This window comes from Danio rerio, chromosome 4, assembly GCF_049306965.1.
Source record: "Danio rerio strain Tuebingen ecotype United States chromosome 4, GRCz12tu, whole genome shotgun sequence".
NCBI lineage: Eukaryota > Metazoa > Chordata > Actinopteri > Cypriniformes > Danionidae > Danio > Danio rerio.
In genome coordinates this window covers 1110678-1182766 of record NC_133179.1, presented here as the reverse complement: position 1 = coordinate 1182766, position 72089 = coordinate 1110678, and the positions used below count along the sequence as shown (strand labels likewise).

The 72089-nt window shown below is 36.6% G+C and overlaps 3 protein-coding genes across 9 annotated transcripts; 2 read left to right on the top strand and 1 right to left on the bottom strand.

Moving 5' to 3' along the window:
* Positions 1-8292: 8292 nt before the first annotated feature.
* Positions 8293-10306, bottom strand: ripply2 (ripply transcriptional repressor 2). The gene is given in 3 exon segments (NM_001039109.1): positions 8293-8628; positions 9887-9948; positions 10147-10306. Coding segments are annotated over 3 exon segments (330 nt in total). The 5' UTR covers positions 10252-10306; the 3' UTR covers positions 8293-8465.
* A 4299-nt stretch (positions 10307-14605) lies between these two features.
* On the top strand, positions 14606-23169 carry mrap2b (melanocortin 2 receptor accessory protein 2b). Of its 7 annotated transcripts, none has more exons than XM_073946806.1 (5): positions 14606-14827; positions 15781-15880; positions 17442-19369; positions 21389-21436; positions 22423-23169. In XM_073946806.1, exons 1-3 carry the CDS (start codon positions 14719-14721, stop codon positions 17830-17832), a joined length of 600 nt encoding a protein of 199 aa, XP_073802907.1. In that variant the 5' UTR covers positions 14606-14718; the 3' UTR covers positions 17833-19369; positions 21389-21436; positions 22423-23169. The 7 variants fall into 7 exon arrangements, with proteins under 7 accessions (XP_073802907.1, XP_073802904.1, XP_073802906.1 ...); XM_073946803.1 differs by having other exon boundaries at positions 21389-21446; XM_073946805.1 differs by having other exon boundaries at positions 21386-21436.
* Positions 23170-24270: 1101 nt separating this feature from the next.
* On the top strand, positions 24271-63595 carry crybg1b (crystallin beta-gamma domain containing 1b). The gene is made up of 24 exons (XM_073946800.1): positions 24271-24363; positions 24450-24491; positions 33105-33621; positions 33712-33910; positions 37077-44790; positions 44904-45044; positions 45276-45314; positions 45547-45665; positions 45756-45903; positions 48815-48954; positions 49995-50121; positions 50382-50417; positions 50499-50641; positions 51941-52067; positions 53406-53551; positions 55415-55541; positions 55666-55722; positions 55842-55954; positions 56508-56640; positions 56749-56888; positions 57888-58011; positions 59377-59535; positions 60838-61000; positions 63175-63595. The coding sequence occupies exons 2-24, from the start codon at positions 24489-24491 to the stop codon at positions 63261-63263; spliced, it is 10704 nt and encodes a 3567-aa protein (XP_073802901.1). The 5' UTR covers positions 24271-24363; positions 24450-24488; the 3' UTR covers positions 63264-63595.
* The last annotated feature ends 8494 nt before the right edge of the window (positions 63596-72089 follow it).

The window sequence follows — 72089 nt, the reverse complement described above, 5'->3', positions numbered from 1 at the left end:
CCTTACATCAATCAAACTGACTAAAACATTTTAAGTTAAACCTTCTACAACTTAAAAAAATATAGTTGCAACCCGATAAATGAATAGCTTAAATTTAAATAAACGGTAAATAAACAGAAAAATGTCTTTAATTTGGTGACACAGTGGCTCAGTGGTTAGCCTGACAGAAAGAAGGATGCTGGTTCAAGTCCCAGCTGGGTCAGCTGACTTTCTGTGTGGAGTTTGCATGTTCTCCCCGTGGGTTTCCTCAGGGTGCTCTGGTTTCCCCCACAGTCCAAACAAAGCCTCTATAGGGGCATTGATTAACTAAATTGGCTGTAGTGTACGAGTGTGTATGGGTGTTTCCCAGTACTGGGTTGCAGCTAGAAGGGCATCCGTTGAGTAAAACATATGCTGGATGAGTTGGCGGTTCATTCTGCTGTGGTGACCTCTAATATAGAGACTAACCTGTCTTTAATTGAAAGTTTTTGTCATAAATGTTTTGTACAGTGTTAATCGTTCTCACATTTGTCACCAACAGAGACATTTTCATGGTAACCGCTCTCATAGTGTTAAGAAAATGTTCTGAGACAACATTAAAGGAGCTTCCTTTAATGCGGTTTGTACCTGAACGTTCTTAAAACTGTTAAAAGAACATTATAAGAAGAATGTCACTTTGATGTTATAGAACATTCTAAAAGCGGAATACATTCTGACATCACTACTGCAATCTCTTTATGATGATAGTGTATTGCACACTGTAGAAAATACCTGCTCATGAACAGTTTCCGTATTAGTGATTCACATGTGTTTTAGGGTTTATTTGTGAATTGCATTATGGGATGCTTATCTCTGCTCTGTCCACTTCTGATGGTGAAAATTCAACTCCACAGTTTAACAAAGTGACTTTTATTGACATTTTAGTAGTTTGAAATAATATAATGTAAAAAAAAATAATAATACCTAGATAAATAAGTCTGTAAAATAGCACAAAATGTGCTGCAGATTATTACAAGGTGTTTGTAGTGTAATATACAACACCACCCCAGACAATATAGCACTGTAGACTATTAAACATGTTCAGAAAAGTCCCTTTTTTTTTTTTTTTTTTTTTACTTTTCATGGTTAAAAGATGTAAGGAAGATCAAAATCCCGTAATGTAATCCAGAAGCAGAAATAAATGGGGGAAATAAAAAAATAAAATAAAAACATGAATCGCAAAATATGGAAAACTGCTAATTTACAGACATTTTTTACAATGTACATAATAAGCATAATACATTCTTATGCGTGTACATAATAAATTCTTTTAATGTTGAGAAAATGTTCTGAAAACAACATTAATGTTAACCCATGGATTATTATTATGATTATTATTTACACACTAAAACCTACATAATGATGTGTCATGATCAGAAGTAAGTAACTAATGTTAGGCTACATCAGCGAACGCTACAAGCAAACCAAAGTTAGATCAATAGATGTAGACATATTGGTTAGTTAACAAGGAGTTGTCAAACCTTAGCTTTCCATTTGAATTAGTGATAATTAGCATGTTTTGGGGGTTCATGAAGATAGTCTATTCTGAAATATTTTAAGTAGTACATTTTAATTAGACATGTTGGGGTTCATCTCTTTGTAGATAACAAATGACAAAGTGCTGTAGGTGAGATTTGTGTGACAAGCCAGCGCCTTCATGGTTGTGTTAATTAAAATAAATTAACAAACTACGGTTGTAAAGGTGAAGTGACAGGAACCGGAAGTGTCTGTGGCAGCGCGCGGTTAAGGTAAACAAAAGATTTGTTTAAATATTTTAAAAATGTTTCAGAGTCCTCGAGGGAAAGCTAATAATAATAGTAACGTTAATAACAACAACAACAGCCTAATAATAATGATACAAAATCAGAAACAAAGTGGCCTACATAGTTTTATATTAGCTGAACAGTTGAAACAGTTTCTAAAAACAGAAGAAGCATACAGACGCGTATTTACATCCAGATTATACTGAATCCCACGACAAACAGTTATAAAACAATCAGAAATTCAACTATTAGCTTAACAGCACATCCATTCATTAGCATAAGCATAATCAGGCAGAGGAATTATTGCTCATTATCGAAATCCTCTGTGTTTATGAATAAATCAATGCTAGAGACTCTAAATAAAACACCACTAGATAAACAAATCTGCAACACATTCGCGTTGTTTTCAAATGTGGAAATATGAGTAATTTAAAAGGAGAATCAGCGGAGATCAGCAGAATATAACAACATATGAACAGTTTATGTTCATCACAAGTGTGTTTAAAGAGAAGTAATCTGACTGAATTATTTATCCACAGACCAAATTCAGTGGTGAAGCGGCGTCCCCTGCTGCCCACTATAGAAATGAATACCTAGAGATGTTCTCCCATGTTTTTGTCTGAAAAAAGTATAGTCGAAGTAGTAAACGTTTATACAAGATGTAGCATTTAAACAGTGTATACAGTTGAAGTCAGAATTGTGTCCCCCTTTGATTTTTCTTTTTCTTTTTAAAATATTTCCCAAATGATATTTAACATAGCAAGGAAATATTCACAGTGTATCTGATAATATTTTTTCTTCTGGAGAAAGTCTTATTTGTTTTATTTAGGCTAGAATAAAAGCAATTGTCATTTTTAAAACAATTTAAGGTCAATATTATTAGCTCCTTTAAGCTGTATTTTTTATCCGATAGTCTACAGAACAAACCGTCATTATACAATAACTTGCCTAATTACCCTAACCTGCCTAGTTAACCTAATTAACCTAGTGAAGCCTTTAAATGTCACTTTAAGCTGTATAAGTGTCTTGAAAAATATATAGTCAAATATTATGTTGTCATCATGATAAAGAGAAAATAAATCAGTTATTAGAAATGAGTTATTAAAACTATTATGATTAGAAAAGGGTCGAAGAAATCTGCTCTCCTTTAAACAAAAAATTGGGGGGAAAAACTAAACGGGGGGCTAATAATTCTGACTTCAACTATATATATATATATATATATATATATATATATATATATATGTGTGTGTGTGTGTGTGTGTGTGTGTGTGTGTTAATATTATATATTTTGTAAAAGAAGATTCAACCTTAATATAAAAAAATGCTATAACAATATCGATCATAATGATAATAATATATAATCATAATAATATAAATTAAATGCAGATTTATTTAAGAATTCAAATTCAAATTAATCCTGTAATTGTTATTTATATAAATATATAACAAGAACTCATAAATCACATAATTCTTTTTATTAATATTATTAATAATAATAAAAAAATCACCCCCTAAAAATTTTATTAAATCTATTTTGGGTCATTTAAAAATAATCAAATCAAACATAATGGTGTGAATTTTTCTTGTAAGACCTTCCTGTATAATGTGATGCTGTTTAAACATAACATAAATCGGTGTAAATGCATAATGCTGAGCTCTTGCGCCACCTGCCGGCATATTCACACACACCCCAACACTTAGTGTCGCACCTCATACACTCTTATCTCTTCCACACTTTTCCAGACATGAAATAAACACTTCTGCACACACATGAACAGAAACTGCAGATTGATGACCAATCAGTGTATAGAGGGAGATCAGAATTGGAGGCTCAGACACAGGAGTTCCCACACTCACACAACTCTTCAAGAGTGCTAAATTACACACTCTCTAAAACACACACACACACAAATTCACACACACTCTTTCTTGACACTCTGTCATGGGAACGAGTTCAGTCAAATTTCACTGCTGTACGGCTAAGAGAGGTTGAGCTCTCTCTCTCTCTCTCACACACACACACACACACACACACTCACACACACGCACACAATGCAATACAGGTCATTATTATTATTATTAATGTTAATTCTCCTCTAAATAACTTCAGAACTTCAAACAAATAGACTATAATAAATAGACTAAAGTTTTAAAAAATATACTTGCATTGTTTGTTTAAAAGTTAATATCAATAACATCACTACTATATACAAGAATAATTAGTTTCACTGAGAATTTGCTTGTAAATTTTTGTTTAACTGACATTAAATGTTGTTTTTATTAAATTATTATTATTATTATTATTATTATTAACTTGTACAGAAAGCGCAACGTAGAAAATGAAATGATTTAAAGTGCAATAATAAGCACTAAAAATAACAAAATACAACTTTTATTCAGTCTTTATTTAATCAGCTGTTTAGATTTAGACTTATTTACAACAAAGCCTGAGATTCACCTCACAGTCACCTTTTTTAGATTATATAAAAACAATAATAGTGGAATAATTAGGATTAAACTAAGTCTGATACAGTCTCAACTTGACCAGAATTGTATAGTTTTCCTGAATCCCCTTTATTTTGGCAGTGGTATATTCCAAACTAATGATGTCCAGTCAGCAGAGTTTCCAAGTAAGATCAAATGGGGTAGATGCATAGTTTCAGGATGAAAACAAAACTTTTGAATATAAAAAAATGGCAAAAGCTTGAAAAAGAGGACAGAAATATATAAAAATGTTTGTATAATTAAGTTTAAAATGAATCCATTAAACCTTTTAAAGTAAATAAGACTATAATAGATAACACCATAAGTAAATCTAGCATACAAGTAGTAAATACACAAATATATTAAACATTTAGTAGTACTTAAATATCCCAGATTGTCATTTTAAAACTTAACGCATCACTTATATCATGAGCTGTACTTATTTCACTTCATTCATTTTAATTCAAGGTATATTTCATGAATAATCAACAGGATAACATGAGCTTGACCTGGTCAGAGATCAGCACAGTGTGAATCTACACACATACCTAATGGACACCATGACAGTGCTAAATAACACCCTCACACACACACGCGCACACGCCGGTTTACTCTATTATAACACCTCAATACACACACACACTGCTTTCCCACGATCATAAAACAAGGGCGATTAACAACACACTCACGATTAACCATCAAATATGTTTTAAACATTGCATTTTCACTAAATGTACGCACTAAATTATTTGTATCATAAATTGTATAACAGTGGTTTGTTCTGGAGACAATCCAAAACTAATAATGCTGAAGGGGGTGAATAATATTGACCTTAAAATGACTTTAAAACAGAGAGAGAGAGAGAGAGAGAGAAGTCTGTGTGTCTGAGAATGAAGCTGTAAAAACTGTCCATCATTCACACGTCTGTATGGGTCATGACCAGAGCTGGGTGGAGTATTTATGAACTCAAATCACTTACCGATAAGAAATTACTTGGCAAAACATGTCAATAATATAATCTTTCAGAATGCACACTTATTGTGATATAATCTGAGTACTTCTGGATTACATTTAGATTACTTTTGTGCTTAAGTTTATTTGTTGACGCGTGGTATGGTAATATGGGATAGACTTTAATTGTAATATAATCTCTCTACTTCGATTACATTTAGATTACTTTTGTGCTTAAGTTTATTTGTTGACACATGTGGTATGGTAATATGGGATGGACTTTATTTGTAATATAATCTGACTACTTTTGGATTACATTTAGATTACTTTTGTGCTTAAGTTTATTTGTTGACGCATGTGGTATGGTAATATGGGATGGACTTTATTTGTAATATAATCTGACTACTTTTGGATTACATTTAGATTACTTTTGTGCTTAAGTTTATTTGTTGACACATGTGGTATGGTAATATGGGATGGACTTTATTTGTAATATAATCTGACTACTTTTGGATTACATTTAGATTACTTTTGTGCTTAAGTTTATTTGTTGACACATGTGGCATGGTAATATGGGATGAACTTTAATTGTAATATAATCTCACTACTTTTGGATTACATTTAGATTACTTTTGTGCTTAAGTTTATTTGTTGACGCGTGGTATGGTAATATGGGATAGACTTTAATTGTAATATAATCTCTCTACTTCGATTACATTTAGATTACTTTTGTGCTTAAGTTTATTTGTTGATGCGTGGTATGGTAATATGGGATAGACTTTAATTGTAATATAATCTGACTACTTTTGGATTACATTTAGATTACTTTTGTGCTTAAGTTTATTTGTTGACACACGTGGTATGGTAATATGGGATAGACTTTAATTGTAATATAATCTGACTACTTTTGGATTACATTTAGATTACTTTTGTGCTTAAGTTTATTTGTTGATGCGTGGTATGGTAATATGGGATAGACTTTAATTGTAATATAATCTCACTACTTTTGGATTACATTTAGATTACTTTTGTGCTTAAGTTTATTTGTTGACACATGGTATGGTAATATAGGATAGACTAACTGTAATGTAATCTTCCTAATTTTGGATTACATTTAGATTACTTTTGTGCTAAATTTTATTTGTTGACACATGTGGTATGGTAATATGGGATAGACTAATTGTAATGTAATCTCACTACTTTTGGTTTACATTTAGATTACTTTTGTGCTAATTTGATAAAAGATATGCATAGTAAAGTATGGTAGACATTGATGACAATGTAATCTGACTACATTTGGATTACATTAAGGTAGGGCTGCACGATTAATCAAAAAAATCATTCGACCCTACACGCGATCTTAATTCAGCTTTTCTACGATTCAGCCAATTAAATTTTCAAGGTCAGGAGAGACGAGTAAAGGCGGTCACAAGTCTACACAGGAACATGATAACCTTCAAATGGCGTTAAAAGTACTTTATTTATAATGTGTAATTCACCCAGAAATGTCTTTTCTGTCTTCATTGTAATGATGTATTCCCGGCAGCGAAAACACACGTGAGCTGACCGCAAGCTTTTTGTTTACTGCCAAGAACGTGCACCAGTGACGGCTACTTTAGTGAACAGAACCTGCATAGGCTGTGAATAACAGGTAATGAAGTTGTAAATAACGTTCAGTTTGTTTCACAGAGCAATCGTTTGAGAGTCGCGCTGATAGAATGATTTGCATGTGTGTGTGTTCATCACAGTGACGGCAGCCATGAGCCACTATCGGAAATGAAAACGAAACTGGCCACACATCATTTAAATGAGCATATCTGTTAAAAATCACAAAATGCGTTTATAAACTAGATTTTTAAACTATTATTTTAGCAAACTGCTCAGATTAACAAAGATATTATGTATTGAATGACAGTTTTTATACAACTATGCACACAACTAATATGGGTCCTGCTTTATATTAGGTAGCCCTGTTATGTACGCTAAAATTAATAATTCGTAATTTTTATAAACATGATTTGCACAATATTATAAAATCCAATTCTTAAATAGACAGACACTTAAAGATACTGTTAAAATTTAATTTGTATACAATTAAACAAAAAATTATTAAGAGTCGCACTTCATATGAAGTGGCCCTAACTAATATAATTACACTAAAGTTAATTACAATGTTATTATCATATGAAAACATGTTCTTACATTGTACTTATGGTTGATTAAATACCTCACTGTATTTACATCTGTAATTAATTACTGTAATTACATTTATGAGTACAGTGTGCAGCATCTGTAAGTACACCCCTCACAAGTCTATCTTTTAAATTCATATTTTTAATAGGAGGCTATAGGAATTTAAAACAACATTATATTTGTGCATATACATTAGATTAGTCAGTACAGAAGCCAAATCTGAAGCTAATCTAACAAAATAACTTTCTATAACGCTCCAAAAACGAGTACAGCCAAATTTACATGTTATAGAAAATTATTAAATACAAATTTTAAAAAAGAGGAAAAATGAAGAGAAGCAAAAAAATAAAATAAAAATTGAAAAATGTAGTTGAAATTTTGTAGGCTGTAATGTTTTTTGTTTTTTTTGCAATGTTTTGCTTGAAATTAATTGTATTATCTTTCCACTTCTAAATATGTTTGGTGACTAAAATATTATTTAAATAAATATATCTGTTTAATAAATCTGTTTTGTTTAAATGCACCAAAATACACCGACTATATTCGCTGAGAAATAGATAAAAATATTCATTATCAAAATGGGCTGTATTCAATTATGCTGAGCACTGCACACTCTTGACCATCCCTTCCTTACCTCTTAACCCCTTATCCGTATCCCACCTCAAGAGCACCAGAAGTGTTTTGCAATACATTATGAATATATTAAGTACATTGTGTTTATATTTTGATACATTAAAATGCTGAATAAATCTCTGTTAAGCTTGTGAAATATAAAAAAAATAATGATAATTTAGTCTTCAGTTGTACTTGTGTGCCTTATTTTGACATCACTGTGATACAAAAATGACCAAAAACAACATCTCAAATATGAATACGTTTATTTCAAGTCAATAAGTTACACTTAGTATAAAGAATAATTTATGATAAATACCAAAATTTAAAGTACATTTACATTCAGCGTCCAGTCTTATGTACATATCCACAACTTATTTACACGTGTGAGCGACGTAAAGTGAGATCAGTCTATAAATAATGCTTTAGCGGAGAAGCTGTTCATCTGAGCTCTTTCTCGTCCTCTTCATCACTGTAATCCTCCTCATCCTCAGTGTCTGGATCCTTATACAGGCAGATTGTGGCCTGGACTGGGTAGTTTCTCAGAAGAACCTCCGCGTCCTCGTACAGATAATCGAAACACTGGGATTTGGGCCAAAACAACCTGCAGATATCAAGTTTAATGGTGAGTTTCAATGCATTGGATTATTACAAATCTACACTGTATGAAAATGCTGGGTTGTTTTAATCCAACACTGGTACAGATATTGATTAACCCAACAGCTGGATTAAACCAAACCCAGTTAATTAATTAAAAACAACAATTAATGTACTTTAATGAAGTTTGATACTGACTTTAAATGCTTTACATTATTACAAATCTACATTGTAAACAAATGCTGGGTTGTTTTAACCCAACACTGAGACAAATTTTGACAAACACAAAAGTTGGATAAAAAAAACTGTTAATTAATTAAAAAATAATAATTAATGTTATTAAAAACGTGTGACAGTGACTTTAAATGCTTTAAATTATAACAAATCTACACTGTATGAAAATGCTGGGTTGTTTCAGTCCAACACTGGTACAGATATTGATTAACCCAACAGTTGGATTAAAACCAAACCCAGTTAATTAATTAAAAACAACAATTTATGTTGTTTAATGAAGTTTGATGGTGAGTTTGAATGCTTTACATTATTGCAAATCTACATTGTTAACAAATGCTGGGTTGTTTTAACCCAACACTGGCACACAATTATGACAAACCCAACAGTTAATTAAAGCAGTTAATTCATTAAAACAGCAGGTAATGCAATTAAAACGTTTAACAGTGAGTTTAAATGCTTTACATTATAACAGATCTACACTGAATGAAAATGCTTTGTTGTTTTAACCCAACGCTGGGTCAGATATGGACAAACCCAATAGTTAGAGCAAAACAAAAACAGTTAATCAGTTAAAAACAACAATTAATGTACTTTAAAAGTTTGTCGGTGAGGTAAATGCTTTAAATTAGCTGCAAATCTACACTATATAAAAATGTTTAGTTGTTTTAACTCAAAACTGGGACAAATTTTGACAAACCCAACAGTTGGGTAAAGAAACCTGTTAATCTTTTTAAAAAACAACAAATAATGTAATTTAAAAAGTCTGACAGCGAGTTTTAATGCTTTAGATTATACAAATCTTTACATTGTTTAAAAAATGCTGGGTTGTTTTAACCCAAAACTGGGTTAAATATCGACAAATCCAACTGTTGCGTTAAAACAAAGAAGAAAATTAATTAAAAACAACAGTTAACATAATTTTTAAAAAGCACCCCAACATTGGGTTTGTGTTGGGTTGAAACATCCCAGTATATTTGTATATGAGTGTGTATTATTCAGCATTCTGATCTCAAATGAAGTGTTTGACATACTTGACTGGGTGTTTGAAGATGGAGAGCTTGTGCTGTTCATCATCGGCTGGTCTTTTATAAGGCTGTTGAAGTAAAGAAAGACATTTTAGATCAGATCCTTTGCTCACAGCTTAAACTCTTAACATGCTAGATTGTTTTAATTTAATAGATATGGACACTCCAAATGTCATTTTTAACTGGGTTTGTATATATTTCAACCAATGTAGAGTTGAGACCCAGCATTTTTAGTATAAGATATTACGTTGGAAAACTCAATATACCTTATAATCTGGAGCTTTGCGACTGGTTTGGCTGAGCCAGGGTCTCCAGGGTTGATTCGCGTCCATTTCAGAGTTTAACCCGCTCGTGAAAGTGATGTTCTCCATAGTGTCCGTGGAAAGAGAGTAAGTCCGTGCGCTGCTGTTTGTTTCCGATCAGAATGATGCTCGTGCTGAAGTCTGGAAGCTTTAATACCCGGAAAGCGCTCGTGACAAACGGTGACTTCGCGCCTCGGGTCTGACACGCGCGATTGTGGAGGTGTGAGGTCACACTCCCGCCAAAACACATGGCGCGCTCACACCATCAACAGCTAATCACAATTGTTGGAGAAATCGCCGAAAACCAATGAGAACTTATTATTTTAATTAAAGGTTTAATTTGAATAAAATCTTCTTTTAATTCGTTGCACATTCATCCCTTCTGTTTATGCAGAAAACAAAAACTGATTTTTATTTTGAAGTTACTTTTTATACAGGTCAGAAATATAATTTTAATGACTTGGAAAACACATGTCCTTATGTTGTAATGCTCCTTTGGCCTGTATTAAAATAATTTCAGATATATCTATGCTAGAAAACTTAGAGCTATTAGATTAGATTAGTCACATTACTTAAATAATCATTATTTACAATCAGAGTGAGCATTATTAGAGAGAGAGAGAGAGAGAGAGAGAGAGAGAGAGTGTGTGTGTGTGTGTGTGTGTGAGTGGTTTTCAGGAGCTCAGGGTACATGCTATATGCTATTTCTATACACAAGAAAACTGATTTTGGGGGAGTGGAAAATAAAGATAGGCTAGTTTAATGTGCATTGTTGACTTTTCTAATTGTGTAAATAATAAGTACAAATAAATCTAAAATAATTTACAGTTAAGTGGCTTTATTACAAAAACCATAAACCGTAATGGTCCAGGATGTTTATGCCCTGAAGAAACCGATAGCAACTGATGTGCTAACTATTTAAGATATTAGAAAAAAATTAATAGCATTAGCTATTATTACAATTCAAAATGGCTACTTATAATTAAAATAATTACACTTATAATAGATAATAATAATTATAATATAATTATAGTAGTCCGTTTTTCCATAAAGGACAAAGTCAGACATCGATATTCATTTATTTACAGTGAGAAATATGGTTTAATATAGCCTATAGCTATATTATAGCTGCGTTATACAGTTATACGGTTTACTACGTACGTTTATAATAATAATAATAATAATAATAATAATAATAATAATAATAATGTGTGTTAATTGTAATGTTGAAATATTCTAATATCAATTATTGTCATAATAAATACACTGTTATGCCAAATAAATTCTGCTAGCTGAATTAAACATTTTCCAAATACGTCCAATTAGAATGGCTTAGTGTGAAGAGGATCATATGGCCTTTTTAAATGTGAGTAGCAGAGGTGCAAAGCGAAATCCAAACCATTTGCTCTGAAACACAAACATGACGCGTGCCGATCTGTGGCGTGCGGGCTCCCGCTGAGAGACGTGCGCGCTCGGGAGTTCATGAACTTTTTCCTCAATTCAAGAGGCTGAAAGTGCGACAAAGTCATGAAAATAAACCACAGACACGTCGAAAGGAGAAACAGAAGACGCGTGCAGCTCTTTCTGGACATCTGCCATGTTTACCGCAGATAGGAGAAGCGTGTTTTACTACGGTATACGGTATACTACTGCGTATAGGCTGCTGAGGTAAAAGACGCGGGTTATTTATAACCGACAGAACAGCGTAGATTGATTGATTGGGTTTTGTTTCTTCTGGTTTGAACAAGTTATATGATTAATTTTCGTGTCCCCCTTCCTAGTTTCCCTCAAACCAAAACAAACGAATGAATAAATAAACAAATAAATAAAAAGTTTCTAAATTAAAATTTAATTTCAAAATTTGATTGAACTAGATATAACATAAATATTTAGATAGATTGATTGATCGATAGATTGATCAGTAGATAGATGGATGGATGGATGGATAGGTAGATGATGGATAGATAGATTAGTAGATTGATCGATTGATTGATTGATCAGTAGTTGGATGGATGGATAGATAGATGGATAGATTGATTGATCAGTAGATAGATAGATGGATTGATAGATTAGTCGATTGATTGATCAGTAGATAGATATATTAGTAGATTGATTGATCAGTTGATAGATAGATGGATAGATAGATTAGTAGATTGATTGATCAGTAGATAGATTGATAGATAGATGGATAGATAGATTAGTAGATTGATCGATTGATTGATTGATCAGTAGTTGGATGGATGGATAGATAGATGGATAGATTGATTGATCAGTAGATAGATAGATGGATTGATAGATTAGTCGATTGATTGATCAGTAGATAGATATATTAGTAGATTGATTGATCAGTTGATAAATAGATGGATAGATAGATTAGTAGATTGATTGATCAGTAGATAGATTGATAGATAGATGGATAGATAGATTAGTAGATTGATTGATCAGTAGATAGATTGATAGATAGATGGATAGATAGATTAGTAGATTGATTGATCAGTAGATAGATTGATAGATAGATGGATAGATAGATTAGTAGATTGATTGATTGATCAGTAGATATGGATGGCTGGATGGATAGATAGATGGATAGATGGATAGATAGATAGATAGATAGATAGATAGATAGATAGATAGATAGATAGATAGATAGATAGATAGATTGATGGATAGATTGATAGATAGATAGATAGATAGATAGATAGATAGATAGATAGATAGATAGATAGATAGATAGATAGATAGATAGATAGATAGATTGATGGATTGATGGATTTTTCATGCCTCCACTAGAGGACACTCTTACACAAAATTTTGGAAATGTAAAATAATAAATACATTTAAAATGTATTATTTTACAGTGCAAGTATCTAAAATTATTGTTGTTTTATGTACAGTTAGCTGTACATTTTTTAACCTAACCGTAATCCACAGCTTAATCCGGACAGATGATAACATATACTTTTATTTACTATATTGAGCATGGCCAAAAAAGAGTATTCATTGGAGTTGCTTTTAAAAGACTACTTTCCTGTTTAGTTCGTTATTTTATTAACCTTTTTTTTAAATAATTGAATGAAGGTAATGGCAAATGAAGAGTATTATATTAATAAAGCTTTTCCATAAAAAGACAAGTCAGCACAGAACATCGCTGTGTGTATTAGTGTAATAAATGATGAATCACATTAAGATCAAGCACATGCAAACATGTTTCATCTGTGCTTTGTTTATTATATTCTCTGTTCATAATTCCTGCATTGTACAGTGTTTACAATCACGTGTGTCTGTGTGTCTGTGTGTGTGTGTGTGTGTGTGTGTGTGTGTGTGTGTGTGTGTGTGTGTGTGTGTGTGTGTGTGTGTGTATAAATCATAATGTAGCATCTTTAACACCCAAATGTAATTTTTAGGATACAAATATCAAAATATAAAGATATCAAAATCTATAATATAATATTTTTTTTTCAGTAGAAAATAAAAACTGGTGTGTATTTACTTATTTATTTACTCATTTTACTGTGTTCAAAATGATTCAACTTATTTGATAAAACAATTATGCTAACAATTAAAATCATGGTGAGAAACTACATTACCCATGATGCTTTGCAAAAATCCCACCAATCAGATAGTTACAGTGAAGAAAGCTCATCAATATTGCAGAAAAAGAAAGTCAGTCTTAGTCTCCTTTTTATTAGTTTTATTGTTTCCTTGTTTATTAAAAAGATTTCTTCTCAAGAACGTCAAATGTAGACAGATCAATTATTCAAAATCAAATCACACACAATTATTATAATCTAAATAAAAAGCTTATCATCTGCTTACATGTACATTTATCCAAAGTGAATTACAAGTACAAGTGAGGATAAAAGAAGCATTAAAAATCATCAGAGTTTATTTTTAATCTATAATTGGTTATTTATTTACATGTTTATTTATTTGCATGCTGTTTGTGCAGAAGTGTCTCAGAAGGCTGTCTGTGGTGAACCCTGTCGCTGTTCATTTGTGCTTCATCTAAAACTCCACATCTATAATCCTCTTAGTCTATGCTGACATCATCTTCAGCAGCTCAAACACTCTAATGGCTAATGGACAGACGGCTGCTTCTCACTCAGAGCTGCTGTTTATGCTAATGAGGGAGAGATGGGCACTAGTGGGCGGGGCTTTCCCCCTCTGATGACACGTACATGACGAGATGACTGTTTTGGTCAAGTCTGATTATAACAAATACAATTAATTAATGTTTACCATTAGAGGCTGGAGATATTCACACACTGCTGACACACAACTGTGTTTAAACCGCTTATAAAAGTGATGTTTGTATAATATGTGGCCTTTAAAAGTGTTGAAGATTCAAAAATTCTCTTTCTCTCTCTCTTGATCGGAGATAGTGGGGGCGTTTATTATCTGCTGAAGTGCGCGCTGTAAGCTCAGAAACACTCACCGAGCAGCAGTGAAGTCAGTGATGTTCAGTCTCTGTTTAATGGCCTGTTTTCCGTGATTTCCGCACTCGTCATGAAGCTTCTGTGAAATATCTGCTGAAACATGAGTGAATATTCAAACCGCAGCCGAGCCGGAGCTGATTACGAGTGGCATTATGAATATTACGAGGACGAGGAGCCCGTGTCTTTTGAGGGACTGAGAGCAAACCGCTGTGAGTATCACTGATCAGATGGAGAGGTGGATGAATGGAGAAATAGATGGAGATGTAGATAAATAGATAGATAAATATACAGACAGACAGACAGATTGATTTATGGACGGAATGGTTAAATGTGTATAGATGGATAAATGGATAGTGATAGATGCATAGATAGAGTTATGGATATATGTGTATCAGTAGATATATTGATTCGTTTATGGATGGATAGATGAATTGAGGGATAGGTGTATATAGATGAATAGATAGTTAGATGGATACATTTATTGATGGGTGGACTAATTTATATAGATGGGTGGATAGATATATGTATATAAATACATAAATGGATAGATGGAAGGAAGGAGATAGATAGATAGATAGATAGATAGATAGATAGATAGATAGATAGATAGATAGATAGATAGATAGATAGATAGATAGATAGATAGATAGATAGATAGGTAGATGGATGGAGATAGATAGATAGGTAGATGTAGATGAATGGATGTAGATGGATAGATAGATGGATGGATGGATGGATGTAGATAGATAGATGGATGGATGGATAGATAGATAGATGGATGGATGGATGGAAGGATAAGTGTATATAGATGAAAAGATAGATGGATACATTTCTTGATGGATGGACAGATTTATATAGGTGGGTGGATAGATAGATGTATATCAATAGATAGATCTGTAGATAAATTGATTGATGGATTTATTGATTGATCAACAGACACAGATAGATAAAGATTAATAGACAGACAGAAAGACAGACAAACAGATAGAACAACGAATGGATGGATGGATGTAACAATGGATGGATGCACAGACAGATTGAGTGGAGAGATGGATAGACAAAAAAAAGAATAGTTGGACAAATGAATGGATGGAGAGAGTGATGGACAAATGGATGAATAGATGTTTGTGTTTGTCGTGTAAATGCTGTTGTTGTTTTTCAGACTCTATCGTGATTGGCTTCTGGGTCGGCCTCGCCGTCTTCGTCATCTTCATGTTCTTTGTGTTAACTCTGCTGACCAAAACAGGAGCTCCACATCCAGAGTGAGTAACACACATGCACATATATGCACGCACATACACTCAGACACACACACACACACACACACACACACACACTCATACTGTACACACACTCACGCTGCTTCTGCTCTGTTGTTGTGGATTAGGGTTCACGTGCGTCTCCATAGAAACGCGGTTTTGATGGTTTTATGCCTGATTACAGTGAGTGTGTAATTTCATATTCAGATGAAACACTCGAGCTGCTGCATGAATGACAGTCAACAAGCCTGGATTTACCCAGTCATTAACCTGCTGCTCATCTAATGCACAAATCAACACGTAAAACTGCATAAAGACTGCGTTTTACCTCATCTTCACTTTATAAAAAAAGGAAATGAATTAGTATGCCAAATATGACCTTTATTACAAACATAGATTTTAATGTGATTTTTAAAGTTATTAAAATCAGTAATAAAACACCAGCTTAAAAGTTGTACTGTATAAAATGTACTTTAAAAATACCTGCAAAATAAATAAAAAAATAATTATATTTGTAACATAAAATTTCTTATCAATTAATATTATTAATTAATTATTTTAAAAGCTTGCAAACATTAGAAATTAAATGTTAGAAAATATTCACAATAAATAAAAACATTTGAATAAACATAAAAATTATTCATTCATTCATTTTCCTTCAGCTTAGTCTCTTTATTAATCCAGGGTCGCCACAGCAAAATGAACCGCCAATTTATCCAGCACGTTTTTATGCAGCGGATGCCTTTCCAGCTGCAACCCATCTCTGGGAAACATCCACACACACACACTTACACACTACGAACAATTTAGCCACCCCAATTCTCCTGTACCGCATGTGTTTGGACTGTGGGGAAACCGGAGCTCCCGGAGGAAACCCACGCGAACGCAGGGAGAACATGCAAACTCCACACAAAAACGCCAACTAAGCCGAGGCTCGAACCAGCGACCCAGCGACCTTCCTGCTGTGGGGCAACAGCACTACCTACTGCGCCACTGCATCGCCCATAACATGAAATTAAAATGATGTAAAATAGATTTTTTTTCATGTTGTATTTTTAAATATTAAATAAATAATTGATTAATTACATTGTTTTATTTAATAATGCTTACAAATATTTAGAATTATAATAATTTATTTCTAATATAATAGTTACAATTATTTTTTTAATGCTTTATTTGAACATTTAGAGTACAAAAGATGAAGGAAAGGATTGCACGCTTCATTTACAACAACAGCAGAGTGTTTACAATAGTATAAATACACAAAAACAATGAAATATCAGTAAAGGTTATTGTGGATCTAAAGATGAACAGATGAAAATAAAGAAATAGAGAGGGAAGAGGGCGATATAAGAAGATAATAATGATAACAGCAATCTAGAGATTTAATAGATTACACAAATGAAAAGTTGTGCAAATTCTGTACGTTTTACATGCCTTGTTTAGTCAATCTGGAATTGTGAGTCATTTTTAATCTCTTGTATAAATGATTAAAACATTACATGTATGAATACAGAACCTACATAAACAGTAGTTTTCAATCTGTGTGTGTTTTGTTTCTCAGGATGTGTGATGCCAGCATGAAGCCTCATGTTCTGATTGGCTGTGAGCTGGAAGTGGGCGGGTCTCTGGCATTGTCTCTGCCACCGCTGCCTGACCAATCACGTTCCCTCTTTCACTTCTACATCCATAAGGAGGAGCGAGTAAAAACCCACAAAGACGCTCTGATTGGCCGAGGGATGCACTGTGGGCGGGGCAATGCTGAGAGAGCAGATGAAGACGAGCACTTCATGTCCAGCTTCAACATTCCGAATTTTGTGAACTCTGAGCAGAGCTCCAGCCTCGGCCATGACGACTTTCTGCTGAGTGAGCCGCCAATCATCACAGACGGCCAATCAGATGAGCTGAAGACAGCAGAGCCCGCCCATCTCTGCTATGATATCATCAGACATTGACGCATGTTTCTTGACGTGTGCTGCATCCCAATTCACGTACCACACTCTAGAAGTGTGCACTTTTTTGGTGAAGAAAAAGTACATACTTTTGAGTGTGTAAAAGAAGAGTGTGAGCTTTGGGACAAGCTACTTTCTCATTAACGGATCATTAAAATGCTTAGTCAATCATCTCAACACATCAATCCACCTTCTGTCATGTTTATTTACCTTCCTTATGGGAGACGCAGCAGCAGCAGGTTAACCTCCCATTCACGAGTCTCTCACGCAGAGAAATCTCCTCAGGTGTTTGCATTATTCTGCATTCAGAAGTTAATCTCCAAACACGTCTTTATAGAAGAACACGTTGTTGCCGATGAAAAATGTTGCAGAATTCATCATTTAAATACACTCACCGGCCACTTTATTAGGTACACCTGTCCAACAGCTTGTAAACGCAGATTTCTAATTACATGGTAGCAACACAATGCATTTAGGCATGTAGACATGGTAAAGAGGATCTGCTGCAGTTCATACCGAGCATCAGAATGAGGAAGAAAGAGGATTTAAGTGACTTTGAATGTGGCATGTTTGCCAGACGGGCTGCTCTGAGTATTTCGGAAACTGCTGATCTACTGGGATTTCTCACCCACAAACATCTCTAGGGTTTACAGAGAATGCTCAAACAAACAGGAAATATCCAGTGAGCGGCAGTTCTGTGTGTGCAAATGCCTTGTTGATGCCAAAGATTAGAGGAGAATGGCCAGACTGGTTCCAGCTGATAGAAAGGCAACAGTAACTCAAATAAGCACTCGCTACAACCGAGCTCTGCAGAAGAGCATCTCTGAACACACAACACGTCCAGCCTTGAGGCGGATGGGCTACAGCAGCAGAAGAGCACACCGGGTGCCGCTCCTGTCAGCTAAAAACAGGAAACTGAGGCTACAATTCACACAGACTCACCAAAACTGGACAATAGAAGATTGGAGAAACGTTGCCTGCTCTGATGAGTCTCCATTTCTGCTGACACATTCGGATGGTCGGGTCAGAATTTGGCCTCAACAACATGAAAGCATGGATCCATCCTGCCTTGTATCAGCGGTTCAGGCTGGTGGTGGTGGTGTAATGGTGTGGGGGAGATTTTCTTTGGGTCCATTAGTACCAATTGAGCATCAACACCACAGCCTACCTGAGTATTGCTGCTGACCATGTCCATCCCTTTATGAGCACAGTGTCTCCATCTTCTGATGGCTACTTCCAGCAGGATAACACACCATGTCATAAAGCTCAATCACCTTAGACTGGTTTCTTGAACATGACGATGAGTTCACTGTACTCAAATGGCCTCCACAGTCACCAGAGCTCAATCCAATAGAGCAGCTTTGGGATGTGGTGGAACGGGAGATTGGCATCATGGATGTGCGGCCGACAAATCTGCAGCAACTGTGTGATGCTATCATGTCAAGATGGAGCAAAATCTCTGAGGAATATTTCCAGTTGCTTGTTAAATCTACTCCATGAAGGATTAAGGCTGTTCCGACGGCAAAAGGGTTCCAACCCGGTAAGGTGTATCTATTAAAGTGGCCGGTGAGTGTATGTTCCAGTTGGCTAGATATTAATTAACAGCCATTCAAACATCCTTACAGAAGCCTCTCTGGTTGACAGTTTTTCTCATGCATCCGCCATATTTGTAGTTTGTTTACCCATTTCCCCCGAGTTTGTAGTCCAGTATAATATTAAAGTATATTAATATTTTAACTAGTATTTAGTCTAATTATTTAGGTATTTCTCATAAAACTTTGCTTGTAAAAATCATTTATTAAAAGTATTTGATTAAGAAGTTAATATTTTGGCAATATTTGTGTGATAAAATGTAATTTATTAATTGCTTATTGTGTAAATAAATAAATTAATTTATTTGTTAAACTATTTGATTTATTTAACATTGTAATGTTTCTTTTTTAATATTGTATGGGTTATTATTACTCGCAGGTGTTAGCATGTTAAATTCATTTATTGAATAGTTATATTTTATATTTAATTAAGTTACAGACATAATAAAAAGTAAAATATTTGTTTATATTTTAGTATTTTAATATTTATATTATATAATATTAATATAATAATTGTCTCACAAAGATATTGGTGTGAAAAAATTAGAATATCAAAATAAAGTAAAATAAAATGAAAATAGTTATTACTAGTGGTATTTTAATACTATAATATCTTATTTTTATTGTTTATTATTTACAGATTTTACCAAGAAAAAATGCAGTAATTATAAATAATAAATGAATTGAAAATTTTCATATAAACACATTTAATGTTTAAAATAAGTCAATTTAATATTCTTTATGCTGCATCATCCTGTCAGCAGCACACACTGTCTGTTGTTGGCAGAAGCTGTTCTTCAGCAGCAGTAAACAGTGTGACTATAACGCCTCTAATAACTGAGAAAAACACACAGATCAGCTTTATTAGTGTGTTCTGCGTCTCTCACTGCTCTGAGATCAGCCAGAAACACATATAATGAACACCTGAACACTCATGAGATGCCTCAGAAAGCTTTGACAGTTTTCTCCTCAGTTTTATCGGAGGCAGAAAGCCCAGGAGATGAAACTGATGGATTTCTGTGACCTTATCTCTTCGTGACGGTCGAGTCAGAGTCAGAAAATAAAAGAAAATGAGTCAGGAAATCTTCATGTTGCATTTTAAGAATGAGACTCTCAGGATGAAACAATGGAGAGATGTGAGAGAAGCACTCATGTGGATTTGACACTGCGTGTTTCTATGGAAACAGTGATAAAGCATGTAAACCCACACACACACACACACACTTGTAGAGCTCTCTTTATGGTCTCACCTCAGACATGATGTTTCTACTGTACAGGCTGTATATTCTCTCTCCTCTGCCCCTAAACTCATCCCTCACAGGAAACTGCAGCTTTACATTTTTACAATACTTCATTCTGTCTGATTTATTTATGAATTATTTTTCTGCATGGGGACTACACAAATGTCCACAAAAGATCAAAATTTACTGGTATTGCCTTACTTGTGGGGACGTTTGTTCTTCATAATATTGGGAATACAAGACACAAACACACACAGACACACACATACTGGGAATGTTTATTGAGCGGCTGGAAAACTGACAGATTTTTCATAACTGGTCATTTTATAGATCTTAAACTCTAATATTTGCTTTGATTATTATATATAGATGCAAAGTCATGTTATAAAATGAGTATTTTACTCTGCCTCCTATGTTTATATGTTTATGTTCTGTTATTTCACTTTAAAGGCAATGAAATCAACCTGTTCATCACCATAAAATGAAAATACCGCACCTACATTAAAGTAGCTTGAGAAAAATGTTCATTTAGAGAATTTCAGATGGCTCATAGAGGCTTCTGCATCTGAAATTTGCATGCAGACAATTTTTTAGTATAAAAAATTAACATGCTAGCACCAATAAACCAGAGCTCTCAGCTAATATTTTGATATTTCTGACTTACTGACCGACTTCTATACAAACAGTAGGTGTGTATAATAATGTAATGTGTTGTTTCTCCAGCAGGAGGCGCTTCAGAGACACTGCTGATCCTCCCACAGCAAAAACACTATGGTAAACTAAAGTAAATACTCTGTTTTGAATCATATTTAAGTGTAATATACTGTATTTATCATAGAATTTACAATTCCTATAGCATTAACTCTGGTGAACTGATAAAGTAATACACTTTAGTTTTTACTACAGTAAACTGTGGTGGGTTGTAATATAATATACTCTGTGGTTGTAGAAAACTTCAGTATTGGGTCCTTTTTTATTACTATAGTTGTTGTGTTACCATAGCAACCATAGAATTGCTACTGGAGATCAATTACTATTGTTGTTATGTTACCGTAGCAACTGTAAAATCATCCTAGCATATCAATTACTATTGTTGTGTTGCCATAGGAACTGTAGAATCACCACAGCACTATTGTTGTGTTGCTACAGCAACTGTAGAATCACACTAGCAGATCATTTACTGCTGTTGTGTTGCCATAGCAACTGTAGAATAACCACAGCAGATTAATTTCTATTGTTGTGTTGCTCTAGCAACTGTAGAATCACGACAGCAGATCAGATACTATTGTTGTTGTGTTTCCATAGCAACTGTAGAATCACCACAGCAGATCAATTACTATTGTTTTTGTGTTACCATAGCAACTGTAGAATCTCCACAACAGAAATTACTATGGTTGTTGTGTTGCTATAGTAACTGTAGAATCACCTCTGCAGAACAATTACTATTGCTGTTGTGTAACCATAGCAACTGTAGAATCACCGCAGTAGATTAAGTAAATTGCTATATGGTTTAAGAACACTGCAGAGTTTATAATAAACAACTGTGGTGTGTTTTCATGTGGGTTGAAGTAAAACACACTCGCTGACAGTTGGAGAAGTAGAGAAACTCAGTGAGCAAAAAAAAAAAACACACTGTACAACATACACTGTAGAAGCTGAAAAGATTGTGTGTGCGTGTGTGTGTGTGTGTGTGTGCGTGTGTGTGTGTGTGTGTGTGTGTGTGCGCGTGTGTGTGTGTGTTTCTGCTGTGCCACATGCAGGATTTCAGCCCTCTCTGGCATCTGGATTATATTTGAGTGTGTGGTTTCAGTGAGTCATGCGGAAACACTGCGCTTTCACCTCTCTCACACTCGCTGTATGAGACACCAACTCAACATCATCTCTACTGTTAGCTAGACGACACACAGCACAGTGACGTTACAGTGAATGTGAAGATGCTCCAGTTCCTGTCATTAGATGTGATCAGGTCTCATTACACCACTGGAGCATTGGAGATTCTGCTCAAATTACCTGTCAAGTCATAAGTTGTGAAAAATGGAAAATATATTTTGACAAACATTCTTCTTTCTTTCTTTCGTTCTGTTCTGTCTTTTATCTATCCATCCATCTGTCATTCTTTCTATCTCTATTCATCCATTTGTCCGTCCGTCCAACTATCATCCATCCATCCATCCATCCATCCATTGTTCTGTCTGTCTGTCTGTCTGTCTTTCTGTCTGTCTGTCTATCTGTCTGTCTGTCTATTTGTGTCGATCTATCCATATCACCGTCATTCTATCTATCCATCCATCTGTCATTCCATCCATCCATTCGTTGTTCTATCTGTTTGTTTGTCTGTCTGTCTGTCTATTAATCTTTATCTATCTGTGTGTCTGTTGATCCATCTGTCCATTCATCCATCTATACGTCCATCTGTCTGTCTTGTTTAAATATCTTTATTGGGAATATACATAACGTCAAGAAAGCAAACGTGCAATAAATATCAGAACATTCCTTTTTAGCAATTAGCAAGAAGCTATTTATTAATGTGTTCAGCTACAATAAAGAAATGCATTTCAGAAGAAAGAATATAAGAATAAGAAATAAATCTACCTTCCTGCATGGTTTTATATATATATATATATATATATATATATATATATATATATATATATATATATATATATATATATATATATATATATATTAAACCTTAACAGAGCCTGCAATATGCAAGACAAGACTAATATTATTATTATTAACAAAATTATAGAACAAAATGTATTATATTTAAACTTAAAACTGTTATGATACAATTCTTTTTTTATTATGTATAATATTTTACCACATATATAAGCTAATAATTCTAAAATAATTATAGATATATGATTAATCTTTATGAAAATTTTATTACAAATATTCCTAACTCCTGTATAGCACTTTTACAGCATGCTTTCTTATGTAGACTTAAGAAAAGGGTTCTGTTTGGAACCAAAACAAATGGATCTGCCGCTGTTACAAACTATAAAGACCTCTAATTTGGTGCTTTAGAAGTATTTTAGTGCATGCTGCTGATCAAAAAAACTAAGTCAAATAATATCCAGTACACACTCAAAAAATGATGTATGAAGCATTAAATGAAGCATTTAAAAAACTAATGCATAATGGGATTTACTACATTTTTTAAGATAAGTGGTGTGCAAACAATTTATAAAAGCTTAATTTAAACAAACAAATTAAGTTGAACATTGCTAAATTTAATTTGTTTAAGTTCAGCCCATATAAAAAATTTGCAACCACTTACCTTAAAAAATAAATAAATTAATAAATCCAATGAATAGTTTTGTTTCAGTGCGCTTTCTAATATTTTCCTCAAGATGATTCAGCAAACAGCCATGGGAGAGTGTGTGTATAGTGACCCACAAACCTACAGCTCCAGTGAACATTAACCTCTCTGTCTGCCTATAAAACCATCAAGCCCAAACACGCTCGCAGACGAGTTTGAACGGAAAGCCTGCAAGATATTTTATGCGAGAGTTTGTTGTTGAAGCTCCTAATTAAAACACTTAAACCGTGTGTTGACGCCAAAGTCTAACTGTGGGTGGAGAGCCCTAATGCATTAATAATTCAGTGTTGTCAGACCGCAGCGTTGCACAACAGCCGTCATACCTGTGCGTTCTCTCGATCCACCTGTTCAGCAGCACATATATGGACACCCACAGGTAAACCTCCCACATCTCATCAAGTTAATAATAATAGTGATGCATTTGCAAGTGTGTTTTCTCATTGTGTTTGTGACGCTCTTCAGGATCAGCTGATCTCGGAACAGCAGCGAGTGCAACTGATCATGGTAGGCAAACATTTTCCTACTGTTTGCACGCTTAACTGATCACAATTAGTTTTTTTTTTGGAGTGTGAATTCAGGTGAACAGGTCTGTGCTTGAGCTTTAAGGGGTGTGACGAGCATGTAAAGCAGGTAAATAATTAGTGCAGACGTTTGCGCTTTTATTTTCTCTTTCTTTGCGCGCGAACTGCAGCATCAGGGCCATCTGATAGCCTTCATCTCCTGCTCTGTGAGTCTGTGAGTCTTCGTGTTTTGCTCATTTGGGATTGTCTGCCACATATATTGTAAATACTGTATATAGTTGCTAAATTGTGTTTTTGAGCCATAATAGAGTGTTTTATACTGTATTTACTGTAACTCTTGTAGCATATACTGTAGTGTCCATATTAACCATAGCAAGCTGATGAACTGTAATAGTGTACTTTAGTTTTTACTATAGTAAACTGCATTGCATTGTAGTTTAATACCCTATAGTTGTTGAAAACTACAGTAGTAAGTCATTTGTTTATATTTCTCTAGTGAATCACCACAGCAGATTACTTTACTAGGGTTTAGAAGTACTGTAGTGTTTGGTGTAAGTTGCTATAGTAGTTTTTCATGTGAGAAAGGGGTTGGTGGAAGGATTTCAGTGATAATATAATGCAATACTAACTTTGTTAGTTTTATATCTGAAATTTTTCGTGCATAACATCGTGTTACAAAGAGGAGAGACATAATATACGCACATGAACAAAAATCATTTGACATCAGACCTTATTCAGCTCTAAGACAGAGTCTGAGTGATGTACAAGTGGATGATTTAATTTCACTTTGTTAAATCTTGGGACTTTAAATAGACACTTTGCTGGTAAATATATATATGATTTAACACATGGCTATGGTTTGAAATGATATTTCCAGCCTTGTGAGGTTCTTGTGATACGAAAGGTAAACTCATTTTCAAGAGGCTGTCCTACTATATTTTATAATATCCTAAAATATTGTTATTACTCTAAAAATGTGCTGTTTCAGCTCAAAACTGAGTAAAATATGAGTAAAACACTATTGTTAGTCATTTATTAGTTGCTAAATTGTGTTTTTGAGGCATATTAGAGTCTGTTACACCTTATTTATTGTTGTATTTACTGTAACTCTTATAGTATGACCATGTTAACTAGTAAACTGATGAACTGTAGTAAATACTTTAGTATACTTTAGTCTTTACTATAGTAAACTGCATTGTATTGTAGTATAACACCCTATAGTTGTTGAAAACTACAGTATTGAGTCATTTGTTTCCATTTGAGAATCACCACAACAGATTACTGTGGTTTAGAAGTACTGTAGTGTTTGATGTAAATTGCTATAGTTGTTTTTCATGTGAGAAAATGATTAATGAAAGGATTTCAGTGATATAATGCAATACCAACTGTATTGTCAGTCTTATATCTGAAATTGTTCTTGCATAACAGCATGTTGCAAACTCCTTTAAAAGCGGCGAGATGTAATATGCATAAACAAAATTCGACATCAGACCATTTTCAGCTCTAAGACATTCACTAATGTACAAATGAATGATTTAATTTAATTTTTCTGTTAAATCTTGTGACTTTAAATCGACTGTTAGACTTTGATGGTGTAAGTTCATGATATAACACATGATTAGAGTTTGAAATGATATTCCTATAGCCAGCCTTGTGATGTTCTTGTGATACGAAAGGTCATCAAATTTTCTAGAGGCTGTCCAACTATATTTTATATTATCCTGAAATACTGTTGTTACTCTAAAAATGGGCTGTTTCAGCTCAAAACTGAGTAAAATATAAGTACAAAGAGGCGAGACGTAATATACATAAACAAAATTTAACATCAGACCTTATTCAGCTCAGAGTCAGCCTGATGTACAAATGTTTTAACTTCACGTTGTGAAAGCGTGGTACTTTAAATCGATGGTTAGTCTTTAATAGGGTAGATTCATGATTTAACACATTGGGTTTGAATCGATATTCCTTGCCAGCCTCGGGAGGTTCTTGTGATAAAAGGTCGTCTAATTGGTCTCCTCCAAAAATCACCTAAAATATTGTTATCACTTTTAAAATATGTGTTGTTTCAGCTGTAATTTGTGTGAAATATGTTTGAACACAGTTGTTGGTGTAACCCTAGTGAAACAGCGTTAAATAATTATTTATATTACTGGTTTGAACAGTATAATCTAACTATTTACATAGTCTTAAGTACATAGTCTACAAGTAAAATAATAAACACAATAAATTGGTGTAATTAAATTTAGTTTAGATTATACTGTTCAAGTCCATATTATAAATAATTATTATAACTCTGGAGTTACATTGGACTGAAAATTGAACACAACTTTTTGGTAAAAGTTTTACACAATCTTGGGTTGAAGAGCATTGTTAGAGCGTACGCTCAGTAACAACATTTCTAATGAAGCCACGCATGCTGTTCATGCTTGTCATACCTTTTCACTTGCAGTTCTTTAGAAAACCCCAAATTCTTGCTTTAAAAGCATTTTTATGATTGTATAGTAGCTGTAAATCTCACAGAATGTTTCATTTGAAGTCTTATCTCTTTTCCAGAGCAAATATCAAAACATCCTGAAAGTCATGTTTACTTAAGCAAAACGACTTCGGTTTTATTTCTGTTTTATTTCATTTTCTCCAGAAAACAAGACTTCAAACATTTTTACACTGAATGGCAACAACATTCCATCCATGACGTTTTATTATTCACAAACTAATAACAATTATCTGAAGTATTACGTGCATTTAATGTGCTTTCTATGCACATAAGATGCCTTTTGTACTTTAACAAATACCTTAATGATAACTTAATTCTCCACAGCATATTATCAGACATTTATTGACAATTTTTAATAATTTCCAAGCAATTCTGCATTTGTATTTAAGATTGTTTTATGCATTTCTCTCCCCTGCTCGAGTGAACTTGGCACAGATGTGTGCATTAAAGATGTGACAAAATATATTGCACAAAGGAATGATCGGGACTGAGAATGAATACCAAGATGACTCATTCTTGATTGCTTTACTTAATAATTTCTTAGTGTTTTTGCAATCTCCTGTTCTTTAGAGACCTCATTTTAAAGTTAAATTGATATATGTTGTTATATAGTTATTTATTTCAGGTCGTATGCTGTTGTTAACAATAAAAGAATGATGTTACGCATTTGTTCAGTCAAAAATATCAAGTGCAAAAAACCTTTAATGAATTCATTATTTATTGCAGTGTTTACAAAGTGCCTTAAAAAGAGAGCCAGCAGGCTGCAAATAACATTTATACAAATAAACGATTAGACTTTATTCTATTCTATATTATTATACATTAGATATAATGTATAATAGTGACATTTTAACATGTACTAAGTGTCGTGATCTTTAAGTGTGTGTGGAGGTATATTTGATAAATACCAAATGTCCCCAGAAGTATAGCAATACCAGTAAACCTCATGATGACTTCATGTGCGTGTTTGTGTGTGTGAGTCTGAAAGCAGGTCTGAAGTGCTTTCTCAGTGTGTTATTGTGTTTGCGTGCGTGTCTGGGTGCCCGTCTGAAGGGTTGGTTATGTGTATGTGTGTGTGTGTGTGTATTTGAGAGAGAGTTTTTCTTCGCGCGAATGTGTGTGTGAGAGAGAGAGCCTGAAAACGTCTAAAGAGTTTTCTCAGTGTGCGCGCGTGTGTGTGTGTGAAGTGTTTTCTCTGTCCTCTTGTTCATTGTGTGTGTGTGTGTGTGTGTGTGTGTGTGTGTTCATCTGATCCTCTGAAACTGATCCTCAGCTCTGCCTCTTCAACTGCAAACGCTCCGTCAGTGCGCGTCCCCGCGGCGCGCTCACAGTCTCCGGTCTCCTCGGTCGCGCGTTTATCAATCACTCTGACGCTCTTCTCTTGATCACTTTTATCGATCTGGCGTTTTACCGAGCCGCAGGTCTGGATCATCTCACGACTCTCGCTTTCGGGACTAAAGACGCGCTGCTGTCGGTGATCCGCTCGCCGAGCCGGACTGTGAGTTTATTATAATCTAATTTAATTTAGTTAATTTAATAGATTAATTTAATTTAATTCAGTTTTCCGTATTTTGTGATTTATATTTTTATTCCCCCCGTTTATTCATGCTTTTGAATGGCATTATGGGAGCTTGATATTTCTTCCAACAACTTTAAACCTTAAAAAAGTTGAAAGAAAGTAGATTGTATTGTAATTGTTATAGTTTGCAGTGCAGTGCTGTATTGTCTGGGTTGGTGTATTACAATACAAAAACCCTATAATAAACTGCCAGCACCTTTTCTGTTATTTATTTCTCTATATATTATAGGCTATTTATTATATGTCAAACTACTAAAATGTCAATAAAAGTCACTCTGTTAAAGAGTTGAATTTTCAACATCACAAGTCGACATTAACATGCCATAATGCAATTGACTACTGTAAATTACCTCAAAACACTTTATTTTTACAGTGCAGGTCAAATTTATTTAATGTTTGATTATGAAGAGAAGTTCTCCTTAACATTTCATTCAATATTCCTATTTGTTATTGTGAGCCTGGATGAGTCATAAGGGTCATTAAAAATAAAATAAATAAATGCATTCATGTGAAAAGCTGAATAAATGCACTCTGCATCGATGTATGGTTTGTTAGGATACAACAGCATTTGTACATTAGAAATACTCAAACTATTGAGTAATTAATAACCTTGTAAGTTGTGCAAATTTATCTCCAAGCAACGCATATTACTAATCTAGATTTAATAATACTAATTATTAAATAGGTATGGTAATTTACTAAATATATTCATTAAACATAATGTTTACTTAATATTCTAATGATTTTTTTTGCATAAATGAAAAAAAGATCATTTTGACTGGATATGTTTAGAACTGAGAGGACAATACCAAAATATGTTGGGTTGTGTTAATCCAGCCTGATCTCAAGAGAAAACGTAAATATTTTGCGTTTTGCCAGTTTAGTGGCTAATTCGTACGAATTCATACGAGTTCAGTCGTACGAAATTGTGCGATTTTTAAAAAGGAGGCGTGGCACCTAACCCCACCCCTAAACCCGTCATTGGGGGATGAGAAAATCGTACTAAATTGTACGAATTAGATCGTACGAAATCATACAAATTAGCCACTAAATTAAAAAGTTATGAATTGCCGTGAGATTGTGTTGGTTAATTCAATGTTGAGTCAAATATGGACAAACCCATTGTTTGGTTGTTATTTTAAATTATATTCAATTCTTTTTAAAACTATTAGATATGTCCACAGATCACCCATTATTATTTAGAGTCTAATTTTGTAAAAGAATTTTACAAGTAAATTTCATCTTTCAGACTTTTTTGACTGTAGTGGAGAGACAGAAAGAGACGGAGAGAATAAAAAACCTGGCACACTGAATCTCAGTTTATTAGATAAACAAATGAACAGTAATGCGGTTAAACGCCAGACTCTACATGGTTTAATCTAAATAGCTGTAAATATGGGTCTCATTCAATAAGTGTAATGTGATCTTTAATGACCAGTGATGATCAGTTTTAATAGTGTTGTCATAATAACAGAAACTATTGCCATGGTGTGTTATTGTGCTTCTGTGCTATTAAAACCTCCCTCAGTGGACTAAAGTAAGTCAGACTGATTGTTAATTGGTAAATAAATGGCAGAAAGTTTTTTTGCAGTGCTGTAGCTTTAGGAATGCACATTGAGAAATCTTGTGTTTATAATCTGCATCTAATTTAGTTTTATGTACAGTGGGCTTTTGTACAAGACAGTTTTGTAACTGAATACAGTTTTTCATCACCACATGATTTGCGTTAAGCGTATGCAAATGAGCCTCCTTTAGAATGCGTTCTATTTGATATTTTGCTTTGATGACATCAGCAGTCACATGATCTGCTCATTTGCATACATTGTAGATGGTGAGTCAAGCATGTAAACAGAAAGATTATATAGTGACAGCTTTATGACTCGCGCCGCCACTAAATGTTTCTAATTTATGTCTAAAAATATTGCCTGTCATATTTAGACCAGGAGTAATTTGATGACAAATTAAGAGTCTTTATAAGGATTATAGTTTGGCCCTAAAATACTTTTTATTTGGCATTATTCTGAACACAACGTGTTACACATTTGTCACCAATACACATCATAAATACATAATTATTAGCATGATTAAAAGATATTAAATGTTTTTAGAAAGTGCTCCTCAATTTTGATGCAGTTTCATTTTTACATCATTTTTAAACAATTTTTACATTATTTCACCCATTTTTTGACGTTTCAGTTATTTGAATGGTAAAAATATGTAAACTATGTAAAAAATCTTGCCGCATGTTGGTAGGACAAGGTGTAACTGTAATCTGATTACAAGTATTTTATAAAGTAGGTTACTCTAATTCAGATATGCCCAAAGTAGCGCCCACGGGCAGTATCTGTTCATCTTTGTTAATGTATAAACAAACCAGGAACAGCACATTTATCAGTGTTTAGCACTAGAAGACTAAAATCCACTATGAATTTACATTGATTGCAATATATATTCGTCTTTGTTAATGTTAATGTATTTATTAAGATGAACAAACCAGGAACAGTGAATTTATTACAGGATTTAGCACTCACAAGACACTATTTAAAGGAGACTATGAATCCAGTATGATTTTACATTATTACAGTGTCTTTTCTTCTTTGTTAATGTATTTACTAGTATAAACAAACCAGGAACAGTACATCTATTACAGTATTTAGCACTCACAAGACACTATTTTAAAGAGACTATGAATCTACTATGAATTTACATTTATTACAGTTGGCGGTTCATTCCACTGTGGCGATCTCTGAAATAGAGACCAAGCTAATGGAAAATGAATGAATTTACTACAATATCATCTTTGTTAATGTATTTATTTAAATTAACAAACAGGGAACCATATACAGTATTCAATACAGCATCTGTTCATCTTTGTAAATGCATTTACTAGTATAAACAAACAAAGAACATTTACTAGCAAAAAAACCCAGGAACAGTACATCTATTACAGTGTTTAGCACTAGTAGACTAAAATCCACCATGAATTTACATTGATTGATATATATTCATTTTTAGTAATGTTATTGTATTTATTAAGATGAACAAACCAGGAACAGTGAATTTATTACAGTATTTAGCCCTCACTTAACACTATTTGAAGGAGACTATAAATCCAGTATGATTTTACATTATTACAGTTGGCGGTTCATTCCACTGTGGCGATCTCTGAAATAGAGACCAAGCTAAATGAAAATGAATGATTTTATTACAATATTTATTCATCTTTGTTAATGTATTTATTTAAATAACAAACAAGGAACCATATACAGTATTTATGACAGCATCTGTTCATCTTTGTTAATGTATAAACAAACCAGGAACAGCACATTTATCAGTGTTTAGCACTAGAAGACTAAAATCCACTATGAATTTACATTGATTGCAATATTTATTCATCTTTGTTAATGTTAGTTAATGTATTTATTAAGATGAACAAACCAGGAACAGTGAATTTATTACAGTATTCAGCATTCACAAGACACTTTTTAAAGTAGACTATAAATCCAGTATGATTTTACATTATTACAGTATTGTTGTAAAAAAATAAATGAGTGAAAAAGAGAGAGAACCCAGTCCAGGAGACTCGAAACAAGCAGAATTCCTTTATTGAGACGTGTTGGTTAATCTGCAGTCATACAACGCCATTTAGACGTCCATGTGTCCGCAGAGCCCAGTATATATTCATTTTTGTTAATGTATTTACTAGTATAAACAAGCCAGGAACAGCACATTTATTACAGTATTTAGCACTAGAAGACACTATTTAAAGGAGACTATGAATCCAGTGTGATTTTACATTCATTACAGTGTTTATTCATCTCTGTTAATGTTAGTAAATGTATTTTCTAGCATTTTCTAACAAGCAACCATATATAGGAGTATTTATTACTGTATCTATTCATCTTTGTTAAGGTATTTACTAGTATAAACAAACTAGGAACAGCACATTTATTACAGTATTTAGCACTCACCAGACACTATTTGAAGGAGACTATAAATCCACTATGATTTTACATTTGTTACAGTTGGCGGTTCATTCCGCTGTGGCGGCCTCCGAAATAGAGACTAAGCCAAAATGAATAAATTTAATACAGTGTTTATTATTTTTTTTTTTTATTGTTAATGTGTTTATTAAAATGAACAAACAAGGAACCATACATTTCTTACAGTATCTGTTCATCTTTGTTGATGTATTTACTAGCATTAACAAACCAGGAACAGGACATTGATTGCAATATTTATTCATCTTTGTTAATGTCAGTAAATGTTTTCATTAGCATAAAACAAGGAACCATATACAGTATTTTTAACAGTATCTGTTCATCTTTGTTAATGTATTTACTAGTGTAAACAAACCTGGAACAGTGTATTTAATGCAGTATTTAGCACTAGAAGACACTATTTTAAGGAGGCTATGAATCCTCTATGATTTTGCATGTGTGTGTGGAGTGAACAATTGTGTGTTGCAGTCTTCTTTGCAGTGTTGAATCCTGCCTGATTACACTGTTTTTAACTGTTTACAGGCCGAGAGTCCTCCAGAGCGCAGCCCGGGGGTGTTGAGCCGCATCGGGAGCTGGCTGTCATGGGGTTGGGGCAGTCCGGCAGCCACTGCAGAAGAGCCCGAAACACAACACCAGGAGGAGGACCTGAGTGAAACCACCCACCAGACAGCTCAGACTGCTGAACCTGCAGACCGAAGCCCTTCCCCAAACCGGAATGACAAGCATCTGAGATCCGCACGTGGCTCTGTGCAGCACATACAGACAAGTCAAAACACAGAACTGGGGCGCGCTGCGAAAAAAAAGAGACGCAGCAAATCATTCGAGAGCCACAAGACCAGCACATCACCCCGAGATCAAATGGGACGGAGGAGGTCAGGAAGGAGGAGGCGGAGCTCTCATGGAGAAAGAGGCGGGGCTGAGAATAAATCCACCAATAGGAAAGATTCAGCAACCGGTTTGACAGGTAGCGCGCAGACGGTATGGGCTGACTCGGTTTTTGGGGAGGAGGAAAAATCAGTTCAGGACTCACCTGGAGCAGGTAACTGTGAGGATGTGGTCCGAGCCGAATGGGTGGAAGCACACTTGAGTGATTCTGATTCACACACACTCTCTTTGGGTTTTTCTGGAGGCCCGGATATGGATGAGGAGGGGGTGGTGCGTCTGACGGAGAGCCCAGAGTCCAAACGCAGGAGCATCAAAGTGTCCCACAGCCAGAAGGTCTTTGCTAAAAGAGTGCTTCTGGAGCCAGAGACACAACATGAGGATGTGTTTAATAAAGAAACAGCCAGCGGAGGCTCCAGATGGGCCAGACTTGACGATAGAGCCAGGTAAATCTACCTGTTTAACCTGTTTGCTGCTTACAGAAATAACACGGGGGATAGTTTAGGCTGGACTGTAAACACTTTAGCCTTCATTATACTGTCTAAACACTCATGTTGGTTAATGTGTAGCATAAACAAACAACACACTTATTACAGTGTTTATTCCTCTTTGTTAATGTTAGTTCATATAAACAAGTAACAATATATTTATTAAAGTATTTATTTATTATTGTTAATGTTTGTTAATGCATTTATTAGCATGAACAAAGAAGGAACAAGTCATTTATTACAGTATTTAATCATCTTTTTAAATGTTAATGTGTTTATTATAGCATGAACAAACAAGGAACAACACACTTATCACAGTATAGAAATAAAGTTATTGATTGGTAATATTTGTTAATGCACAGTGCATTAACTAATGTTTACAAGCATTAATTTTGATGTATGATTATTAAATACTGTACAAATACTGCTCATTATTAGTTCATGTTAGTGAATACATTAACATATCTAACTGATGAAACCTTATTGTAATATGTGGCTGATATTTGTTTATTCAGCCATTACCTGTCATTACTTTTAATTACTCATTACTCGTTTTAGCTAATTCCACTTTTATTAGTGAGCAAATCTAAAATAAATTCTATTTATTATCTAGTTTTTACCATGTTCTTGTGAATTTAATAGTTGGGAACTTCTTTAAGATGTGAAATTACACACAAACCACCCTATAAACATTTACTTTCAGATTTAAAAAGTGATCATGGTTAGACTCTGGAGTGGTTTGTCGATACATGTTTATCAACAAGTTTCAGATCTAAAGTCTCTGAAATAAAGCACCGATATATTATACTTATATTTTTAATTTATATATGTGAGTTCATGGCACTATTTTTGATACCTATAAGCGAGTAAGTGAGAGAAATAATAAGGTATTAGCTTGTTTTTACATTTTCTTGTGAATTTAAAAACTGAGAATGCTGAATTATACAGAGCCCCCACCAAAAAACAATCAAACAAGAGACGCCAACGTGTTTAAACAATCAATTAATTTCACTTTCAGATTAAAAAAAAGGGAGCATTGTTTGATGCAGCAGTGGTTTAATATTGTATATGAGTACATCTAAACATTATCAACAACATTTATAGTGTCTAAAATATTATACACAGATATATTTAGATTGATATACTTGACTGTTAGATATCTATACTATATATATATATATTTATACACCTACTGTATAAAGGAAGTCATGTATATAAACTGTAAAATGAGCCCAAAACTAAACCTCTGACTTTAATTAAAATGCTTAAATCTCTTCTTTTATGTATTTTGAGTTATTCATTACTTTTAATATAGTTTTTTGTATCTATTCTGTGTCAACACAATCGCTATAAGCATTATGAGTGTTAATACTGTTTAAACTGAATGTGAGAAAACCATGGCAAAAACAGCATGCGTCATGTTATGAACTATGGTCATTATCAGGTACTTGTCATTCCTCTGGGCTGTAAGCTCATGCATAAAAAAACCTGTTGGTTAATGATCATGACTGTTCAAAGAGCTCTCTGCATTGAAAAGAGGAATCTTCATAACAATTAAGTGGCTGCATTGTTAAATGCCAGTTTTTCTAGATGTCTGCATCTCTGCTCTATTCACCAGCAGTGCATCTAAAGATGAAAACAGTCGCCCTCATAGCAAACAAAAGGGGATAGTATATTTTTAAGACATTGTTTTAAGTGAAAGTGATCAGACAAGAGTCATACCAACAATCCACAGGACTCCTGCATTATTTTATAAGTCTTGTTAAGGTTTGGGTGAGCAACAGATGAAGTCTCTGCTATTTAATCTAAGATAATCTCAGTTATCTTCTGCCTGTCTTGCTCTGTCGCAGCTTTGGTATCAAGAGAAAACTTGCGCAAGATTCTAGTTTCATGCTACATTTTTGTACAGGTTTTTTTACAATTATGGACATATATGTAGACAGAGTTAGGGTTCATTGATTAGACTAACCCTAATACAAATATTAAATTTAATTCATACTATAGTGAAATATATCTTATTTATGCATTATAATATTTTCAACACTTTGTGAATGAATGTTCCAGTATACTGTAGTATTAAATATAGTGAGCTGATAAACTGTAATAAATGCTGCAGTATGCTCTAGCTTTTACTACAGTAAACTATGATGCATTGTAGTATAATACGCCCCAGAGTTGTAGAAAGATACAGTATTGGGTCATTTGTTTATATTCCTTTGGTTATGGTGTTACCATAGCAACTGTAGAATCACCACAACAGATCAATGACTATAGTTGTTGTTTTGCCATAGCAGTTGTGAAATCACCATAACAGATCAATTACTGTAGTTGTTACCATAGCAACTGTAGAATCGCCACAACAGATTAATTTATTTACTATAGTTGTTGTGTTTCTATAGCAACTGTAGAATCACATCAACAGGTTAATTTATTTGCTGTAGTTGTTGTTTTACCATAGTAACTGTAGAACCACCACAACAGAAGAATTACTATAGTTGTGGTGTTACCATAGCAACTGCAAAATCACCACAACAAAATAATTGCTATAGTTGTGGTGTTACCATAGCAACTGTAGAATCCTCACAACAGATTAATTAAAATTGTTGATGTGTTACCATAGCAACTGTAGAATCACCACAACAGATTAATTACTATAGTTGTTGTCACCGTAGCAACTGTAGAATCACCACAACAGATTAATTACTATAGTTGTGTTTCCATTGCAACTGTAGAATCACCACAAGAGATTAATTTTTACTATAGTTGTTGTGTTTCCATAGTAACTGTAGAATCACCACAACAGAATAATTGCTGTAGTTGTTGTTACCATAGCAACTGTAGAATCACAACAGAATAATTACTATAGTTGTTGTGTTATCGTAGCAACTGTAGAATCACCACAACAGAATAATTACTATAGTTATACTTCTACTTGTCCTGCAACGCATGTGTTAGTCATCTGGCTGATTTAACAAGCATGCGCAGCGAAGAAAGGAAGTGGATTGGATGTTAACAAGGAAAGAAAGACACAATGAGTCAAAAGCTAATGAACGGAGGTAACTTAATACAGAAGCATTTGACATTTTTTGCATGCTTTTGACCTTTCTTGTTTGTTATTTTGCAGAGTGGAGGGTCCCAGTGTGAAATCCAGCCATCCGAAAGGCAAAATCGCAGATAGGATAAATCTGTTTGAGCGAGGAGCGACCAATGCAGTTAGTAGCTCCACAAACCTGCGCCGTCTGGATATTTCTCCAGCTCGAAAAATGCCCAGTCATCTCAAAGACTTTACAGTACAAGCTGGAGCACGGTCCAGTTCTGCACCTCCTAAACAATCGGTTAAAGAGAGAGCCAGGAATTTCAACACAGGAGGGACGGGTGAGAAGATTCCACTGCCATCTGGTCATACAGTGAATGAAGGAGCTTTAAAAAAGGCTGCTCGTTTTGACAAATCAACCACTGGAGGTCCTAAGTTTAAATCTAAACCTCATTTAAACATTGATCAAACAGACTCCAAATCCCATGATGCAACACAAACCAAACCTGCACAGCCAGAGAGCAAAACAGACTCCAGCATAGGGAATAAAGATGCGGATAATGAAAGTTGTTCTCAGGACACTGTTTTAATGTCTACTGATGAGGTGAAATTGACAACTCGGACAGGGACGCGGTCTAAAAAACGAAGGAATAAAGACACGGGTCAACCACAAAGCCCCGTTAGCCAAAACAAACAAGACACTGGTGAACAGAATAACAAGAACAACTCTGAGTCTGATACGGCATCAAAACCTCTTTTAAACATGAAAGATCTCACTAAGAGCACTTCTGCAAAAGAGGAGGAGGAGATCGCAAGCAAAAGACCTAAAGTTCCAGTGAAGTTGGAGAAAGCGGCGGAAATAATGCAAAGCACAAAGAAAACATTTGATTTAAAGTCTCCACATGTGGACACAAGGGATCTCAAAGAAATGAAAAGCACAGATTTGAAGGAGCAAACAGATGCCAGTGGCTTTGAAACACAGGTGATGACCACTGCTTCTGATGGACATCCTCCTACATCCAGGTCCCGAAATGAAAGAAGGACAGAAGTGACGGACACTGAGCCAAAAACTGAAAAGCAACAAAATAATGGCAACAAAAAGCAGCCTGTTAAAGAGAGCTCAGAAGAAGGAGGACTGAGGAACAGAGACATGATTGTAAACACATTGTTTGGGGAATCAGGGAAATCAGATCCATCTGGGACAAAAGAGAAGAAACCATCATCCCCAGAGGACCTGAAAGAGGCCAGCGCTAAAGACTCATTTGAGCCTGCCAAATGCAGAGTTGCAGCCTCCAGGAATGATGCCATGCGGAACAGAGAGAGTGAGACTGATATGTTGGACTCACCTGAGAAAGACACCATTACGTGTGTGCCGAAAGAGAAAAACACTTCTGAAAATCTCCCAAAATCAGACAAGTCACAAACACCATCGAAAGCAAAAGATGCTTTGATTGAGCCAAGCAATGAAAAACAGCAAAAAGACAATGCGACAGAAACAACTGCGACTCACACACGCTGTAATGAGGTCAACACGTCAAAGCCAACCGAGCAGAAAGCAGACGGTGGGATTAAATCAAAGACAACCAAACAAGGTAAATCAAAGGACTCCTCAGCTGCGAGGCCCAACGACGCCAGGCAGGAAGACACAACAATCCTGGAAATTCAGAATACAGAAACAAACTCTTCTAATGTTGTGTTGGGTCAGATAGAAAAGGAAAAAGACACTTCTACATGTAGAGCACTGGCAAAACCCACAGACTTATCAAAAACCACTTATCAAAATCAATTGGACAGCATCATTTCAGCTCAGATTACAGCTACAGAAGGGGAAGGTGTGGTAGAGAGCCAATCCGGAAGCAAGGATGCGCAGAAGACATCCAGTAAAAGAGATCTACAAAAGCAAAAAGAAAAGCCTTACACTGAATCTGAAGAGGGAACAGCAGACAAAACTAAGAACAAACCCGCTTGTACAGAAAAGACATTCATAGTGAATGGAGATATGCACTCAGTAGAGACGGAAGATCAGTTGTCTGCCAGTCCAGAACAGTCTGAAGGAAAATTACCTTACTCTAGCAAGGAAAATACTGTAATGCCACCCAATGATGGGTCATCAACAGCTAATGGAGCATCCACCAAGCAAGTTACTGAAAAGTGTACCTCTAATTCAGCCTCGTCATCACTTAATGACAATTCATCCCTTCCATCAGATTCAGCTAATATAAAGACTTCTCCTCTTGGAACAATATCATCTATTGACAAAACCACACGTCAGAAATCTACACCTAATGACGAGAACAGGTCGCCACAAGCCTCAACCAATGAGACCATCTCCACTTCGTCTACTTTGACTAATGAAAAGACTATCCCTCCATCAGCTGACATAAACAAACCTTCACAAGCCTCAGCTAATGAAGAGAACAAAATTCCATTAGAAACCACTAACAAAAACACATCTAATGAAAAGACCACATCTTTACCCGCCTCAGCTAATGAGACTTCCTCCACTTACCCTGCCCAGAGTAATGAAAAAACTCAATCAACATCAGCAACTGAGAGTGGTGTCAAGAGCAAACTAAATTCAGCTAATGACACAACTACACCATCACAAGCTTTAACTAATGAACAGGCCACGCCTCCACCAGCCTCAACTAAAGAAAATACTACACCTCCACCAACCATAACTATTAACAAGACTACACCTCTACCAGCCTTAACTAATGAAACCAGCACAGCCTCACAAGTCCCAACTAATGAAAAGACCACACCTCCACCAGTCTCAACTAATGAAAAGACCACACCTCCACCAGTCTCAACTAATGAAAAGACCACACCTCCACCAGTCTCAACTAATGAAAAGACCACACCTCCACCAGTCCCAACTAATGAAAAGACCACACCTCCACCAGTCCCAACTAATGAAAAGACAGCACCTCCACCAGCTTCAACTAATGAAAAGACCACACCTCCACCAGTCTCAACTAATGAAAAGACCACACCTCCACCAGTCCCAACTAATGAAAAGACAGCACCTCCACCAGCTTCAACTAATGAAAAGACCACACCTCCACCAGTCTCAACTAATGAAAAGACCACACCTCCACCAGTCCCAACTAATAAAAAGACAGCACCTCCACCAGCTTCAACTAATGAAAAGACCACACCTCCACCAGTCTCAACTAATGAAAAGACCACACCTCCACCAGTCCCAACTAATAAAAAGACAGCACCTCCACCAGTCCCATCTAATGAAAAGACCACACCTCCACCAGTCTCAACTAATGAAAAGACCACACCTCCACCAGTCTCAACTAATGAAAAAACCACACCTCCACCAGTCCCAACTAATGAAAAAACCACACCTCCACCAGTCTCAACTAATGAAAAAACCACACCTCCACCAGTCTCAACTAATGAAAAAACCACACCTCCACCAGTCCCATCTAATGAAAAGACCACACCTCCACCAGTCCCAACTAATGAAAAGACCACACCTCCACCAGCTTCAACTAATGAAAAGACCACACCTCCACCAGCTTCAACTAATGAAAAGACCACACCTCCACCAGTCTCAACTAATGAAAAGACCACACCTCCACCAGTCTCAACTAATGAAAAGACCACACCTCCACCAGTCCCATCTAATGAAAAGACCACACCTCCACCAGTCCCAACTAATGAAAAGACCACACCTCCACCAGCTTCAACTAATGAAAAGACCACACCTCCACCAGCTTCAACTAATGAAAAGACCACACCTCCACCAGTCTCAACTAATGAAAAGACCACACCTCCACCAGTCTCAACTAATGAAAAGACCACACCTCCACCAGTCCCAACTAATGAAAAGACAGCACCTCCACCAGTCCCATCTAATGAAAAGACCACACCTCCACCAGTCCCAACTAATGAAAAGACCACACCTCCACCAGTCTCAACTAATGAAAAGACCACACCTCCACCAGTCTCAACTAATGAAAAGACAGCACCTCCACCAGCTTCAACTAATGAAAAGACCACACCTTCGCCAGCTTTAACTAATGAAAAGACCACACCTCCACCAGTCCCAACTAATGAAAAGACCACACCTCCACCAGTCTCAACTAATGAAAAGACAGCACCTCCACCAGTCCCAACTAATGAAAAGACCACACCTCCACCAGTCTCAACTATTGAAAAGACAGCACCTCCACCAGCTTCAACTAATGAAAAGACCACACCTTCGCCAGCTTTAACTAATGAAAAGACCACACCTCCACCAGTCCCAACTAATGAAAAGACCACACCTCCACCAGCTTCAACTAATGAAAAGACAGCACCTCCACCAATCTTAGCTAATGAAATCACCATACCTCCACCAGCTTCAACTAATGAAAGGACCACATCTCCACCAATCTTAACTAATGAAAAGACCACACCTCCCTCAGTCTCAATTAATCAAAAGACCACACCTCCACCAGTCTCCACTAATCAAAAGACCACACCTCCACCAGTCTTAACTAATGAAATCACCATACCTCCACCAGCTTCAACTAATGAAAAGACAACACCTCCACCAGTCTCTACTAATGAAAAGACCACACCTCCGTCAGTCTCTACTAAGGAAAAGACCACACCTCCATCAGTCTCTACTAATGAAAAGACCACACCTCCATCAGTCTCTACTAATGAAAAGACCACACCTCCAACAGTCTCAACTAATGAAAATACCACACCTCCACCAGCTTCAACTAATGAAAAGACCACACCTCCACCAGCTTCAACTAATGAAAATACCACACCTCCACCAGCTTCAACTAATGAAAATACCACACCTCCACCAGCTTCAACTAATGAAAATACCACACCTCCACCAGCTTCAACTAATGAAAAGACCACACCTCCACCAGCTTCAACTAATGAAAAGACCACACCTCCACCAGTCTCAACTAATGAAAAGACCACACCTCCACCAGCTTCAACTAATGAAAAGACCACACCTCCACCAGCTTCAACTAATGAAAAGACCACACCTTCACAAGTCTCAATTAATGAAAAGGCCACACCTCCACCAGCTTCAACTAATGAAAAGGCCACACCTCCACCAGCTTCAACTAATGAAAATACCACACCTCCACCGGCTTCAACTAATGAAAAGACCACACCTCCACCAGCTTCAACTAATGAAAAGACCACACCTCCACCAGCTTCAACTAATGAAAATACCACACCTCCACCGGCTTCAACTAATGAAAAGACCACACCTCCACCAGCTTCAACTAATGAAAAGACCACACCTCCACCAACTTCAACTAATGAAAAGACCACACCTCTTCAAGATTCAACTAATGAAAAGACCACACCTTCACAAGTCTCAGATAATGAAAAGGCCACACCTCCACCAGCTTTAACTAAAGAAAAGATCATGCCTCCATCAGTCTCAACCAATGAAAAGGCAACGCCTCAACCATCCTCAGCTAATGAAAACACTCCACCTCCGCCAGCCTCCACCAATGAAAAGACTGCATCTATCCTTGCCTCAGTCAGTAAAAAGAGCAAACCTGCACCAACTTTAACCAAAGAAAAGACCATCTCGCCCTCAGCTTCAACCAATGAAAAGACATCACCTTCTCTATCATCAACCACTGAGTCTAAATCCACATTATTAGATGTAAGTCATGAAAAGACCACATCTTTATCAGTCTTAACTAATGAAACAACTACTTCTCCATTAGACAAAGCTAGTAGAAATACAACTAAAGTAGAAACTGAAGAGACCAAATCCTTACCTACACCAGTCGATGAAAAACCCACCCCTGCGAAATCCTCAGCTAAAGAAAATGCTGCACCTTCACCAGTAACCAATCCACCATTCTCCAATGATATGATTAATAACAATGAAAAGACCATGCCAATACCAGCATCATCATCAATTCCACTGGTCTCTACTAAAATGGGGAATACAGCTCCTCCTCCTTTGTCTAAAGGAAAAATCATCTCATTAGCAGATCATGACAATGAGAAGACCCCACTATCAGTACCCTCAGTCACTGAAAAGACCATACCTTCTCAATCCTTAGGAATAGAGAAGATCTCCCATACATTGGCTTCAGGCAGTGAGAAATCCCAATCTCCTGCTAGTAAATCTACAGATCCAGCCACAAGAAAAAAGGAAGTCATCTCCAAACCCTTTATCCTTCCTCAAATTCCCTTTGCACCTGGCAGGTCCTCTGTACACAGAGACTCTCCGTCTAGCTGGCTTGATGTGGATCTTCCTTTAAGGAAGAAACAGTTACTTCCTGAACCAAAACATAAGCTCAGCTCATCCGTGAGTAAGACCAACCTGGATACATCAGGGGAATTTGACTCAGATGACTTTATTGCAAATGTGAAAAGGCTAGCAATGCCATTCAGCCTCCCCCGACGCAAGCACAACAAACATCGCCTGCAAGCCCCTCCATTTGCAATGCCTGCCATCAGAGAAGACCATTTTGAGAAACCCTTTGACCCAGAGGAGTTCCAGCATGGCTTGAAGAGGAGGAGAGGATTTATTTTGGATGTAGCTCCTGACTCAGTAACCAAGAACCCAGACGCAGAGGTCAAGAACGTGGAAATCAAACCCAAGCGTGAGAGCATTCTCACTAGGTCCTTGATCTTCCAAAGGAATAGGAAGGAGTCTGATAAGGAAGAAAAAGATGAGGGATCAAATGAAATCACAACAGAACCTCAGACGAGGTCTCGTTTGGAGAGGTGCTCCATTGTCAGCATGCTACGCACCCCCAGCAAAGCAAGACGCACTGAGTTTTTAAGCCCTACTGAGAGTACTTCAAATGGACTGCTGTCCCCTAGTGATGCTTCAGGGTCTTTAACACCTATACAATCACAGCTAACACCAACAACAGAAACACCTGAACAAAACACAGTAGAGCAAGCTCTTGGTTGCAAGGACTACCTCAGTACTCAGCCTGCTTCTACTGATTCTCTAAAACCCAGCAAGGATGTTGGAATTAAAACAACTTCAAGAGATTCATCAGCCATTGCAATAACAGACATTAACACGTTTCCAGCTCCCAGTGGTACCCAGACTACTTCCCAGGTTGCCCTAAAATCTACTAACACTGACAGACTTTTGAAAATGCCTGACTCTAAAACTAGTTTAGCAGACTCAACAGTCACTATTTTAACAGACTCTGATGCTAGTTGTAACCAGTCTGGTCCCCAAGCTGTACAAAAACCCACTAAAGGTGATACACCTGCAATGACATCAGGCTCCAAAACAACTTCAGGAGACCCTAACCTCATTGTATTAGCAGATAGAAGTGATTCCTCTCCTCCTAGTGTTACCCACACTATTTCCCAAGTTGTATTGGAACCAACTAAAAATGATGGACCTTCGATGGAGTCTAAAAAACCCAATATAAATGATACACCTGTCTTGATACCTGCCCCCAAAACAGTTTCAGGAGACACTAAAGATTCTTTGCATTCTAGTTCTCAGTCTGCACTGAAAGCTACTAAGGACCATGGACCTACTCTGACACCTGAGTTGAAAAGAGCAGACCCTCCTGTCACAATGCTATCAGACACTAATTCACCACTTCTTAACAGTATCCAGACTAGTAGTAATGTTGTTCTGCAACCCGATGGTCCAACTCTGAGTATTGACCAGAAAACAACACCAGCAGTCCCCAGTGTGACTACAGCAGAAAACGCTAGTGCTCCACCACCACTTCCATCTTTTGATGACATCAAGTTGCCCAGTTACCTGGATACATTTCTTCCAAAGGAACCAGGAAAAGATCTGCCATCGAATAAGATCAACTCACTGGTCAGCCATTCCTCATTTATTTATACAATCCACTCACATATCATAGTAAATGCATCAGCTCATTATTTGACTAGTGTTGAGTTCTATGTATATATGTGTTTCTGGGTGATTAGGCAGCTAAAGAAAGTGCTTCCATACCCGGTGTAGTGGATCTCAAAAAGTCTGATGTAGCTGACAGAAAAATATCAGAAGTTCCACCTGCACCTCAAGTTCCTCAAATCCCTCAAGCTGCACCACAGAGGGAACTCCCAAATGTATGTCGTTCACCAGTGTGTATTTAGTTTGTAAACCCGAGTAATGTATGTCTTTTTATTTGCAATCACTCAGCATGCCTGTTTGCTAATGGGTATTTGTACATGACAATGTAAGGGATTTAAAGTCCTAGGGTAAAATCTCTGGATCATGTTTTTGATCGTGTTTGGCTGCTTGGGTAAACATTGGCATTACTCTGCATTACTCTGTTAACGGGTCGTTTTATCTTTCAGATTCCAACTTCTCGTGGAATCCATCGACGTCCTGGAAAGGTTTGTTAACATTTCAAACCCATGACCAGAGAATTGGCAGAAATAAAAAATAGCAATCCATGTTCTATTTGCTCAACATGAGCCAAGTTTTTGGCATTTCATTCATGTTTTAAATATGTTGGTAAATGCATCAGATGCAACCTGTTGTACCAGTCTAACATTAGAACAGAGCCTCTGATTTAGACACTCCATAAAGTTCTTGCATCATTAAATCTGTTTATTTGCTCACCAGATCGTGATATTTGAGCACCATCAGTTCAACGGACAGTCCTTTGAGTTTTACAGGGACCAACCTGATGCTACACACATGCCTCTGTCCACTGTCATATCCATCAAAGTGGTTAGAGGATGGTAAGCAGCATTCTGTGGAGATTAGATTCTCAATTCATGATCGTGTGCATTTCGGTAGATTTGATTGAACTGCATTTTGTCCTGTTGTAGCTGGATATTGTATGAGAAACCAGGATTTGAAGGACGATCCATTCCGCTGGAAGAGGAAGGCATTATTGAACTGCCCAATCAATGGGCAGAAGAAGGGGAAGAAATCTCTGCCCCTGTGGTCATTGGCTCGATTCGACTGGCTGTCAAAGTAAGTGAATGGATTTTAAATATTTAAAGGCTGGGATATACACCAAGCCAATGGTTCCCCATGTTTAATCTGCCATACCAGTTTTAATGGTGTTTTCCAGTCATCACCTCTCCTCATGTTTATATTTGCGGCTTTATGGGCCAACTGAGGTGAATCGATTTTGCATTGAATCTAAGGGTGCTTTCACACTAGCACTATTGGTTCGCACCCGGGTTTGTTTGACATCAGAGTACGGTACTTTTAGCTAGTGTGAACATGTCTTCTAAACTCTGGTGCGCACCCACGAACTATACCCAAGTCCGCCTGAAAGAGATGGTCTGGGGTATGGTTCATGTGAACTCTGGTCCGGTTCACTTCTAGTATGAATGCAATCATACCAAATAGTGGAAGTGAACCGCCAACTGTACAACAAACTATCGTTTTCATAACATTCATTCGTGTGTGTGTGTGTGTGTATTATGTACTGTACCTTGCTGACAAGCGTGACTCAGCCAGGGCAAACAAAGTGAAAATGTCTGCTGGTCTCCTCTAAAAACAGCTTCTGCAGACATTGCGTGATGTTATGAATAATTATAATAATTTTGCGGCAGATGGCCGCGAGTTGCTTTCTGTATGTCCAAAACCAAAAGGTTCAGTAACAGTGAAACAACCGCAATGTGCGCAATGCAAATGTCTTTTCATTTTGCCACTTTGCTTTTGTGTCCGTCACCTAGCAACAGCCATACACAAAACAGCAGCTTGATGACGCAAGCATATCAGGCTTCAGAAGGTAAAAAGACATTGTGAACACAAACCAACGAGAAGGTGGAAAGGGGGGACAATCGAACTTGGGTACAGTCCAGGGAATTAAAGCATCCTAAGATTTTCAAAATTTACCAAAAATCACAATTTTCTTTTAAATCTATTCTGAGCTTAGTTTGTAACAGTAGATGGCGCTCTAGGCTAGTTTTTAACAGCAGACAGTGCTCTAGGCTAGTTTTTAACAGCAGACAGTTCTCTAGGCTAGTTTTTAACATCAGACAGCTCTCTAGGCTAGTTTTTAACAGCAGACAGCGCTCTAGGCTAGTTTTTAACAGCAGACAGTTCTCTAGGCTAGTTTTTAACAGCAGACAGCTCTCTAGGCTAGTTTTTAACAGTAGACAGCTCTCTATGCTAGTTTTTAACAGCAGACAGCGCTCTAGGCTAGTTTTTAACAGGAGACAGCTCTCTAGGCTAGTTTTTAACAGCAGACAGTTCTCTAGGCTAGTTTTTAACAGCAGACAGCTCTCTATGCTAGTTTTTAACAGCGGACAGCTCTCTAGGCTAGTTTTTAACAGCAGACAGCTCTCTAGGCTAGTTTTTAACAGCAGACAGCGCTCTAGGCTAGTTTTTAACAGCAGACAGTTCTCTAGGCTAGTTTTTAACAGCAGACAGCTCTCTAGGCTAGTTTTTAACAGTAGACAGCTCTCTATGCTAGTTTTTAACAGCAGACAGTTCTCTAGGCTAGTTTTTAACAGGAGACAGCTCTCTAGGCTAGTTTTTAACAGCAGACAGTTCTCTAGGCTAGTTTTTAACAGCAGACAGCTCTCTATGCTAGTTTTTAACAGCAGACAGTTCTCTAGGCTAGTTTTTAACAGCAGACAGCTCTCTAGGCTAGTTTTTAACAGCAGACAGCGCTCTAGGCTAGTTTTTAACAGCAGACAGCTCTCTAGGCTAGTTTTTAACAGCAGACATCGCTCTAGGCTAGTTTTTAACAGCAGACAGCGCTCTAGGCTAGTTTTTAACAGCAGACAGCGCTCTAGGCTAGTTTTTAACAGGAGACAGCTCTCTAGGCTAGTTTTTAACAGCAGACAGTTCTCTAGGCTAGTTTTTAACAGCAGACAGCGCTCTAGGCTAGTTTTTAACAGCAGACAGCACTCTAGGCTAGTTTTTAACAGCAGACAGCTCTTTAGGTTAGTTTTTGTTATACACTCAAATGTCCACAAGGAAGAGCGCTTCTACTTCAGCATAAAGGCCTAAGTTGGTGCTGTTATCATACAGCAGCATCTGTTGGTAAATCTGAGCTCAGAAGTAATTCAGGAGAGAATAGCGATGTATTTTGGAAATCTCAATTAAATGTAGATTGATTAATTTGCCAAACAATTGTAAAACAACGCAGTCGGTTTATATCACCACTAGTTTTTTTGACTTCGACTTGGTGTATCCTGGACTTAAGGGCTTAGACACACCAAGCCGATGGTCAGCCATTGGGTTTTGTTAGTCCGGATAGTGTGTTTGGTGTTTCCACACATTGGTTCTTGTCGGGTTAATATCGAAGCTTTTTTTGGGGCTAATATAGCATGTAGAATCAGCATCAGTCCTTCAATCAGCTGAAGAGAGCACTCTGATTGGTTGTTCAGCAACGAATCAGAGCACAAGTGTGGCTTAGTGAAGTGATGTAGCAAGTGAACAATTCAAGCCAAGAAGGAAGACAAAGGGGCTGTAAGTTCACTACATTTCTCAAATGTTTGTAAACAATATGGATTATAATCTATCAAACACATTTACACAAGCAAATCTCTCTGTGGTGAGTGACAAAATCCGTCGGCTTTCATTAGTTTGGTGTGCTCATGCGTATTTTTTTTGGGTCTAGAATGCGATCCAACGTGAGGCGACAACACAGGTGGGTTTTGTTGGTGTTAGTTTGGTGTCAGCTTGGTGTGTACCGGGTTTAAAAGGGTGTATGTACAATCTAAAAACCCTTGTTATTAGCTCCCCCACTGGCTGATAAGGGAACTGCAGCAAGTTACTTGTGCTGTATGCTGTCATAGGAAGTCAAGGAAGGTCTAGTACCTTTATATCGTTTTAAATTAATTTTGTTTTTCACAGGAGCATTTGATGCACAGAATGTTGTAAATCTAGCATTCTGATTTTTGCTGTATGTGTTATTTAGGACTACGCTACTCCCCGGATAGAGCTGTTCACGGAGCCCGCAGGCCGGGGCCGCAGCTCTGAGTTTGTGGATCACGCAGAAGAAGTGAGCAGCTTCGGTCTTCCTCAGAGCACAGGATCTATCAAAGTCCACAGTGGTCTGTAAGTTAACAAACACACCCTGCTCAGACCTTGAACACTCACTGTTGGGTGTGTGTGTGTGTGTGTGTGTGTGTGTTTGTGTGTGTGTGTGTGTGTGAAGGTCAAAACAAAGCTCTTGATTAAAGAATTAGAGAAATGTGTGTTATGATTCATTCTTTTGATTAACTTGCAGATTGTGCTGCTTTAGTTAAAAACCCTTTAGTAAGATTTGTGTTCCTAAAATGTAAATGCTCAGTTTTCTGTACAGCTGTGGGTGTTTTGAGAGTGCCAGTGTTGTGAAGGTCGCTTTGAAAACAAACCCGAGATTCCTGGTGATTCATGTGTGTGTTATGCATTATGAGTGTGTTTGAGTCAGAGGCTTCACTCACTCACTCACACACACCACATAAACAGCATCAGAAGCATGTAATACAGGACAAAATTGTAACTCTGATGCGTTTAGCATTGCTTTAAACTGAGAGAAAAGGAGAAGACTGATTTAAGTTTTTATTGAATTGATGTTTTAGGAAATCAAAATTTAGGAGTCAAAAATAAGTGAGGTTTGAGTTCTGTGATTGGCTGCTTGATGACTGACAGTTTATTTTGGGCTCTGTGATTGGTCAGATGATGATTGACAGCTTGTTTTAGACTCTGTAATTGGCTGCTTGATGATTGCCTGCTGGTTTGAGATCTGTGATTGGCTGGTTGATGATTGACAGCTAGTTTTGAGCTTTGTGATTGGCTGCTTGATGATTGACAGATGGTTTGAGTTCTGTAATAGGCTGCTTGATGATTGACTGTTGGTGTTGAGCTCTGTGACTGGCAGCTTGGTGATTGACAGTTAAATTTGAGCTCTGTGATTGGGTGTTTGATGACTGACGGCTGGTTTGAGCTCTGTGATTGGGTGTTTGATGACCGACGGCTGGTTTGAGCTTTGTGATTGGCTGCTTGATGATTGACAGCTTGCTTTGAGCTCTGTGATTGGCTGCTTGATGACTGACAGCTAGTTTTGAGCTCTGTGATTGGCTGGAAGAAGAATGACTGTGTTTTCTGGTCTACAGGTGGCTGGTTTACAGTAATCCGGGTTTCCAGGGTCTGCTGGCGGTTCTGGAGGCTGGAGAATATCCTTTTCCAGAGGACTGGGGTTTCCCAGCTCCAGACGTGGGCTCTCTGAGGCCTCTGCGCATGGTACACAATCACATAAAATAAAAAAACATATTCACAAACACACAATTTACATAATATTCATATATGGTTTCTAAATATGTCCTTCTGCTTGCAATAATGATAAGAGTTAGTCTCTCCAGTCTAATAGTGTCTAGTGTGTGATTGTTGTAATTGTCTAGTGTATAACAGGACAACACATACACTTAATACACAAATACACGTCATTAAAGATGTGTATACAAATAATCTTGAATTGAATTGTTAATCTGCTTTATTTCCAGGGCTGTCTGAAGGTGGAGAAGCCGAACGCAGTGAAGGTTTGTTGAATTTCCTTTAATTTCTCTCGTTTCTTCACCAGATTTACACTAACTAGACTCTTTCCATATCATTTCTCTCAGGCTGTTTTGTACGAAAAGGCTGGTTTTAAGGGCCGATGTGTGGAGGTGCAGGGAGACCTGTTTTCCTGCACACAAACAGACACAAATAATTCAGAAAATCACGGATTAAATGGTGTGGAGTCACTGAAGATTCTCGGAGGCCTGTGAGTCATGACTAATGCACTGCAAAAACACTACAAATATATTAAAAACCATGTGGAATTATTTAAAGGAAATGAAAGATAATTATATTAAAATATGTCTTAGAAAACAATACTTATCATGTGTATTAGATCAAGAAGGAAAATGACTTTTGGTATTGAAAATGGTATTTAATCTTGTTTTTTGGTGCAGAAATGTGTCTAAGGATGCTCTCACACCTACACTTTTGTTTGGTAACCTGTCTCGTTTGCCCAGTTAGCGCGGTTCGTTTGGCATATGTGAAACCTCCAATCGCTCTCGGATCCACGCCAAATCAATCGCTATGAGATCGCTTGAATGAGGTGGTCTCGGCTTGATTGAAACGAACTGTGGAGTGGATCGATTGCAGTGAGAAAGCGATCCGATCCGAGCGCGGTTATATCAGTCTTTTATGGATGTGTAATAGGCTTACGGCTATATGAGGAGAGAATTATGAGTAGGGCGGGAAGTTTCGCGAGTCTCCCTGATTCCCGCAAACGAGTGATGATCTCCCGGTAATCCCGCGTCTCCCTCCCGGTCCTCAAATAGGCTACGTCTTGCACCTTTCTCACCCCTCCCCACCACATCTCTCGTCACTCTTCAGACACGTCGCGCGCACTTTGTCAAACACCACCAAACTACCCTGACACTCTGACCAATGTGAGGAGAGTTTGCTCACACGTGACTTGTTGTAGCTCTTCTGGTCTGTTTAGAAACTTTGCAGTGTGAAAGCGAAACGCTCCAAGAGCAAAGAGCAACAATGTAACAATTGTAATCTCTGTTTCGGGACAATTGAATCGATTCACAGGTGTGAAAGCACCCTAAGATAAGTCTAATCTAGATTTACCTTTTAATTACATTTTGCATACAGTAAGATAATTCCATTTTTAGATTCTAGTTTAGAAATATTTTTAGAAAATTAGACTTTCTATTTACATTTAACTTTATTTGATTTGATTAGTCTTATTTTATGGGACGAAGATAAGCATAAATTTGAATTAAAAATAATAAATTAGTGTGTTAAAAGAAGAACACAAAAATAACAAACAGAAAGTACTCTAGGTTTTACTTTGGCATTTTTTTCATGCATTTATTCAGAGACAGATCTTTTATTTTCTGTTCCTATTATTAAAGTTAGTGCATCTTGATTTGAAAACGTTTAGACCGATTGGAAAACAGGACAAATATACTGAATGAGTAAATCATTTTTCTGTGTGGTGTATTGGCTGAACACTATGGTCAGCATGTGTGTAAGCGCATGTGTATTTCGCTGCTGTTTTCAGGTGGGTGGGATACGAGCACGAGGGTTTCGACGGACAGCAGTTCATTCTGGAGGAAGGAGAATATTTAGACTGGAGCGACTGGTGCGGGACGAGCCAGAAACTGCTCTCGCTGCGGCCGCTGCTGATGGTGAGGCTTTAACCAGATTTCACTTATTTCATTTTCAAGTCAAGTTCATGAATGGTATATAATACAGAAACATTTTAATTTCTTTAAAATCTAAAAGAAAATCTATGTAAAGTCCGTTATTTACTGCAAAATCCTCAACAAGATTTTACTTTCATTGTTTGCTTCATTTTCTTGTTAGCTTCTTTAATGGTATATAGCAAGGTAACATTTTAACTAGGTTAAAATCTAAAAACAAATGTTTTAATCTGTAAAATAAAAAAAAATATCTGCTACAAAAACCTCAATAAGATTTTAATTATTTAATTTTCAAGGCAAGTTGAAGGGTATATAGGAAAGTATCATTTTAATTAGGTTAAAGTCTAAAAAAAAGAATTATCTATTAAAAATCCATTATTTACTACAGAAAACCCAACGAGAATCCCTTTATATTATTTGTTATTTCATTTTCAAGTCAAGTTCATTAACGGTATATAGCAAGGTAACATTTTAATTAGGTTAAAATCTAAAAAAAAATGTTTTAATCTTAAAACAATCCATTATTTAATACAGAATTTAAGAATGAGCATATTAATGGACGGTATATAACAAAGTAACATTTTAATTAAGTCCAAATTATTGCATCACATTATTTTCTTTTCAAACTAAAAGAAACACAGCAACAAATTTCTAGTTACTTTATTGGTTTAATAGTAATCAAGGAAGTAGGTGATAACCGGTTTATAACAGTTTAATTAGGTTGAAATCTGAAAATATGTATAGTTTTCATTTATAATAAAATCCATAATTTTCATAAACTAAACGGTTGCTTTTTTCTTAATAATAAGCAAGCAAGTAATGTACATTTATTTAGCCTGTTTATTGTGTATTGCCATAATGCATTTTCTGTACAGGCCAAATTCATGAATATTTTAATCTTAAATGTTCATCACTTTTCATTTGATTTTCAACAAAATTATACAACAAAATAACAGAAAACAAAATTATGTAATAAATATTGCAAATAAATAAAAGAATATCACTAATTTAACCACATTGACTTAAGTAGTGACATAAAGCTGGTAAAGAAGTAATAAACCTTAACCCAACCCAGAGTTTTCCTATAGGAGTGATTAATCCTGCAGAAAAGCTCTGGATAATTGGTGCAGTTTTGCACATTTCTGATCTCCAGTAAACACAGTTCAGCCGAACACGTTACGCAACATCCATCATTGCATACCTGCAGTGTTTACGAGCTCTGAACGAACAATACCAGGAAATACCAGCAGCCGATCCGCGCCAAACGCCTCGCCAGCAGCTTTCTAATTCAACCTAAAATACATTGAATGGTTTGTTTTGCAGGATTCTTCTCCTCCTCATGTGAAAATGTTTAGTGAGCTGGATTTCTCAGAGCGCGGTGTCAGTATCAACCTCCTGGAGCCGCTGGAAAACTTCGCTAACACACACTACGGCACTCAGACCCGCTCCATCGAGGTCCTGGCCGGAGTGTGAGTCTCTTTTATTCATCATATATTCAGTATAGATGTAAAAACTCATTTATTTTCTCTATAGACACTATATTCAAGGTTAAAAACTACATTACCCATGATGCTGTGCTAAAAGTCGCCCATTCAGGGAGTGGGAGTTCAGTTAAGTGTGTCCACGGATATCTGTAGTCCCCTTGTACATCCATCTGTACATCCACCTATCAGAGTTAGAGGGAGAAAATAGCACCAAAAAACATACTTAGCTCCACCCACTCACACAAAGCACTTATTACAGATTGTTCTGGAAACTACATTACCCATGATGCAGTGCAGAAAGTCCACCAATCAGAGCTGGACCGAACAAATGGCACCAAATAACATACTTAGCTCCGCCCACTCACAAAAAACACTCGTTATAGATCGTTCTGGAAACTACATTACCCACGATGCAGTGCAGAACATCCACCAATCAGAGTTAAAGTGAGCAAATGGCACAAAAAAAACATACTTAGCTCCGCCCACTCACACAAAGCACTCATTATAAATTGATTGGGAAACAACATTACCCATGATGCAGTGTAGAACATCCACCAATCAGAGTTAGAGTGAGCATATGGTACTAAATAACATAGTTAGCTCCACCCACTCACACAAAGCACTCGTTATAGCCTGTTCTGGAAACTACATTACCCATGATGTAGTGCTGAAAGTCCACACCAATCAGAGTTAGACTGAACAAATTGCATGAAATACCATACTTAACTCCACCCACTCACACTAAGCACTCAATATAGATTTTGTAAACTACATTACCCATAATGCAGTGCAGAACAACCACCAATCAGAGTTAGACTGAACAAATTGCATCAAATACCATACTTGGCTCCACCCACTCACACTAAGCACTCAATATAGATTTTATAAACTACATTACCCATAATGCAGTGCAGAACAACCACCAATCAGAGTTAGATAAAGTATATGGCACCCAAAAAAAAACTAGCTCCGCCCATTCACACACCGCACTCTTTATAGATGTTTCTGGAGTCCCAGTGGGCAGCAGGCGTGTGCACTTTAACCAGTTGTTGCAGTTTATCTTTCCTCAGAATCACACCTGTTCAGGTAAAAGTGAGTGGATTCCTGACAGTAGCTGGTCATGTGACACAGTCGCCCACACACACACACATACACAAATACACACACACACACACGCACAAGCCTCGGGCATCAGTTGTTCAGAGGAAAAATACTGAACAAAAGAACAGCGTGCATGCAAATAATTAATTATAATGTCAAAAACATTTTGAAAAGAGAGAGAAAGAGAGAAAATGTGCTGCTCTCACAAGACACACGGCTCACTGGAATGTGTGTGTGTGTGTGTGTGTGTGTGCGCGTGCGTGTGTGTATGTATGTGTGCGTGTATGTAATGAGTACTTCTCAAAACAAAAACAGGCCTGTATATGTTTTGACATAGTAAGGCGGTGCCCATCACACACACACACACACACACACACACAGATACCCACAAACAGAAACACGTATACAGACACACACAGGAACACACACATAGAAACACAGAGACAAACACGCACACAGACACACACACAAAGAGAATCACACATGGATACCCACAAACAGAGACGCATGTACAGACACACACAGAAACACACACATAGAAAGACACACAGAGACAAACGCACACAGACACACACACACATACACACACTTTCTTTGCAAGACGGATAAATAAATTTTTGACTTTACAAGGATTGGATGTTGTGTGTATATGTAGTTTGTGTGTGTGTGTGTGTGTGTGTATTGTTGTTATGTTCGTAATTCCTCATTCATATATATATATAAATCTACGTGTGTGTGTGTGTGTAGCTGGCTGGCGTTCGAGGCTCCTGGTTTCTCGGGCCAGCAGTATGTGCTGGAGAAGGGTCTGTACGGAGCACCGGAGGACTGGGGTGCGTCAGACAGCCGGATCTGCTCTGTGATCCCAGTGATGGTGGTGAGAGTCACACACACACACACACATACATGATGCTGAGTGATGCGTTGTGTATAATGAGCGCACTATTGAGTCTTGTGGCTGATGTTGGCTGTATAAGTGGACTGTACTGACTCCAGATCAGCTCTCATGTGTTTCTCTGCTGTTTCAGGAGCGTGTGGAGAGCTGCTGCCACTTCCAGGTGTGTGTGGAGCTGTATCACTCTGATTCCTTCAGTCACTGTTAAAAATACAGACAAGATTAACTGGTGTGTGTGTGTGTGTGTGTGTGTGTGTGTGTGTGTGTGTGTGTGTGTAACAGATGGAGCTGTTCTCTGAGTGTGACTGCAGAGGAGCGTCTGTGCTGCTGCAGGACTCATTACCCATAATGCCCCAGGGCTTCAGCGCGCGCTCCTGCAGGGTCCTGTCTGGCAGGTCTGGTGTGGGGTTTACCTGTGTGTGGGTGTGTGTGTGTGTGTGGGTGTGTTTGCATGCTTATGTGTGTCTGTGTGTTCATATATATATATATATCTATATATATGTGTGTGTGTGTGTTTGTGTGTGTGTTTGTGTGTGCATGCGCATATGTATGTGTTTGTGTGTATACGCTTGTGTGTGTGTCTGCGTGTGTATTTGTGCATGAGTGTGTCTGTGTATGTTTGTATGCCTGCTTATGCACGTGTGTGTATTGGTGTGTGCATGCCTGTATTTGTGCGAGGTTTATATCTGTGTGTGTGTGTGTGTTTTTGTGCATGAGTGTGTCTGTGTTTTTCTGTGTGTGTTCGTGCAAATGTGTGTGTGAGTTTAGGAGTGTGTCTGTGAGTGTCTGTTTATATATATATGTGTGTGTGTGTGTGTGTGCGTGCACATTTGTATGTTTGTGTGCACGTGTATATATATATGTGTGTGTGTATGCATGTGTGTGTTTGTCAACTGGAAGGTGTCATATCCAGATGTTCTTATATGTGTGTGTGTGTGTGTGTCTCAGCTGGCAGGTGTTTGCTGCTCAGAGGTTCTCAGGTGTTCAGTGTGTTCTGGATGAAGGTGTGTATCCGGATCTGAGGACGATGGGCTTCATGCAGCTCCACACAGCAGTGCAGTCTGTCCAGCCAACCGGACACGTAAGAGACGTTCACACACACACACACACACACACCATCATGAGTACTTCAGCTGCAATCCTGAATAATCATCTTAATGTGTGTGCCTGTGTGTGTGTGTGTGTGCAGGAGTTTTCAGTGCCCTCAGTGGTTCTGTTCGAGCGCTGTGGACTCAGAGGCCGGCGGACGCTCCTGAAGTGCAGCTCCGTCAACCTGCAGCTCACCGACAGCTGCACCAGAGTCTGCTCTGTGCTGGTGGAGGGCGGCATGTGAGAAACACACACACAGAAACACAATTACACAGATACACACATATACTCCATCATGTGCATACAAATACAGGCACACACAGGCAAACAGGGCCAAAGCACGCTTGTCCCCCCTCCCCTTTCCCCTGACGGCCCGCACTCACAAGGCATCTGAGCCGGAGCACGCTTACATTGATGATGCGCTGTTCAGATTACCAGAAGAGAAGTGCTCTCGCTCAGCACAGTGGACATTGCTTTAGTAAGATCATTTTAGGGGTTTGGGATGCAGTGACACGCAGTCAAATATTTGCCGAACAGGCTTCAATTCCTCAGTTATTTACTGCTGTAAGTCCTGCTGATAATCTTTATTTATCATTTAAATAGTGTGAGATCATTTATTCATCATTTATACAGACTGAGAGTTCAGCTTCTGCATGTGTGTGTGTGTGTGTGTGTGTGTGTTTCTGTCCTCTTCCTCTGCGATTCTGCACTCATGATCTGTGTTTGCTGGTCTCCATGAGCACAGAGACTCCAGTGTTTATGTGCAGTCTGCAGGAAATGTGTCACACACACACACACACACACACACACAAACACACACACTTAAACAGGCAGAAAAAGCGACTCAGAGTGGAAAGACTTCACCACTGTGGTAAATTCAGCACAGTCGTGTCAAATCTGCTCCCTTTCTCTCCAGACCTGCAGAAATGACAGCGTAAAGAGTGTGTGTTCGTGTGTTAGACTACTGTACACTTCACAAACATGCCTAACTCTGGAAACACTTTCAGATCGCTCACTTTTGAGGTTTTCTTGGCCCTAAAATACAAACTGTTCCCTAAAATGGCCAGCTTTTTCCATGGAGGATCATGAGTGTGTATATTTAGCCTGAACTGACCGCAGGCTCCAGACAGACGTGCGTTAGAGAGAGAACAGGGTGGAGATCTGTCAGCAAATGTGCTTGTTTGAGCGTGTGTTTACCTGTGTGTGTGTGTGTGTGTGTGTGTGTGTGTTGATGGACAGGTGGGTTCTGTATGAGGCCAACAACTTCAGAGGGTCCCAGATTCTGCTGAAGCCAGGGGCCATTCCTGATTGGCATAAATTCTCCTCCTGGCAGCGAATTGGATCACTCCGACCACTTATACAGGTGAGAGGCTCCGCCCACTGCATATCCTGCAGTGAAACTCAAGTGTGTTAGGGCGTGGCTATGTAAGAGGCCAAACTCAGTTCCTGGAGGGCCACAGCTCTGCACAGTTTAGCTCCAACCTTAATTAAACACACCTGATCAAACTAATTGAGTCTTTCAGGCTTGTTTGAAGCCTACAGGTGTTGAAGCAGGGTTGGAAGTGTGTAGGGGTGTGTAGGCTATCAAAATGCCAGAATAAGAGGCTCCACCCACTCCAGATCCTGTAGTAAATGTTAAGTTTATAGGGACGGAGCCATCAAAATGCCTAAATACTGAGAGGCTCCACCCACTGGAGATCTTCTAGTGAATGTAAAGTGTGTAGGGGCGGGGCTATCGAAATGCCTACATACCAAGAGGTTCCACCCACTGCAGATCCTACAGCAAAGACAAGTGTGTAGGGGTGGGGCTTTCAAAATGCCCACTTACTTAGAGGCTCCACCCACTGCAAAATCTGTTGTGAAAGACAAGTGCCTTGGGGGTCGGGCTATCAAAATGCCCACTTACTAAGAGGCTCCACCCACTGCAGGATCTGTAGTCAAAGTCAAGCACCTAGGGGGCGGGGTAATCAAACTGCACATTTACTAAGAGGCTCCACCCACTGCAGATTCTGTAGTGAAAGTTAAGCGCCTAGGGGGCGGGGCTTTCAAAACGCACATTTACTAAGAAGCAATGTACACTGCAGAACCTGTAGTAAAATTTAAGTCCAAAGGGGGCGAAGCTATCAAAATGCCAGAAAGAGGCTCCACCCACTGCAGATTCTGTAGTGAAAGTCAATTGCCTAGGCGGCGGGGCTATAAAAATGCCTACATACTAAGAGGCTCCACTCACTGAAGATCCTGTAGTGAATATCAAGTAGGCAGGGGGCGGGCTATCAAAATGCACCCTTGCTAAGAGGCTCCACCCTCTGCAGATTCTGTGGTGAAAGACAAGTGCCTAGGGGGCAGGGCTTTAAAATAGGCCACTTACTAAGAGGCTCCACCCACTACAGACTCTGTAGTAAAAGTTAAATCTATAGGGGGCAGGACTATCAAAATGCCAGAATAAGAGGCTCCACCCACTGCAGATCCTGTAGTGAATGTCAGGTGCGTAGTAGGGGCGGGACTATCAAAATGCATACAAATTAAAAGGCTCTCTCAAATGTCCACAAAATAATATACTCCGCCCACTGCTAATAGTAAAGACAACTGTTAGAAGGCGGGGCTATAAAAAGTGCACAGAGAGGCTCCGCCCACTGTTGATCCTGTAGTGAATCCAGGGGCGGGGCTACCTAGGTAAAAGAGAACAGAATATTTGAAGTACTCGTGTGAGTTCTGTGTTTGATTGCAGAAACAAATGTATTTCCGCTTACGAAACAAAGAGTCTGGGCTTCTGATGACGGTGACCGGCTCACCTGAAGACGTCAAACTAATGCGCATACAGGTGACGGAGGAGGCGGGCGGAGACAACCAGATCTGGAGCTATCAGGACGGACACCTGCAGTGCAAGGTAGACAAGCACATCTATATATTAGATAATGACTGATGACCCTCACAATCAGATTACACACAACACTTTGATTAAGAGCTCTGATCACGCCATCTGTGTGTGTCTTTCTCTCTATGTGTGTCTTTCTGTGTATGTGTCTATGTGTGTTTCTCTGTGTGTGTGTGTGTGTGTGTGTGTGTGTGTGTGTCTTTGTGTCTTTGTGTCTTTCTCTCTATGTGTGTCTTTCTGTGTATGTGTCTATGTGTGTTTCTCTCTCTGTGTGTGTGTGTGTGTGTGTGTGTGTGTCTTTGTGTCTTTCTCTCTATGTGTGTCTTTCTGTGTATGTGTCTGTGTGTTTCTCTGTGTGTGTGTGTGTGTGTGTGTGTGTGTGTGTGTGTGTGTGTGTGTGTGTGTGTGTGTTTGTGTGTGTGTATCTGCATATGTGTATCTCTGCATACATATAAATAAATGTGTGTGTGTATTTCTTTGTATATTTGTTTGTGTCTTTCTCTGTGTGTGTGTGTCTTTTTTGTATATTTGTGTGTTTGCTTGTGTCTTTCTGTGTGTGTGTGTGTGTGTGTGTCTATTTCTTTGTATATTTGTGTGTGTTTGTTTGTGTCTTTCTCTATGTGTGTGTGTGTGTGTGTGTGTGTGTGTGTGTGTGTGTATCTGTGTCTATTTTTTTGTATATTTGTGTGTGTTTGTTTGTGTCTTTCTCTATGTGTGTGTGTGTGTGTGTGTGTGTGTGTGTGTATCTGTGTGCCTATTTCTTTGTATATTTGTGTGTGTTTGTTTGTGTCTTTCTGTGTGTGTGTGTGTGTGTGTGTGTGTGTGTGTGTGTGTGTCTGTGTGTGTGTGCCTTAGTATATATCTGTGCGTTTGTTGTTTATGTGTCTTTCTGTGTGTGTGTGTGTGTGTGTGTGTGTGTGTCTTTATCTCTTTGTATATTTCTGTGTGTTTGTCTTCGTGTCTTTCTCTATGTGTGTGTGTGTGTGTGTGTGTGTGTTTGTGTGTGTGTGTGTTTGTGTGTTTGTGTGTGTGTGTGTGTGTCTTTGTATATTTCTGTGTGTTTGTTTATGTGTCTTTCTCTATGTGTGTGTGTGTGTGTGTGTCTCTCTCTTTGTGTATGTGTGTGTGCGCATCTGTATATGTGTGTGTGTGTGTGTGTGTGTGTGTGTTTGTGTGTTTTTGTGTGTATCTATATATGTATATGTCTCTGCATATTTGTGTGTGTGTGTGTCTGCATGTGTGTGTATCTCTGCATTTCTCTTAATACATATGTGTGTGTGTGTGTGTGTGTGTGTGTGTGTGTGTGTGTGTCAGTGCGTGCTGGATTGTGTAGTGGACTCGGCCTCTGCTGTTCTTCTGTCTGGATGTCGAGTGGTTTTGTCTTCAGACGTCTCTCGGCCGCAGCAGCTCTGGAACATCACGAGCGACGGCTTCATCCGCAACAACAGCTCACCTCAACTCGTGCTGGAGGTCAAAGGTCAGAGCGATTCACTGACACACACTGACAGATGCATTTAAGCCCTCTGAAATACACACACACACTGTTAAGACGATCTAAATTAGCAGTTTTCCGTATTTTGTGGTTGATATTTTCTTGCTTGTGGGATCTTGATCTTTCTTCTGATAACGACTTTTCTGCTCATTTGCAATAGTGTGTAGTGCTATATTGTCTGGCTTGGTGTTGTATATTACGCTACAACAGCATTGAAGTAAGCTGCAAGCACATTTCTGTTATTGTACAGACTTATTTCTCTAGATATGGCATTTGTTATACATTATATTGCTTCAAATATATCAATAAAAGTCACTTTGTTAAACTGTAGAGTTGAATTTACATCAAAAGAGCCGAGATCAGCATCCCATAATGCACAATGCGAGCTGTAAACATCTTTGTTTTTCAGAGCTGGTTTTCTGTGGTTTAGTCAGGTTTGAGCTGTTAACCCGCAGCATTCCTTTATTCCTTGAGTCTTGTAGAAACGGCGTAATTTATGACATGGACTGCTTCCTTAAATGCCTGCTGGAGTCTGCGGGAAATCATTACTGTTAATATAGTTGTCATAAACGCAGATGATTTACACTGCAGTCGGGAGTGTGTGTGTGTGTGTGTGTGTGTGAGTGTGTGTGTTAAGCTGGCAGCTGAAGATGATTGCACAAGTACAGAGAAACGAATGGGTGTGTGGCGACACCTGCTGACAGACTAACACACACACACACACACACACACACACACACACACATACACACTATGCGCAGTCACTAATTAGCTATACTTTAAATAAAACAAAACATAATAACTAAACAATAAAATAAAACATTTAATTAATTAATAAAGCATTATTAAAAATTATTATTATAAAAAAGTATCTTTATTTTAGCGTAACATTTATGTAATTTTTGCTTGAAAATCTGCATGAAATTTTTTGCATATTATTATTATTATTATTAATATTATATATTATTAAAATTATAATTACCCACAGTAACTAATTTTTGTACCAAAAATACTTACTAAATATATAAATAATAGGCCATTTACTTGATGCTAATAGATTGGATTAAATATGCATAATTGTCCTTATAAAAATAGCTATAATAAATAATAGTAATAATAATAATAATATATTATATAATATAATACAAAAATATACAAAAATAATAAGTAAATACATACAATTTAAAAAATAATTAATAATAAGACCAATATTTAAATCATATAAAGGTGGAATTATTGTTATTGCTATTATTATTATTATTATTATTATTATTATTATATATTATTAAAATTATAATTAACCCCAGTAACTAATTTTTGTACCAAAAATACTTATATAAATATATAAATAATAGGCCATTAACTTGATACTAATAGATTGTATTAATAATAGAATTATCCTTATAAAATAGCTATAATAAAAAATTATAATAATATAATAAATAATATAATACAAAAAAAAATAATAATAAGTAAATGCGTACAATTAAATAAATAGTTAATAATTAAACCAATTTTTAAATAATATAAAGGTGAAATTTTTGTTATTATTATATATTTTTAAAATTATTAGTAACCACAGTAACTAATTTTTGTACCGAAAGTACTTTAATTATATAAATAATAGGCCATTAACTTGATACTAAAAGATTGTAGTAAATATGCATAAATGTCTTTATAAAAATCGCTTTAATAAATAATAATAATATATAAATATAATACAAAATATTAAAAGATAATACGTTACTACATACAATTTAGTAAGTAATTAAACCAATTTTTAAATCATATAAAGGTGGAATTTTTGTTATTATCATTATTTATTTATTTATTTTTATTAAGAGTAATAATAAAATTCATATAAAAAAAGTTCCTTATCAGAAAAGCATGGTTTGCTTTATCATTTGATTAATAGGTTATTTTTTGTGCATAATTGTCATGAAAATATTGTCCCAATGCAGAAAAATTTATAATAATAAAATAAATTTGGTCAAAAAATTTAACAATTTTTGTTAGATTTTAACAATATTGTAAAATATAACTTTATTTGACGTCCTAATAAGATTAGCACACTAAGTAATGCATACAATTAGTCAAAATCCTATAATTAAATGTATCTAGAAGATGCACATAAAAATGTCCTGTTGTTTTTTCTGTAGGAGGTCAACAATTCGACAAAAACCAGATTATTCTTAATGAATTCCACCCAAATAAAGCGAGTCAGCAATGGTCTGTGGAAATCCTGTGAGCAGATTCACTTCATGAGCTCCGTCGGTTGACCCACTGCTCTGTGGCGGAGCTGCACCAGGGGGACCAGTGTCCTGTGGGGCAGCTGCACCAGAGGGACCACCATCTGCATTTATTATGGAAACCTCATTCCCAGGAGAACCAGTGGATTTAATATGATCACAGTTAGCTGGACATGGTGTTATTTTTATATATGAACTATCTATCCAAGCTGCCTCTCGAAAGCACACACTTGAACGGTGCTTTATGTAAATTGTTTTAATGTACTTGTATGGATGCCTGTATAAAACACAACCTGCGTGTTTATATGTAAATGTTTGCTTTGATAATTAACTGCAGCTTCATTCTGATCATTGAAACGTGTGATTGCGTCTGATTGGTCCGTGAGGATTCGGTGTCTGCTGATTGGCTGTCTGGGGATTCAGATGTTCTGTGTCCAGTGAAATGAGTCCGCCGGTCGCTTGTTTTTTCACAGACGAAATACAGCTCAGAGTCTGAACAAACACTCTGTAAATGTCACAAACATACGCTCTTCCAGGAATGCTAGTACAATGTTTGTTCAGAGTGATCCGGTTTTTAATAATGCTCTTAAAACATTAGCACTAATACATTGTTCGTGGAGTGTTTTTAAGTTTTAGGGGCTGTTAAATGCTGGATTCTGATTGGCTGATGAACATTTGATGGTGCACTGATATTTTCTAAAGTAGTTCCGGCAAGATTTGGAGTGCATTACAGCTCCATATCACTACGCTGAAGCAGTTCAATTGTATTTTTGTTTTATTTATTTTGGCAGAGTATTTAGATATTTTTTAACTAAAAATAACATTCGAAGGTGCGCTGATATTTTTTGAAGTAGTTCCAGCAGATTTTGGAGCGCATCGTAGCTTCATATCATGACACTGAAGCAGTTGAATTGTATTTTTATTGTTAATTATTCTGTCAGAGTATTTAGATATTTTTTACTAAAAATAAACATTCGAAGATGTGCTGGTATTTCCTAAAGTAGTTCCGACAGATTTTGTAGCGCATTACTGCTCCATATCATTACACTAATGCAGTTTAATTGTATTTTTGTTTTTATTTATTTTAGCAGAGTATTTACATTGTTTTATTTAAAGTTAACATTCAAATGTGCGCTGATATTTTCTAAAGTAGTTCCGGCAGATTTTGGAGTGCATTACAGCTCCATATCACTACGCTGAAGTAGTTGAATTGTATTTTTGTTTTTATTTATTTTGGCAGAGTACTTCGATTTTTTTTTTTTTTTTTTACTAGATTTGTCGTGTTTGTTGACATGTTGAATAGTGGCGAGTCAAATAGTTAAATTACTTCTCCGACATAGTAATTAGTAGAGTAATTTCAAAACATTTTATTGACGTAATTAGTTACAGGGCTGCAAAATGCTTGTTTTTGATTGGCTGATGAGGCAGTAATGATCATTGATTTATAAAGAAACCAGATCTTAATTGTTACGATAAATAGCATGACAGTTCACAGGAAGTGCTTGAGCTGGCTGACTGCAAATTAAAAGTCCCTGTAGATCCTCTGCTTGAGGATACAGCAATTTGCTGCTGTCCCTGATTGAGAAATGCTGGACATTTTTACATTCTTTCAATTGTTTAAAGTGTCAGAGCAGTTCACGCCCTGATTTCATGAATGAATGCTCACACACACACACACACACACACACACACACAATGTTCTACCACCTGTGTGTGTGTGTGTGTGAAAGTGAATGTGCTGATTCCGCAGGGCTCAGTGTGTGTCTGCTGTCGTCAGCCTTCAGTTTCCGGTGCAGTGAAAGAGCTCCGGCCGGCGGGACACGTGTCTCCGACAGTAAAGCCCACAGAGAAAGAGCGCAGGATTAGCGGCGACCAGAACGGCTTCAGCGGCTTAAACACACAGACTGAATGACCACGCATGTGTGTGTGTCACTGGCAGTCTGAAGGGTCACAGTGTGTTTGTGTTGAAAACGCAAGCAGTGCAGTGTAAACAGATGATGGAGCTCATTAAGGGTCTATATGCTTAGTGTTGTTCAGCCACCGATTAACTTCCGGTGGAAGATTAATGTTTTGCTATTATCAGTTCATGAGGTTGCATTTACAGCATCGATGTTGTAATGTAATTATATTATCAGTTAAACAGGCTTAAGCATTGATTTATTTGTTAAAGCGTAAAACTAGATGAAAGACGGTTTAAACACAAGCACCGTCAGTAGCAGAAACTCCATTTAAAATACTGTGGTAAGATAAATTTCCATATTTTAAAAACAACTGTCTGAGACCTACTTTATATCATATATCAATCAGGCAGTGAAGATTGTTGATTTTTAAAGAAATAAGATCTTAAATGCTGTAATTTTGTAACAGGATAGCATTAACCGGAAGCGCTTAGGCTGGCTGACTAGAAACTAAAAGTCTTCATGGATGTACAACATTGGGACAAACGTTTATATTAGCTTATATTTTTAAAAAATACTATAGCAATGTATAGTAAACACTGTAGTTTTTAGGTAAACGTATTATAGACTACTGTATATATATTACAGTAATTGTTAATGAATGCTAAGACATACCCTAGTATAAACTATTGAACTAATAAACTAATAAATACTGTAGCATACTTTAGTTTTACAACAGTAAACTGTGGTGTATTGTAGTATTATAAAACAAATAGTCCTACAGAACACCTGCAGAAAATATGACTGGAGCGAAAGCAGCGGAGCTTTTATTATGACACAATCTACTGCTTTCGGTTTTTCAGCTCGTGTTCACGTCCTATGGTTCACATACAGAAGAAAGCAGTGATGTTTTATCAGACTAAATAATTTTTAGGGTTCTGTAATAATGCTGCTTTAAGCAATCTAATTAAACACACAAAATGTGAAATCATCTTTGGTGTATTTTTGCCAAACCGGAAGTTTAGTGTTTGTTATTAGCAGGGCGGCACAGGACGCGCTTCTTTCAGGATTTGAACTTTCTTCAAAATATTTGGGATGATGTAAGTACATAAATAAGAACTACCAGTTTGTTTTTAGCATGTTTGACGTAAATTAGCATGTATTGTGCATGTTTAGTGTGTTCTGAGATTGATTCTATTAGCATTTTAGCCCACAGTTACCACATCTACTTCAATGCACGTTTTATTAAGCTGTTAACATCATTTAGAATTTTGCTAACATGTTTCTAACATGCTGAACATTTTGTTTGTGTTGTTAGCATGATTGAAAGTGTTTACGTCTTTTAACGTGGCTAACATGTTTTTTTAAATCACAAATTAGCATGTTTTTTCATGTTTCCATCATGAATTATAATGTTGGTGACATTTTTAACAATTTAAAAGCTGTTACTTTTAAAATATTAACGTTATAACAACAAACTGAGGTGTTTAGCCAGTTATATTTCCTGCAATGTCACTTTCATGATTAAGCATGTCAGCATTTTCTAGATTAGTTGTTAGTTTTTGCTTGGTGCTAGCCAGATGAAACACTCAATGTAAATCTGTGGGATTTTATGTGTGATCAGTGAGGAATGATGCAGTGAAACGTAACGCATGCACTTTTATTTGTCCCCCAAAGTGAGAGAAAAGCCCCTGAGTGTCTGTTCATCCAAGAATGACATCATCTGCAGCCAGTGCAGTCGCTCGGCATCATGGGAGCAGGTGCTGGAATCTGCAGAAGTCAAAGGTCAGCTCAGTATCACTCTAAAACACAAACACAAACCGCTGCCTCTTCATTCGTTCGCACACACTGCACTGAGCTCCATAGAGCGAAGTCACAGTTCAAGCACTTCCACCTCTGACCCCTGAACATCGACCCTTCAAAGGGGTCTCAATTATAAATGTGGTGTATGCACGAAACAGGCCATGGTTGTTACCAGAAGGGATACAGCTGTGGTTGTAGGTTAATGAGAACTATTTATACTATATTAGGATACCCATTAATTGTATTTTATTAACGCCCACCCTAATCCTACCTCCTCACAGTAACGTAAACACTGTATTTTGGTAATACGATAAATAATTATAGTACACTTCCGGCCACATCCTCACACATGTGAAATGGCTCTAGCGCACAGTGATGTCTGATCAGCACAGGCGCGCTGATGGTGAGGGTTTGAGGACAGACGAGGCCATCGCACACACACAAAGACAGACAGAGATGATTAACACTCGCCGGACAAACTCGGAGAACAGAACAGAGCAGAAAAAAACGGCCTGTACTCGACCTCACACAGCACAGCACACTCGTCCTCATACAGAGCTAATCTGTGACCACAAAACCAGACATGAGGGCCCATTTTAAAGGCACATTATTGGGTGAGCTGTCTCTTTAAGAACAAGCTACTTAAAGGAAACAATTAAATTGAAGTCTCATTTACTTACAAAAATGCATCAAATTGAAGCTTTAAAGAACATGTAATGAAGTAATGTGCAAAAATTAGCCTTGGTTTGTCTTTGAAATAGGATTTATTAAATTATTAAACATTGAATTAAGACGGACAACATTGCATTTTTCCTGAAAGTATTGTCCATTACCATTATTTTATTTCAGCACACTGTCCTACTATTGCTTTTTTTTGCTGTCTTTTATTTTATTTTGAAGTTCTTGTGTTGGTAATATTTTATGATTGTCAATATTTAAAATAGAAAGTGTGTTCAGGGTTGATTGGGGAGTGTTTTTAAAGCAATAAAATCTCTATATAAATAATGACTTTTACATTTACATTTAGTCATTTAGCAGACGCTTTTATCCAAAGCGACTTACAAATGAGGACAAGGAAGCAATTTACAAAACTATAAGAGCAACAATGAAGAAGTGCTGTAGGCAAGTTTCAGGTATGTAAAGTCTAAGAAGGAAAGTTTTAGTAGTATTAGTTTTTTTTTTTTGGGTACAGTTAGTGTGATATCCAGAGAGGCAATTGCAGATTAGGAAGTGAAGTGGAGACTTTATGGACGTGCCAGCCCTGATTTTACTCCTACTCATTTTATTACTTATAATGTCCAAGACATTGATATTATTATTAATTATTATTTATCAGCTTTTTTCTTGCCTGTTTACTGGGTTAAAAATGTTAAATTATTTCATCTCCATCTGCTAGTGAAAGCTAGAGCAGCTGGCGATCTTCAGTCTGCAATCTATTGCTTTTCCTGCAGTTCCCGGATGTAATGTTGAATTTTAACAGTCGAATTTGAGCCACTGAATTTATGGAAGCGAACTGAAACTGAAAATTACCTTTTGAATATTATACATGGTATTTTTAAAGGGTATTGAATATTTTGTATGTAAAATCTGACAATTGAATATGAATTATTGAATTTATAAGTATGAAAACATGTTTGAAATATTTTTTTTGAATATGCACAGCTTAAATAAACAGATATGTTAAATTTCAGGACCTAAAAATAGTCATTAAAATGCAAGAACTTGTTAATAGTGTATTTTTTTTCAGTTTGTGCTATTCAATAAGCTTTTTAATTGAATACTTTTGGCATTGATTTTCTTCCATATATGATATAACCAGAATAAAAACCTGTTCCATCCTCAATAATACCTACCAGTGCAGTAGCATTAAGCAATAGACAGAGAGACTGTATTCTGTAACTTTTGTACTGGGCATTAAAATAAATAGGAGAAAAAAAGTGTTGCTTTTGCAAATATATCTCAGCACACCTTGAATTAATAAGTTTATATTTATACTCAGAAACACTGAAGTTATTGCTAGAGGAAAATTCTGAATATTGTAATTCGGTCAACATAATTCTACAGCTACTTCAGACAAAGTATTTTGCGGCTTGTTCAAACTACTTATTTAAAATGAGCTGCAACACAATTCTTGATGTATATGTCCCGGGACAACTTAATCCACAATAATATCTTAAGTTATCTTAATGGATTTGTGTTGGGACATCATGAGTGAATTGTGTGCAGCCCTGCGCTTTTTCCAGTCTGTATTTTTGTGTCTGAGATGAGCAGAGAGCACAGAGGCCGTCTGTCCTCCTGTATAATTATTGTCCTCTGCTTCTAGACGATATAATGAGCGCTCATTAATTATGCTCTCAGATATTACATAAGAACCGCACAGAGAAACCAGCGTCTGTCCTGAAGCGCCATTCATTCCTCAGCACTGATCCGCTTATAGAATCTGTAAGTGATCTTTAACTATAAAAGAGCTTTGTTTTGACTTTTACTAACATAAATATGCCAAAACAATCAGTTTGTGATGAATGCAGTGTGCGTTTCTGCTGGGTTCAGTTTATTCAAACGTCCCGCCCATCTGAGCAGAATCATCCAATGACATGCGGTTTCAGTAATGGATCAGCCAATCAAATTAGTTTGTTTTATGCAATACATTTATAGGTGTTTTACTCATGTTCAAACAAATGAGTGATTCCATGCAAATGTCAACCTTGCCATGAAGAAAATTAAGTTTTCACTAAAATAGCGAAACCATTTCTACATTTTTTGTGTAAGCAAGTATTTTACAGTACTACTCGAAAATGTCTCTAAGTGTTTTCAAACTATTATATTTGATTTACCAAAGTTACACAAGTCACATGTGTCTGTCACATCCATAAAGTTTTTCCCATCATAAGTGCAAAACTGTATATAATATATAATAAAATCAAGTCAGTCATGTTTGCTCTATGGTAACGAGTCTTATGCTTTATAGCATTATTTCTTTTGTGTTGTGCAGTTTAATTCACAGAATTTCTACAAAGTGTGTTGTAGATCGTAAACTCACAAACTTTTATTTTTGTCACATCCATAATGCATGTTTAGTCATTTAAAGTATAAAAATATTTACAGATGGATATTTTTCTGATCCCATAACTCTGTGGTTAGCTGTTTTGGAGCATATAAACAGCTGCTTCAATATAATGTTAAGCTGTCCTTTGTCTGTGTATTCATGTTTTGAGTTTTTCCTTTGATAATGTTTTTTTTTTTTTTTTTGCATTTTGTTCTACAATTTTTAAAAGAAAATGAATATATTTAATATTTTATACAGTAAAACCAACTAACAATAGCAAGATGAGCTTTAAAAAATGTAATGTGTTTATATATTTTATGTATAAATATGTATAAATCTATTATAAATTAAATCAGTTTTTGAAAAAAAATTAAGTAGTTTAACATTATTAACAGTGTGCTCAAAATACAGAGCTGCAATGTGAGCTTAAAATTGTTAAGATGTAATAAATAAAATAAATTTTTAGCCAAACAAATTTATATATACACACACACACACACACACACACACACACACAGTTGAAGTCAGAATTAATAGCCCTTCTTTGATTTTTATAAATTTTCATTTTTTTTAATATTTCGCAAATGATGTTTAACTGAGCATGGAAATGTTCACTGTATGTCTGATGTTTTCTTCTAGAGAAAGTCTTATTTGTTTTATTTCGGCTAAAATAGAATCAGTTTTTAATTTTTTAAATACCATTTTAAGGTTAAAATTATTAGCCACTTTAATCTCTCTATATTTTTTTTCAATAGTCTACAGAACAAACCATCATTATACAATAACTTGCCTAATTACCCTAACCTGCCTAGTTAACCCAAGTAAACTGGTGAAGCCTTTAAATGTCACTTTAAGCTGAATACTAGTGTCTTGAAGAATATCTAGTCAAATATTATTTACTGTCATCATGACAAAGAGAAAATAAATCAGTTATTAGAAATGAGCTATTAAAACTATAATGTTTAAAAATGTGTTGAAAAAAATCTCTCTGTTAAACAGAACTTGGGGGAAAAATAAGCAGGGGGCTAATAATTCTGACATTGTATGTGTGTGTGTGTGTGCGTGTGTGCGTGTGTGTGCGTGTGTGTGCGTGTGTGTGTGTGTCTGTGTGTGTCTGTGTGTCTGTGTGTGTGTGTGTGTGTGTGTGTGTGTGTGTGTGTGTGTGTGTGTGTGTGTGTGTACATGTATATATGTGAATAGTTTATATGCGAAAAGCTCTCATAAAATTGTCATTTTTCTCAGACTCCCATGTGTAGGATCAGTAATTTTACTTTTAAAGTGACGAATAAGTTCTTTTTACTGCCTTTCATGTGAAAAAACTAAACATAAGCATAGGAGGCTGATTAAATTGCTCATTTTAGGTAAACATTTAACATGGCATTTTGAGGTTTTGCATCTATATATATTCATTCATTTATTTTATTTTCTGCTTAGTCCCGTTATAACCAGGGCACGGGTGGTTGCGACAGAGGAATGAACCGCCAAAATATATATATTTATATATATATATATATATATATATATATGTGTGTGTGTGTGTGTGTGTGTGTGTGTGTGTGTGTGTGTGTGTGTGTGTGTGTGTGTGTGTGTGTGTGTGTGTGTGTGTGTATTGAATATATACAATGTTCATTTCTGACTGTAAAAAAAAATGAGATAATGATTAAATCATTTTAAGTAGGAAACAGAAAGGGGTTTGTAATGTTTATATTTTATTTATTTACATATCAAATCAGAATTTGTATAGATGATTCACAATTATAAAAAGTCAGTCATTTAATAATAAGAATAAATAAACTAAGTAGATTGCATTTAATGTTGTCTTGTCAACTCCATCATGATGATTTTATAAATTAAAGTATCATTGGATCCCGAACATGAATCTGATATTTACCAATATTTACAAGTTACATATTTTAAGGTCTTGTTCAGGCTTAACACATAAAAAAATGTCATATGCATCATATATTTTTGAAATATAGCAAAAATTGACTTTTTTTATTTCCCATTTGGAAATACAAGTATGTACACATGTATTAGCTATAATTTAATATGCATGTTGATATATGATCAGATTTCCG

Excerpts from the sequence above, each read along its gene's own strand:
- mrap2b (XM_073946806.1), top strand. The coding sequence starts at position 14,719 with ATGAGTGAATATTCAAACCGCAGCCGAGCCGGAGCTGATTACGAGTGG. Across the intron at positions 14,828-15,780 it reads GGGACTGAGAGCAAACCGCT|ACTCTATCGTGATTGGCTTC; the intron begins GTGAGTATCACT and ends GTTGTTTTTCAG. Across the intron at positions 15,881-17,441 it reads ACAGGAGCTCCACATCCAGA|GATGTGTGATGCCAGCATGA; the intron begins GTGAGTAACACA and ends TTTGTTTCTCAG.
- crybg1b (XM_073946800.1), top strand. Across the intron at positions 45,045-45,275 it reads CACAGAGGGAACTCCCAAAT|ATTCCAACTTCTCGTGGAAT; the intron begins GTATGTCGTTCA and ends TTTATCTTTCAG. Across the intron at positions 56,889-57,887 it reads GTGCTGGTGGAGGGCGGCAT|GTGGGTTCTGTATGAGGCCA; the intron begins GTGAGAAACACA and ends GTTGATGGACAG.